General features: G+C 33.4%; 1 protein-coding gene across 2 annotated transcripts; it reads left to right on the forward strand.

The window, feature by feature from the left end:
• The first annotated feature begins 8,559 nt into the window (after positions 1–8,559).
• LOC112747578 (sterol 3-beta-glucosyltransferase UGT80A2) lies at positions 8,560–23,053 on the forward strand. 2 transcript variants are annotated; one of them, XM_072218654.1, is made up of 15 exons: positions 8,560–9,082; positions 13,737–13,927; positions 14,130–14,311; positions 16,407–16,643; positions 17,158–17,269; positions 17,631–17,801; positions 18,825–18,888; positions 19,319–19,376; positions 19,472–19,649; positions 19,999–20,129; positions 20,713–20,815; positions 20,888–20,964; positions 21,270–21,317; positions 21,597–21,746; positions 22,688–23,053. In XM_072218654.1, exons 4-15 carry the CDS (start codon positions 16,581–16,583, stop codon positions 22,853–22,855), a joined length of 1,323 nt encoding a protein of 440 aa, XP_072074755.1. In that variant the 5' UTR covers positions 8,560–9,082; positions 13,737–13,927; positions 14,130–14,311; positions 16,407–16,580; the 3' UTR covers positions 22,856–23,053. The 2 variants fall into 2 exon arrangements, with proteins under 2 accessions (XP_072074755.1, XP_025651453.1); XM_025795668.3 differs by lacking the exon at positions 13,737–13,927.
• Positions 23,054–72,089: the final 49,036 nt, after the last annotated feature.

The raw sequence follows: 72,089 nt of genomic DNA on the forward strand, positions 1-72,089 counted from the left end.
AATCCCTGTTAAAGTTGTTTCAAAATTCTGTGAATCTTTGATAAGATAACATGCATGGTGCATGTTGTGCCAGTATTTTTATGAACATCCACATTTTTACAAAATATCCTAAATACCAATATTCAACAAAAACACCACTTTTTTTTTCATATCTAAAATAATTTATGCAAATCCAACATCAATAATAACTAAATAACTTTTGTTTATATATATTTTGAAAAAATATATTACATTGAGTTTTAAATATATGAAATATATTATAATTAGCAAACGATTTTACGATGACATAAAATTTTTGAGAAATAACCTATAACATAAAAATTTCTAATATAGCCATTAGTTTTTTGAAAGTTTCGTAAACAAAAAGTTGGAAAAAATTCTCTAAAGTGATAATGTTAATAAAGTAGTAAAGTGATGCTTTAATCACATTTGAATTTGTAACATTTATTATCTATGAGTCAAACTATCTTAATTCAATGGTGATTAATGATATACTTTTTTTTCTAAAATGACAATACAATTTTAGAGGATTCGGATCCCAAAAAGTTATTTAATGGTGTAACATTTATTTATTATTTATAAATATTAGAGTAATTACTCAAATCAGTCCCCAAAGATTTTAAAAGTGGACATTTTAGTTCCTAAGAAAAATTAAAACAAAAATCAATCCCCAAGGCTTTACTTCGGCAGACAAATCAGTCCCCAGTTTATTTCTCCGTTGAGTAATTACCCAGATCAATTCCCAAGGATTTTAAAAACGGACATTTTAGTCTTCAAGAAAAAAATAATACACAGATCAATCCTCAACATTTTTCTCTGTTAGACATAACAGTCTTCGATCTAAAAATAAAATAAAATAAAATAATAATAATAATAATAATAATAATAATAATAATAATAATAATAATAATAATAATAATTAATTGCATAATAATATTATACCATAATTTTTGTATTTTTTGAACAAAAGTAATAATAGTTACTAAATAATAATAATAATATTCAATAAAATTATTAGAGATTATTTTTCAAGAAATTTAAAGTTGAAATTATTTGATATTTTTGTATTTAATATAATCAAAAGATGTCCTATTTTAAAAATCATGTTTGTATTAAAAGAAAATATTTTAATTTAAATTTTAAAATATCATTATTACCTTATTTGTTTTTAATGAATAATAATAATAATAATAATAATAATAATAATAATAATAATAATAATAATAATAATAATAATAATAATAATAATAATAATAATAATAATATATTATTATTATTATTATTATTATTATTATTATTATTAATCTTTTTTGTATTTTTTGACAAAAGTAATAATAAATTGGTTCAATAGATTTTTATGTATATATATATATATATATATATATATATATATATATATATATATATATATATATATATATATATATATATTCACTAAACATTAATATTAATACACTCTTTTTTGTTAGAAATAAGTAAGGTGAATAATGATGTTTTGAAATTTAAATTAAAATATATTTTTAATATAAACATGATTTTTAAAATAGGATATTTTTTACTATATTAAATACAAAAATATCAAATGATTTCAACTTTAAATTTCTTATAGAATAATCTCTAATAATTTTATTGAATATTATTATTATTATTATTATTATTATTATTATTATTATTATTATTATTATTATTATTATTATTTAGTAACTATATATATATATATATTATAAATACATACATAAAAATTTAATGAATGAATTTATTATTATTTTTGTCCAAAAAATACAAAAAATTATGGTACAATATTATTATGCAATTAATAATAATAATAATAATAATAATAACAATAATAGTAATAATTTTATTTTATTTTTTTGGACAGAGAATTGTTATGTTTAACGGAGAAAAATATTGAAGATTGATTTGTATATTAATTTTTCTTGGAGACTAAAATGTCCGTTTTTAAAATTTTTGGGATTGATCTGGGTAATTACTCCGCCGAAAAATGAATTGGGGACTAATTTGTTTGTCAGAATAAAACTTTAGAGATTGATTTGTGTATTAATTTTTCTTAAAAACTAAAATATCTGCTTTTAAAATTTTGGGAGACTGATTTAGGTAATTATTTTGAATATTAAATAATTAATGACAATAGTAATTTTCCATCGTTACTACTTAAAATGTCAATTAAAACAAATTGAATGAATAATATTATTTTTTAATTAAAAGTAAATAATTAAAGTGAAAATTGCCAACCATTTAGAAAGATGACTAAGTGTATTTGATTTAACCTTAGAGAAAAAAAAAAGCACGTTTGAATTTTTTGAAGGCTTTTTTTCTTATGTTTGGCAACATTTTTAATTTATTCTTTTTTACCAACTCTACTTTTCATTTTATTTTTTATCAATTCTATTCTTTAGCTTTTAATTCTTATATACTATATTTATTATTGAAATTTATTTTGTATAATATGAATTATGATAGTATTAAAAATGATAAAGTAAATAAAAAACTAACAATAAATAATAATAAGAGTCATAAATAATAAAAATTTATAATCTAAAATAATATTAAATTAAAAATATTGAGACTATTAAGAAAATTATAAAATATTTTTTTATTTGACATTATAAAATTTGTACTTTTGTAGTACTCTCTTTTATATTTTATTTTTTATTGTATTTATTTTATTTATATAATAAATATTTTTTATATATTTTTTTATAATGTTCTAATTTTTCATATTCGTAAATATTGTCTTTTGGAATTTTTATTGTTTCTTAGTTCATATGAGTTTTTTTTTTATTATTTAATATACAGTTTTTTATGTTTATTTTTTAGGAAGTCTTTTTTATTTTTATTTGGCTTTATTCATTTGATTTTTTACTTATTTTTATTTGGCTATGCATAAGATATTATTTTTTATGTATTTTATTTTTTAATTTAATATTTATTTACATTAATATATTAAACTATTAGTTTATTCGTATATTTTTTATTTTTAATATAAAATATATTTTATCAATTTTTATATGTTATTTTTTATTTAATAAGTAAATATTAATTTTATTATAAAATTAATTAATAACATCTATTTAAATATCTAAATTAAAATGATAAGATAATATAAAAAAATTATTTAAATTGATGATTCTTTTAATTATTTTTTATTTAAAAATAATTTTGAATAAAATGATAAGATAATATAAAAAAATTATTTAAATTGATGATTCTTTTAATTATTTTTTATTTAAAAATAATTTTGAATAGTGTATCCAAATAATATTTATTTTATTATAATTTATTTTAATATAAAAATTATCAAACATAAATCATATTAACACAAATTTACTTTTTATCAAAATCAAGTATACATTCTTTTATTCGAAAAAAAAAACTTATTTAAATATTAAAAATCTCATAAAAATAAACATGCACCATTCTTTTAAATATTATATATACAAAAATTAGCCATTAAATTAGTTATATATTTATATATAAATATATATATATATATGTTAATTTATTTATTTTAATATATAATTTTTATAAATAATTAATGTACTGGCTGATTGAGTTTTTAATATCAAAAAGACAAAAACTCGAATACAAGACCACAGCAAAATTCTATTAATATTAGAATTTTCAATAATAAAGCCACTATGTAGATTCTTTTTCCACTGAATACGGTTCCCTTTATTTCAGATGTTTGGCTTAAAAATATCCTGACAGAACCGAATACCATAGCCCAGCAGCCTGTAAAGTCACCTTCTAAAAATTGAAGAATGTTCGGTTTCTAGTTTCTAGTTTTCTACACGGTTCCTTCTTTCCGAGATCCAAACATTAAATGTATTTTTTTATTTATATTATAATTAAAAATATTTAATATATAATAATAAATATAAAATAATTAAAAATAATAAGTTTTTTATTTTTTAGTTAATACTTTTAATATAAAATTTAAAAATTTAAAAAAATTATACCTATATTTTTAAAAAAGAATAAATAATAATTTCTAATTTTAAAAGATTGAGATGCTGATAATACTAACTGTGATTAATTTAATAAATTTTGTAATCATAAAAGATTATATCCATTTGATTTCTAACCAAACATTACTCTATAAAAGACTTAATTAGTAATGTTATCCAAATTTCTTTTTTTTCTTCAAATATTTTCTTTCTTCTTCTCAATTTTTTTATTAAGTTATTGTTGGGTTTTTTTCTCTCCTTTGTGAGGCCCAAGCCCAACATTTTGGGGGTGTATTCTTGTACCCTAGTGTCACAACCCTAATTCAGTTTTTGAGGTCTTTTGAGAGAGAGAGAGAGAATAGCCACCAAGTGAGAGAGAAGAGGGAAAACAGAATTCCCGTTTTTGTCCAAAGCAGCAAATTTCAAATGGCAGTTTCTCAGTTGTTCACCGTTGGATCGGCTTGAAATTTAAACTGCATATTCCTATCATCTTGTTCTTCATTCTGATCGGTGGAGACGTTGATTGGAGGTTTGCAGTAGGAGAAATTGGTTTCGCAAGAGAGAAATTAGGTTTCCCGTTTTTACACAGAGCAGAAATTTTGGAACGGCAGTTTCTCATTCTTTCACCGTTGGATCGACGTGAAATTTGAACTGTAGATTCTTCACATCTTGTTCTTCATTCTGAATGGTGGAGATTTTAATTGGAGGTCTGCAGAGGGAGAAATTGGCTTCGACATCAGCTCTGTTTTTTTGGGTATATTTCATCTTCTTGCCTATTATTTGTGAGCTTTGGTGCATTGATGTTTTGGCTGGTTATTTGCACATTTTTGTGCTTTGTTTGAGACTCTCTTGTACCTCATTTGATTATAGTGGAGCTATTTCATTGGTGTGGACGACCCGTGGTTTTTACCTCTCACGTTGAGGGGGTTTTTCACGTTAAAATCTCGGTGTGTTCTTGTTATTGCTTTATCTGCTATATTTGCTTGTTATAGTTGCTGCCATATTGTGTTGTGAGTGCTTCCATATTGTTCTTGTATTGGATAACCCTACACCACCATCTTTGGTTGTTCCATTCTCATTTCTATTATTATTACTTTCAAGTTTCAACATCCCTTCATTCTCATCACCACTTTCATTATCATTGGTATTTTGGAATGAACCAATCCTCAACGAAACAAAATCAATTGGAACTTTATCACAAAACGTAATTATTCTATTGAAGTCATTGACGAAAGTCATAAAAGTGAAAGTCCTTGCATTTAAAACGATGCGTTTTGGTGCACATACGTTGAAGTAAAAGAACATGTATTTAGTCCAAAAACAGTAAAATTAAAGATGAAGTGATAGATTTGTGTTCCTAAATCAAAGAAAAACATTGTTCATGGTTAACACTAGCGGAGTTATGCACGATGAATAGTAATAATGTGAATGCATGTTTCTATTTTAGGATAATATTACAGATTGAAAGAGGGAGAGTTAATACTTATAATTTAATTTTAATACAAAAATAATATAAAATATTTTATATAATTCTACAATCACATTTGTCATTTTAGATGACCTTCGCGCAATTAAAAAATAATAATAATTTTTTATAATATAGTATTATATAATTAGATATATGTATCAAACTGTTTTACACTGACAGTACATCAAAATTAAATTCTAATACTTAATAGGTTATAGAGGAAAAACTGTTACTTATTGTTGTTGTAGAGAAAAACAAAAAGAGAGAGTGAAAATTGGTTTGTTCATAGACTAATTTTAGTTAGAAATACCAAATAAATAAAATAATCTTTTATAGTTATAAAATTCATTTAAATTAATCATGATCAGTAATATCAGCACTTCAATCTTTCATGATTAGAAATATCTATTTACTCTTTTAAAAAAATATCAAATAAAAGAGATCATAATATGAATAAAAAATTAAAAAATAATTCAAATATTTTATTTATCTTTTATATATATTGTAGATTTTATTGAAAAATATGAATTTGTATATATTTATAAATTTTCTGTAAATATGTGTGATTAAAATAATAAGTTATTAAAATAATTAATATTTTACATAAAAATAAACAAATTTTTTATAATAATATAATTATATTTTATAATAAATAAATATAGAAAATATATTATATATGCATAAAAAATTAATGCAAAATCAGCTATCATATATTTTTATATAAATTATTATTTTATTTTTTAATCTATATTTTATATTTGAATATGTATTTTATATAAATATTTGATTTAATAATTATGTTTTTTTATGAATACGTAATATGGTTAAAATATCTTATAGTATTATATTAACTGTAATATGATGCAAATAAATATTATCCATTTAATGATAAATTTTAAGAATAATATTCTAAATTAATTTTTAAAAACTTTTTAGTCAAACATTTTAATCTTTAATACATTTTAATTATCAAATTAATTTTAAATTTTTGTTTTATTAGATAAAAAGCTAGTGCACTCCAGGTAAAGTAGGGAGTGCAACACTCTTTAAAAATTAACCTACTATCAAAAGTTATCAGATAAATTTAATTTATTTATTATTGTTATTATTTTTTTTTGTCATAGGTTGAACAAACAAACCGGCACTAACAAAAATACTAATTCCCTCATTTAACACACGGACGACCTTTGCACCAAAAAATACTCAAAAAAATTTGATTGAATTCCTCCATTACTCTATTATTGTCGATGTGATGATGTCTTCAAGCATTTTCACTGTTTTATTTGTTGGCAGATGCTTCCATTATCGTTCTGACTAATCACAGATTTTAACGCTTTTGAATCCACCACATTCCACATCTATCATAAATGACCTTCAAAGACGCATGTCTGTCGCTGCTGCTGGTTGGCTAACTCCAAACGCAAAATCGATTATGTAGAAGAATCACGGTTTCTATGAAGGCTCCATCAGATGACGACATAGTCAAAGCACAAAATATATGGCAGTTACAATAAAGTTCATTATCTTTTATTTCAAATTATCCTCAAATTGTACATAATAAAATAAAAAATAAAAATATAATTATATTTAAACAATTATTTGTATTATTTTTTTATTAATTTATTCAAAAAATAATTAAATTTTAAAGTTAATTGGTATAAAATATTACAGATATAAAATTAAGAAAAAATTTTATTTGTATAAGAACGAGCCTAATAAATAATTATTCTATTTAATATATAATTAAGAATATTTCTTTCTTTATCAACGAGTTATAGTTCAAATGACATAATTTTCATTAACTTTTTAAACATTAATTATTTATTTTACATGCAATATAGAAATAAATGAATATAATATTTATTAAATAAACGCAATTACATAAAATTTTTTATTGTCATAGTGTTTGAACCAAATAAAAGAAAATATTATTTTAAGAAAAACTAATAATATATTTTTAATAATATTCTTAATACAAAATAATAAATTTTAAATATTTTTTTAAATAATATATATTAACTAAAATAATATAATTATCCAAAATAATATATTATAAATATAATAAAATAACATATTTCAATAAAAAAATTGTTAATAATTTTAATTATATAAATATTTTTTATATAAATTTTTGTTTCGTACAAAATAAAATTATTATATATTTGTTTGATTTTTATGTTGTATATATGTTCTTTTTAATTAAATTTATATAATACAAAATTTTTTATCTTTTTATTCATATTTAATGTTTTAATTTTGTTTCACACAAAATAAAATTATATATATATATATATCACAAAATTTTTTATCATTGTCTTTATATTTAATATTATAATTTTATTTCACATAAAACAAAATTTACTTAAATTTTAATATTATATATATATAACACAAAATTTTTTATCATTGTGTTTATATTTAATATTATAGTTTTATTTCACACAAAACAAAATTTATTTAAATTTTAATATTATATACATAATATATATTTAATATTTTTTTAAGATTCTAATATATCTTTTTTTTCTGGATTTAGTACATGAATTTTTTAACTTATTTTTTATGTATTATTTATTTTAATTCTAAAGTTTAATAACTTTTTTTTGTACAGACATGTTGTTTTTAATATTTATGTACTATTTTTTATTTTGAACTTCAGCCCAATATCTGAGATTTACAAAAAAAATCTAAAACTTGTAAAAAAATGATTAACCTGATTAACAGGTTGCCTTTTTAAATCTAGACCATTCAAATAAAATATAATAAATAAAGAGTTCAGATTTAATGAATTCACAAGGTGTGCAGCACTCCATACTTAGCAAGGAGCGTTTAAGGATGAGCCGATAATTTCATACATTAGATTATTTGTTAAAATGAAAGATGTTAAAATTTTAAAAGTTTTTAAAAACTATTATGCTTTTATTAAATATTAAATAATAATAATAATAAATTTAGATGTTATTACTTTTGAAAAAAATCGTGTGGTCCTGATATTTCGTAATTGGTTCTACTGCCATTCCATTTTCCATGGCACGACGATAACACACCTACAACTCGTTCCGTGTCCACTTGTCCACGTGTCCCGTCCCGCGTCAAACCAGACCAAGCCCGGTTAAATCGAACGGTGCAACTCATTTTGTTTTTCTTTTTTTCGATGCATATGGGGTGATCTGATATTTATTGTAGCATTTTTCCGTTTCATACAATAAACCCCACTGTCGCTTTTTTAATATATTGCATCGCATTTCGACATCTTCTGTTTTCGCCCTCACTCCCTATTCCTCTCTCTCTTTCTCTCTCTATTCAATTCTCTTCAATTTCAATTGAATTTCAATTTCAGTTGAATTTCAACTTCTTTCTCTCTCTTGAAACTGTGCGGCTGATCTAGCTCACCGCCGGTGGAACATCTCGTCGGATTCGGCGGCGGCAATGGCGGAGAATCGCCGGCGGCGCTCGTCTTCTAGTTCGTCCAGTTCGAGCGATCTCTCCGTCAGAATGGACCACGAAATTGGCGCGGAAAACGGAAACGGCAACGGCAACGGCAGCGGAAGCGCCAGCAAGGAAGTTGAAGACCGTGGAAATGTTACTAATGGAGGTTCTTCCAATGGTAACGGTAACGCTAGCAGTAGCAGTTCTTCAGCTTCAGGTTTGTACTGTTCTCTCTCTATTGAGATCACTTGATTGATTGGTCGAATTTTCTTCTTCTGTTCTTGCTTTTCTTGCACGTTTAGTAATCCTTAATCGAAATTAAGAGAAGTTGAATACTGAACAGAAATTTTGAAATAACAAATCTGAAAAATGCGAAAGTTGAGTTGTGGAATTTAAATTTTACTGAAGTAGTAATCACAAGATTTATTGTTGCCTGTGCGCTTAAACTGTTTACTTTAATTTTGATTTTGTTGTCTGAAAATATGAGAACGAGACAATGAATCCATGGAAATTCGAGTTTCGCTAGTAGTTTAAATTTGAACACATAAAATTTGCGTACATAGCGTGTAAGTTATGCAATTAGTAGATGCGATGATTTTGACATGATTTGGCCCATTTTTTAGAGGGTTTAGTTTAGTGTAATGGGATGGATAATCAAAATTATGCTATTCTCAATGGCGTGAATGTAAGTTTGTATTCATTGCTTAAAATGATTCTTTTGTAGTGGCAAGTTATTGACTTACTCATCTTTTGACTATGACCTGAGCTAGAAAAAGCAAGAAGTGGATTAATGAGTGACTTAGTGACATTTACAATGGGGGTGCGTGTAATCTTCACTGATGTTGTCCCCCTCCCCCCTCCCCCCTCCGGGGCTGCCCAAAAAAAAAAAAAAAAAAAAAAAATAAAATAAAAAAGAGAAAGCTTCACTTAGTGCCAACTGCCAACCTAAGCCAAGCATTTTTGAGTTTCTTAAGCTATATTCATATTTGTGGTTATTTTCCGACAGGGTTTGTTGATCTTATGGTACCCTTCAACTTATAGTTTTCTAGACCTGGTCATTACTGTTAGTACATAAATCATCATAATGAAAATCCCTAGGATGGTTCTCTTGTAGCTTTTACCTTTGAGGGTGCAATGATTGATTTAATGATATGGAAGCTGCAACCCTTCATCAGGCCATATAATTCAACCTTCCTTCTGAGGTGCTTGCATCTCCAATGTTATTAACCTGCCCTTGGTGCCAAGAAAGAAAGTAAAAAATAATTGTTGTATAGGTTTCTATCCTACTCAACCCAGGACTAGTTTCTTTGGCTGAGGAGAGAAAATGAAAAAGAAAGAAAATAGAGGGAGATGAATATGATTTTTTTTTTTTTTAATTTGGTTGAGTAGAATAGTGAGTAAAGCAAAATGTAATTGTAAGGTATCTATATGTATGGAAGAAAAATAAAATACAAGGATAGAATTGTGATTATAAATATATGCATTTTCTCCCCACATCACTACAAAAATAAAGCCTTATCTCACAAGGTGGGGCCGGTTACATAGATCAAACAACGTCATTGCATCTTATTATGTATTATGTCTACATTGAGATAGTTCACACAAAGATTTCGCTTGACCACTTGAGCCATTGAAGCATCCTTATTTCGGCCATGTTGGACTATGTTCATGTTCACCTTTTGCTGCCCAACACTATGCCACATACAACATGGCTGTTCTAATGGGGCAATGTGATAAAGTTTACCTTTAGTTTTAAAGGTACTTATTTATCGCTTATAAAATCCAAAACACACCTCCATTTTCACCAACATGCTTGAATCTTATGGTTTACGCCATCTTCTATTTCTCCATTGTCCTTAATAATACAAATAAGATACTTAAATATCTTTAGTTGCGGTATAACATTTTCTCCAATTTTTTATCTTCTGTGTTAGTCTTTCTCCTTTCATTGCTAAACGTTCATTCCATCTACTCTGTCTTGATGCAACCTATTTACAGCCATGTACTTCCGAAGCTTATCTCCACAAATACAACTTCTCATTCAAATCTTCCTGTGATTTCCATAAGGACTATGTTATGGGGGAAAGGCATGCATCATACAACTTCCAGATCTTCTCAAAACCGTGTCTTGTGGTGTTCTTCCAAACTGACTTATGATGCACTAGCATTAACCACATGTGAGGCCTCCCCATCCACAACCAATTTTAAAGTGATGATTCGGTCACCCACCTTTTAACATCTACCATGTCCTCCTTCCATTGCTTATTAACAACAATGCCTACTCCATTTCTATTCTTCACCTTTTATGTATACCAAAACTTAAAACCTGAGGTGTCCAACTCCTTGGCCTTTGCTCCCACTCACTTTTTTTCTTGCAAGCACACAATATTAATCTTTCCTCTTATCATGGTATCCACCACCTCTACGGATTTTTCTTTAAGTGTGCCTATATTCCATGAACTAAAGAGCGGCTTACCTTTATCTTTGTAAAATAGCTTATTTACCCTCGTCCGTTCATGAAGATGTAGGAACCCTTGCTCATTTGCACTACATGCTGGCACCAATGTGGCTGGCCCTTGTTTATTTGACATTTTACTCGAGCCATACAACGTCGCTTCCGAGTAACGACCTAACCTTAGTGCAATATTGTATTTGATCCATGTCATGAAAAGTTCACAAAGTTTTATGTTTTCTGACAAAAGGCCTAATACAATCCTCTTTCAAACAGGCTTGGGACCCTACTATGTAGCATAAGTAGAGGTATTTTCTCCCCACACGAAAGAAGAAAATATTTTGACAAGGTCCACCTAAAATTTTCCTTTCCCCTTGTCTCTTCTATCATTTCCGACCTTGAAAGATTTGAACCCTGATAATTCTAACTTTTGAATATATAAACCAACTCGATACCCATAAAAGATGAAGTTAGTTTGACAGAACTAAAAATGGGTAGTTTGTTGGACCGTTATGGGTGATTTTATCGAATTAACCCAATCTTTTATATGTATTGAGTTAGTTTATATCCTTAGTGGTTAGAATTGTTGGCACTTAAATCTTTTATGATAAGAAATGGTAATTTATTTCCCTACATTCAAAAGGAAATTATATTTGTACACTTGGATAGATATACAACTTTTAAACTTTAAACACTCAATCTATCACCATTTATTCAAATGTTGTCCCTATACACTTTACTTCTCTAGTTTCCATACTTAAAGATTTAATAGGCGTACAAACTGGACATCTTCCTAGGCGTGTAACTATCATTGCCCTATTCAAAAAGGGGTCGATGAGGCATTGAGACACATATTTACAAACTATTGTTTGTTTGCACCCTAAGAATCCTCTATGTACGAACAAATATGAAAAGTACAGGAAGCCTGACAGAAAACACACCATAGTATTCTATTACTAATCATATTTGCATAATTACCTTAAATCATTAACATCTAAATCTGCTTTAATAGTTTCACTTATTATTTTCTAGATCTCTCCCTACCTCTGGCCATGGGACTACCTTCCATTTGATCTACTGTTCTTGTTGGGGTTTATGGCTCTTCCCCATATATGTGTATGAACCAACTGAGACAAGATTTTGCCATACTCTATAATAGGTGTTACTCCAATTCTATTGTGTCTAATGTGTCTAATAATTCACTGTAGCATCTTCACCTGTGAAACATTTAAGCCTGTTTGCTTATTAATTTGCATCTCCTTTCATCACTCCATCATTTTAGCTAATGGAATCAAGACTTAAATCTAGTGACCTGTAGTCTGATGTATTCTCTAATTTTCAACTCTAAATTTTACTTGTGTGAAAGCATGTGCTTCCAAAGCTCGTCAGCCTACCATTAAATCTTACAAGGTGTTTTTCCTATTTCATAAAACAGATGTTGGCTAGGAAAAAAAAGAAAACAAATGCTAAAGAGAGATCTAATATGGTTCACCCTTTGTGTTGACTTCTAGACCATATCCCCCAAGAATCCGCTGTTAGCTTCCCTCTCCACATGCCCATTTATGTTTCCTCCGAAGAAAATCCTTTTTCCTAATGTTATGCCTTGCTAAACCTTCTAAATCCTTCAAAAATATTATTTTATGTTCTTCAATCCTACTTGGGGTGAATAGGCCCTAATAACCTGAAAAGTCTCCCCTTCTTCTACAGACTTTAGTGCTATGATCCTGTGTGCTAGTCTTTTAACTTCAACCACATCATTCTTTCAATGTTCTTCAACAGTTATACCTCCACCCAGTTTCTAGTCTTTGCTTTACGTGTGTACCAAAGCTTAAATGCTGAGATGATGTATTCCTTAGCCTTCTCTACCCTTCCCACTTAGTTCCTTGTTGACACAAAAAATATTCCTCGTGTTAAGTCAACTACTTCCATTATTTAGGTGAGTGTGCCCATATTTCAAGGCTCAATGCACAACCTATCCTTTTGAACCAACTTTTGTAATTGCATTCATTTACGAAATGTAGGAACCCTTGGTGCTTTTGCACTGCACTAATTTTCAGAAAAGCAAGCTTAATGGGATAGAATTAAGTGATTGGCCTTATTTGTGTAAAGTGCATCAGTTTCTAAAGGTGTTTCCCTCTTAGAAATTTTGAGAGATTGGAAAGTTAAGCTCCATAGGTAGCTATTCTTTTGCTTATTTTTGTTGTTGTATGGAGGATCTGTTATCCTCTATTTCGATGCATTATCCTTCTTGCCATCTCAATGCAATTCTTCTTTATCCAAAAATAAATTGCAGTGCACCTGGGCATCAATGTAAGCTATACAGTGCAATGCTTCCAACCTAACATCAACACTATTCTCTCTTTCATCCATGTCATAAAGATTCTACAGTTGTTAACACAACCATGATCTTTTATTTCAGTCTGGGCATTGACTATATTTGCAATAAAGTTTGAGAAGGCAGAATTATCCTCTGTACAGAACATAGAAAAAGAAGCACTATCAATGAATAACTTCAATTACTTCAAATGACGATATTGTTTACTCCAAATATAGTCCAGATGCCTAATGCCTTCCAACAAACTTTCATATCTTAGAAATCTTTCATTGAAGGTGAGAGAATGTGCTCCAACATTTACGTGGTTTCCAAATAGTGGCATAACAAACAAATCCCAGACAATTAAAGATCTCTAAGCATTTTTTATATACTAAATCTCTTTTCTCTAATAATTCTATTGTATGCCTTAATATGCTCAATTTTATTGCTCAATCATTTATGAGCTTTAAGATATCTTGTTTTCTACCCCTTATTCAGGCGTTGCTGGCAAGGGACTGTCTAAAGTGACTACACTGCCAATACACATATCACATGAAGATAAATCAGAGTCAAGTTCAAGTAAGTTCAAGTTGGAGAGGTCAAAAACAGAGAGGCAGAGACATCTAAGGCCAGAGGATGCAGCTCAAATTTTCGATAACAAAGTGCCTGTACAGGAGAAGGTATACTATTTTGATCTATGATTCTATCCCATTCTTTCCTTTTCCTTTTGCTAATTATTACAGGAGCAGCTTATTTACGGGGTGGCACTAGTCCCCTGAAGTCAATAAATATTTTAATATGAATGGGTAAACTAAAATGTTTTAAAATATCGGTTATTATCGGCGCCATGGCGGTATGGCGTGGCGGAACTTGGCCTCACTGCCATACAGAGGCTACCGCAACGTGGTTTTCACGGTGGGTGAAAAGGCGGCCGCAATTGCGGTGGCGCCATGGCGGAACGCCATTGAAATGGCGGAAATGGCAGAAATGGCGGGGTTTTTTCGGATTTTTTGAAAAAAATAGAGGGTAATTGGGTAATTTAGGAATCCCTAAGTGATACCTGTAACCCTAATTAGCCTCTGTTATTCAAAAACTTCTCTTCCTCTCTTATTCACGTAAAAAACGGCTCTCCGTCTCTATTCTCTCTTCTCTGTGCCTGCCGTTGGCGCCGTTCTTCGCCGCTTCCCGTCGCCGCCCATCGTCGCTGGTGGTCGCCACCCGTCGCCGCTGGTGGTTGCCGCCGCTCATCACCACAGTTTCCTCTCTTTCTGGTTCGTAGTTACATACATTCCCTTTTTCTTCTTCGTTGTTCGTTCAGCTCAACGTCTCCTTCTCTTCCCTCATAAACCTCTCTTCCTCCAATTTTTTCCCGTTCAGTTTAGTTCACTATGTCAACTTCCAGACCAGTCCCTGATTCTAATACCCCTACCCCTGTCCCTGCTTCTGCCTCTGCCTCTGCTGGTCATGCTGCTGGCACTGCTCCTGCTCATCCTAAAGCTGCTGTCCGTTCCAGTAGAATTGAAGCAATGGGGGGAAATGAGCCTATGGCAAATACTAGGAGAAGACGACAAAGTCGAAAAAGGAAACAACCTGCAGCTCCAAAGGGGGAACCAAGTTGATGAGAGCTAGAATTTAGATGGTTTATTTCATCATTCTTTAGTTTAAAGACATGATGAGCAATGGCTTTGGTCTTTCTTTTAAGTTTTCAGTTTTTATGTTCTCTGTCTTATGTTTATTTGTTGAATTTTCTATTATATTTGCTGCATTAATTGGATGTCTTATGACTAGAAAAATGATTGTATAGATTAGATTTTATAGTTTATTATATTTGCAATTTTTTGCATGTTTTTTTGTACATATATATGCAATTTTTAGGTAATCCGCCATTTCCGCCATTTTCCGCAATGCCATCCGCAATTATTTTATGGCGGATTTTTGGCTCACCGCCATGAGCCGCCATCCGCAATCAAAAACTAATTCTAACATATCTTCATGGAATTTCGCCTAGTATTAGAAAAGTTCAGTAAGTTTTGGATTATGGACTACTTGTGATCCTTTGTATCCAGTATCATGAGATTAGTGATCTATAAGATTTTGGTATTTGAAAGTTCAATAATACCATTCATTCCTCATGGGGATACTGTAGATTCCTTCCCTTACTTTTGTTCCACGTTACTCTCTGCTATTAAGTATTAACTGGGCTCTTTGTTTTACCTGGCTGTGCTCTTAGGTAATTATCAGGTGATCTTACTTATCGATCAAGGCATTAAAAAGTTTAAAAGATGGAAAAAGAAAAAGTTGTATCTTTGGAAAATCATGTGCTCCTGTTTTCTTTTTTTTTCATCATTATTATTCTTATTCTTATTCTTATTATTATTATTATTATTATTATGGGGTCCTATAATTTAAATTTGCTCTCTATATGGAATATTTTGTTAGCATAAATTTTATTAAGATGTCTTACGAGAAACAAGGAATAATCTTTCATGAGGGTCTACTGAGGTGAGTTTTTTTTTTCCTTCCTTTTTTGTTTAATTTATTTTTCGCCCCCTGTTGTCTGGAACAGAACAAGACCAACATGTAACATTTGGAGGTAGGGTTCACCAACCTCATACATGTTACCGCAGTGTTAGAAAGTGCTCTTGACCCCATTTGTAGATGCCTTGTTTATTTATCATCCCCCTCCTCCTTTTCTCTCATTACTGTTGTCCTCTTTGTTTATTTATTTAAAATCTTATATGGCTGGAACTTCAGTTGATTTTTACAACTGTGCAGCTTAAATTGTTGAACAGAATAGCCACCGTAAAAGATGATGGAACTGTAGAATTTGATGTTCCAGTAGATGTTGAACCTGAAGCTCTTGATACACAATCCAGACATGTACAAGATGTTGTTGATGATTCCCTTGATGCAACAGATCTTCAGTATATCCCACCATTGAATATAGTGATGCTTATTGTTGGTACACGAGGAGACGTGCAGCCATTTGTTGCAATAGGAAAACGCTTGCAGGTTTTGAGATATTTTCTTATATCTCCCTTTTTCTCTTTCAATGCTTTAAATTGTATATGATGCTTTTTCATATCATATGTTCATAATAAAACTGTTCTATCCAAAACATACACATGTAATTGGTAGAGCACAAAGAGATGTGTAGTCATTTATCAAAATATGTAATGCTTTATGCTTCTGCCTTTAGAGACATTTTCTGTTTTCCCCGATTTTCCATTGGTTATGTGTGTGTGTCCTTGTTCCCTGATAAGAAAATTCTCAAAAGAACATCAAACAAATTAATAGAAAGGTGGTATTACAAACTCTCCAATTCCCATTACTTTCTTTCAGGCATGTTCTTACAAGTGGAAATGTTCTAACTTATACCCAAAAAAATCATTAAATAATACATGATTCTGATTGTTTTCATATGAGTAAGAACATTTTATCTGGAATTCTTATAATGTTGTACTTTGTGTTTAAAGTATTATTGAAGCAAAGTTTGAGAAAATTCTTTTTACACATTTATGTGCAGGACTATGGCCATCGTGTTAGATTAGCAACCCATTCAAATTTCAAGGAGTTTGTTTTGACGGCTGGCTTGGAGTTTTATCCATTAGGGGGTGATCCAAAAGTCCTTGCTGGTTGTAAGTGCTATCGACCCGTGTATAAATTTCTTCTATTATCTGACTGGCTTTATATGCAATTTTGCTAATTTTTTTGTATCTTTCATTCTGTTTCTCTTAGCCAAGTTACCAAAAAAGAATTACCTGTAAACTCCATGTTGCTCCCCGTCATTGCCTTGATGGCTAGTTATTATCCAGTTTAATTCCAATCTAAAAAATGAGCTGTTCCTGTAACATCATCCTTAAAATATGACATTACTGGATTTATTAGTTATATAACTAAAGTACCAACTTTGGATCATGAGATTTTGTAATTGTTGTCTTTCTAGTTGTGATTCTCTTATCATTTTACGTTAATAATTTTATGTAATTTCTGGGGCAGATATGGTTAAAAACAAGGGCTTTCTCCCATCAGGACCTTCTGAGATTCCTGTGCAGCGAAATCAGATGAAAGAAATTATTAACTCTCTACTTCCAGCTTGTAAAGATCCTGATATTGACTCTGGTGTCCCCTTTAAAGCAGATGCAATCATTGCCAATCCCCCAGCATATGGTATAACTTCCTTTGTCATTCAAGTGTAGAGGATGTGCCTGGTTGAAAATTTGTGCATGAAAATTTAGTTTGAGTCAATGTTTTTACTTTATCAATTATGATTGTCTTTATCATTTTCATAAAAATGCTAACTTTCCATATCTAAAGTTATGTGCTACGACTGAGTCATTTTCAAAACAGTGGTTCCTTCATTTTCAGCCCTAATTTACTCATATTCCATCTGTTTATGAAATTGGATTACTATTTTGCTTATACATGCACATTATTATAAAATAAGAGCATGGTTAGCTTGATTTAATATGATATTTTAATCCTTAAAATAAATAGTAAACTAACAATTATGTCATGCTTGAATACCTGATCTTTTGATAATAAAAGACTAAGTAGATCATTTTGCCCATTTTATCATGACAATAACGCATTGTGTAGTGGATTGAAGCTTCTTGCTTTCTCAACAATTTGCTGATCCTTGCATATCTTGTCCAAAGAGTAGTTGTTAAAATAATGTATGACCATAATGCATTATTATGTATTTAATTCTCTTGCGTATGATGGATAATGTTTATGATAAAGCATGGGTGGGTGGGTTACAATAAAAGACATTATTGTTAGTGTTATGAAACCATTATGCCTTCAGTTGATAGTATAATATCAGAGCCTTTGTTGGTAACCTATTTTGAATTTGATGCTAGCTGCCCCATTTGGCTCAAAGTAAAGCCACCTTTTTGCCATGCTTCAAGCCCAAGGAGCCTTGCTAAGAGGGTATATTAGAGATTTTTAAAAAATTTTTTGGCCTCCTCCTAAGTTCTAATAGATGATGGCAGGAATGTGTTAAATCTCATATTTTTTCTTCCACCTATCTAAAATTTGGATTACTGATTTCTATACCACCACAGTTCTTTTACTTTTCTCGGTATTTTAATCCGATTTCTTTCTTCCTTTATTATGAGATGAGTATGTCCTGCTGTTTGATGTTTTTCTTTTGTTAAATTTTGTTAATGCCATTGTAATATGCATCTTTAGGGCACACACATGTGGCAGAGGCACTGAAAATTCCAGTTCACATTTTTTTCACAATGCCATGGACGTAAGTTTTCATCTCTGTAATGTAATCATACTGTTTATTATTCTTTACCCCTATATAAAACTTTTGAGCAATTAACCACCTTGGTCACATTTGTAATGGACTAATATAACCTTATGCAGTTTTTCCCCATAATAACTGAATTCACTATTGGTAAACAACTAACACTAGGCACAAAGTGCCTGATGCCATTAGTTGTTATTATTATGAAACCAAAATTTTTCACCTTTTATAATTGAAATACTAATGTCAATTTTTCTGAGGACCAAGGTGATGTCACAGTATCTTTTGGTGATTAAAATTTGTATTTACTCTTATCCCTTTCTCATCCCCATGTATTATGATTCCATTTGGTTATTTTACAGTTGGTTCTGTTAATCTTAGTTTTTCCTGGAATTGAAATCTGCATTTTATGTACTGTCTTTTTCTCCAGGCCAACTAGTGAATTTCCTCATCCTTTGTCCCGTGTAAAGCAACAAGCTGGTTACAGAGTTGAGTTTATTAATAAGCTGGTTCTTGTTATCACTGTGAATTTTATTTATTGCCTTGATGTCTAACTAAATATTGATTGTTTATAACTCTTCAGCTTTCATATCAAATAGTGGACTCATTGATTTGGCTGGGCATACGAGATATGATTAATGATCTTAGGAAGAAGAAGTTGAAGCTGCGACCAGTCACATATTTAAGTGGGTCGCAAGGCTCTGATAGTGATGTTCCTCATGCATACATATGGAGTCCTCACCTTGTTCCTAAACCCAAAGGTTGTTGGTTTAGATCCCAATCTTTATATTTTGTATTTGTAGTCGTTGTGACATGCAGTTCACTTGTTATCAATACTCATCATTATGCATTTGTCCCGGACACCAACGAAATCAACATTAAATTGATTTGTACTTAAATTGTTTTGTACAATGAAGATAAGTATCTGAACCAATTTTGGAGAAAGCTTCCGCATTTCCTTTTATAGAATAAGGCTTCTAAACTCTCTCTTAGCTGGTAGTAATTTTATTAATTGGTAATTGAAAGTGATCTTTGTAAAATAACCACCTACGAGATTTTCTGTTACTTGATTCTTGGTTTCAACATTCAATCTTGTGTTTTGTTTTGCAGATTGGGGACCAAAAATTGATGTAGTAGGGTTTTGTTTCCTTGATCTTGCATCAAACTTTGAACCTCCTGAGGCCCTTGTAAAATGGCTTGAAGATGGTGACCAGCCTATCTACATTGGCTTTGGTAGCCTGGTGAGTGTGTTTATTTTCATTGACCTTGTGCTTTGAAATTTGACACGTTGAAGAACTTGATAACAAAGATTGAATCGTAGGTTGTTTGCTGACTGGCTCATATAGTCTCTAATACCATATTGTGACTCTCTTTGGTATGTTTAAACTCTAAGACAGGCATATGAATGTCTTTAATATCTTATATGAACTATCCATCAATTAATATTTTTTTATTGCTAGATTTTGAGTTATGTCTTGCAAGATGCTGAATATTTTCACTCTTTTTGTTTGCCATGTTCTATTGACATGAAGCTTCGTAAAACTTTAACTTAAAATTCTGTGGCTTGTTTACTATGTTCTTGGGGAACTATGTCATTAAGTGAATTGTTTGAACTTTTTCATTTACTGACTTTCAAATTTCTTGTATTTGATTCCTGGAAAGTATGTTGATTATGCAGCTTTTGCTAACATGTCATGTGTTGCATATACCGGATGGTAATAGACGATTCACGTCATAATTAATAATGGAAACAAGCAATCAGATTTTTGTTATCTGGGTAGTCATAAATTGAAGCTTGTTCTTTTTCACGTTTTCATATTCCAGCCTGTTCAAGAACCAAAAAGGATGACAGAAATAATTGTTGAAGCACTTGAGAAGACTGGACAAAGGGGTATCATCAATAAAGGATGGGGAGGTCTTGGAGATTGTAAGAATATTGCATATTTTTGGTTTTCTATTGTAATAACTTTTTTTTTAAATTAAATATGTACCTTCCCAGTGGCAGAAGCAAAGGAATCCATATACTTATTGGATAATATCCCTCACGACTGGCTGTTCTTACGCTGCAAGGCTGTGGTGAGATAATCTAGTTCGATACTCTTAGCTCAGCAATTTTTTAAAATAACAATGACGTTGAAAAATAATATAATGGTCAATTTGTTTTGGAAATTCTCCAATACGTTGAAGTGTTGGCCTTGTAAGCACGTTGGGCATGTGACTCAGATAGCCATGTCCCTAGTGAATTGTATTTTTGTCTAGTATCATAATGCAGTGTTGTAGGTTTATATATCTTTGGTTTCTATTCATATTCAAGTACAGAATCATTACCTACTTTTATTCTTCATGTTTGAATTACAAAATTCTAATATTATTGTTTTCAGGTGCATCATGGAGGTGCAGGAACAACAGCTGCTGGGCTGAAAGCTGCTGTAAGGAATCTACAGCTTTTTAAATTTTCATTATAAATAATATTTGAATCATAATAATTACATGGTACAAGTTTCAAAATCTATTTAGAGGGATATCTCTTTGATATGTAGAGAGATTGCAGAGCTTTGCTCTTTTCTTTCTTACACTGAGGATATCTAAATCTTTATCCTTCCAACCTCCATGTAATATCAATAACTTTTTATAAATAATATTTCTTCCTTTATAAAACAACTTTTTGAATACGTACTATTTGGTGTTTAATAATTGGTATGTTTCAGTGTCCAACAACCATTGTTCCATTTTTCGGGGATCAACCATTTTGGGGCGACAGAGTACATGCTAGAGGAGTTGGTCCTCCACCTATCCCAGTTGATGAGTTTACACTTCCCAAGTTGGTTGATGCAATAAAGTTTATGCTAGATCCCAAGGTAACACTACGTTGCCCAACATATATTTTGCTGTCATGCAAAAGCTAGGTTCTCAGTCCCTGCTTCTTTGGAAGTTAGCAATCTGGCTAGATTTCAGTATGCATGGGCAATGTTGTTTGCAACACTGCAAATTATTGTTGCATCTTGTTGAATGTGTTGATTATGCACTCAAAGCTAAGATTATGAGATTATACACAACAGTTATCTTATGCAAACTTGACTCATTTTTACACCTTAGCAACATGTTTGAAAGTGATTAACTGACTGTTGAACAATGTGTTTTTGGTCTTAAATTTATAATTAACAATATACTTTACTGGTTGAGATTGAACCTACATCCCCGAGTTTGGTGGCAACTTCAAATGCTATTGATCTAAAGATCAATTGGTAACACTAGGATTAGAGAGGTTTCTCAATTGTATTTAAAGGTGGCTGTGGTTCCTCACTCATCCAACTCCAAACCCATTTTCCATGTTAGAGCCATTATGATCAGAACCTCGGGTATCAAATTATGGAAAACCAAATGAGAGTGTATTGGACCAGTAGGCACATCCAGCTGTCTGCTCCCTAAAGTTTCCCTATCAGTGCTATACGAAGAGAATTGTTTTAAGATTGTCACTAATAAAGGGAAAGAGTTATCAGGCTTGCATGGTTTAATACTATTCAAGGATCTAAAATTGTTTCAAGGGACCTGTTGATTTGAAGTTGCTAGGTATTGCATCAATACTTCTGGAAAATTTTTAAGGTGTTCTGTCTGAGGTTGAGGCTATTCTTTCTTTCATATGCTTTTTCCTTGTTTTCTTCCTCATCCTCAGATCTAACTGTTGATAACTGTATAAGTTGTGCATCTCAATCTTGTAGTGGTTGTATTCGTCTATAGTTTTGTTTGACGCATTCTAGAAGATCATAAACAATAATATAATCTCCTAATGTAATGCCAGGTGAAGGATCGTGCAGTTGAACTCGCTAAGGCCATGGAAAATGAGGATGGCGTGACAGGAGCTGTCAAAGCATTTTTTAAACAGCTTCCTAAGAAAAAATCAGAGCCTGATTCAGAGCCTCTGCCATCAAGTTTTTTCTCCATAAGTCGATGTTTTGGTTGTTCCTGATTCAATGCAAGTACGTCAAACCCTAACCACCGGTTCATGTATATTGTAAATTACATTTATTTACCTGCATCTATGTTATGTAAACCCTTACCTGCATTTTCGCCTGCATGCTTCTCTTCAGTGTTCATAGTTCATACTAATTCAAGTATTCAACATCGGCTTCAATATGTTCAATTAATGAGTGTCTATTTCACAAAAGTGTAAATTTTCCGTGCGTTTTAATTGATATAAATCCGGGAAAATTTATTTGTATGATCACAAATCTAATAAGTCATTTTCAGATGATTCACGGAAATGTTTGTGGAATTTATAAGCAAGTCAATTTATGTTAAAGAAAACAGGTGGAATATACTTTGTAATGTCTAAACTATTTCAGGAGATATACTAATATAAGGAAAAGTGGAAGACGCTTTGTTATTCTTTTATTTACCGAGTGTACTACGTAGGGACCTGTATAGATATATAAGCAACTTAACAAGTAATTTCGTTAGATATACTTGTGACTTGAGTAGCTAGGGTGGCAAACCCGCTGAAATTTGTAGGGTCGGTTTGCATAACTTAGCTAAAAAATATGGGCAGGTTAGAAATTTTAGAAATTTGAGACCGCTATAATAAAATAGTTTGCGTAACCCACGCCATTTAATCCATGAATTTTGGCGGTGTGAAGCAAGCTTGCCTGGTGGGCTTTAGTTTAAGATACTAATTGAATTTGAAATGTTACTTTTGTACTTATATTTAGAATATTTGTTCATTTTATTGTAAGTTATAATTTAGATTATATTTGATTGATTAGAGACTTAGACCATGTTTAATTATATATTTCAGACACTGTTTGATTTATTTTTGACAATGTTAGTTTTATTATTTTATTTTTAAAAACTTGGTTAATGATTATATTTATTAGATATTTAAAATTATAATTTTTTATGTCTTTAGAAATGATAAGTTTATTGAAATCTTTGTGAAATTATATATTTTTTAAATATTTAATAGTTTAATAATTAAGTAAAAGAGAATTAGTGGGCTTAGCACGATTCAAGTAAGTGGTTTTCTTCAAGCATGTATTTGTCTCTTGTGTTTTGTGTGGCCCTACAAAGTGATTTCGATTTTGACAAGTCACTATTATTGTCTGCAACCCATTGTGGTCTTAGTTATTGAAACTATAAAACACGAATAAATCTTGTGTATTTTAATAAAAACTAAACTAATATGCAGTTCTTTAGGTGGACAACCAACTTTTTTTTAATAGGAAACTAAACAATGTAGTCATAATTAACTGTTTGTTAAAATTTACGTCAGGATTTGTTATTAAAGTTGAAATAAATAAAATTGTATTGCTATACTATACTGCAGATGGATGAATATATGGTTATTCCTATTTTTTATCATGGGAAAAGATTTGGCAGAGACTGTTAAAAAGGTATCTGCTACTTGCATGGTAAAATCAAGAGGTTTCTCCTTTTGGAACTGGATTATATAAATTTCTTTGACTTGGTTGAGTTGTTTAAGGAATTGGGTTACTTAAAGTATAAGAAGATGTACTAGTTTGATATGGTAGCACCTAATATGGAGTCTAGACTTTATGTCATTAAAGGAGATGGAGAGATTAATCAGAAATAAGAAAGTAAAGGTTTCTCCTTTTGGAATTGGATTATATAAATTTCTATGACTTGGTTTAGTTGTTTAAGAAATTGGGTTACTTAGAGTATAAGAAGATATACTGATTTGATATGGGAGCACCTAATATAAAGTCTGAACTTCATGTCGTTAAAAGAGATGGAGAGATTAATCAGATGAGAGAAAATAAGTTGAGGAACAAAAAAATGATGAATTATAAATTTATTTTGATCAATATGTGAATATGCTTGAAGTGGTTGGTGAAGGTTTGGCTGAGGAGACGGTTGTGTTGAGTTCTTCATCTTCATCATCTGGAGATGGCTATAAGACTACAGATGATGAGCTATACAAGCCTCCTCCAGGTATGAGATAGATTTAAGCAATAGTGATGAGGAAAAAAGAAAAGAAAAGAAAAAGGTGTCAAGAAAAGGAGTTTCAGCTACTAAGAAGATGTGTAATGAGGTTGTTGGTTATGAAACAAAAGATAAGAATACTAATAAAGAGCTAAGAAGTAAGAAGAATAGTGTGCCAAAAGAAGGAGCGCCGCCTAAAAAGAAAAGGAGTAAAAAGACTGATCCATCTAGTAGCAGGCCAAACTTGTCACAAAAAATGGCTAAGAAAAGGACTTTTAGAAAATATTCTAGTATTAAAAGAATGCATATCTTAAGAGATGGAATATTCAATAAGGTAATGGAAGGTCTAAATAATGGTCCTGGACCTAATCTTAGGGTTTGAAGGTTGTAGTAGGTTTAGAAAAGAGGGGTTGAATCTATGCCTTTCTTTAAGTTACTGAAATAACCCTTTAATGCAAGCTTTCAATTCTGATTCCGTTTGAACTCAGCAGTGAAAAATTTATGAGACAATTTATTTTTGTCTCATGAATATCAGAAAATAGAACAGAGCAGAGAAGAGAGAAGTTGACACCATCATGTATCCTGATTCAGTTGTCTTGTGCAATGCAACCTACATCCAATCTCCACCACAACAGTGGTGGAATTTTTACTAAAGTTAAAGTATTACATACACCAACTCCACAAGATTGACACAATCCTCTCACACTCAAGTTCTGAACTAACTTGATATTGGCTATGCTAATACCTAACTATTCACTCTTAGTGCTCACCCAACTAAGAAAGGGGTACCTCACTGGTACAAGATACAATACACAGACTTACCTAAAGAAATCTGAAATAACTCTAGAATTTTTACTCATGTGTATCTCTCTGCCTTTTTTCACTCTTAGGCACTTTCAATGACTCTCTCATTCAGCTTTTTTCCTCAAAAAATTACAGAAAGATAAACATTGAAAAGTAAAAATACAATCTGTAAAACATGAAGGAGATCGACTCTTCAACAGCCTCTTTGCTATGTGATAAACCAGGTTTGCATGTCTCTGATTCAGTTATTCATTTTTGGCGGAATGCTTCTTTGAAAGAGAGCACTGTCCAAGTAGATGAACTTCTTCAGAGAGCTTCTTCACAGAACAAAACCTCAATACACTGGGTTATCTCTCCTTGCTTCTGAATGAAAAAAAAAATCTTCTTTTATCTCCTTACATGTTGCTAGGTTCTTCTTCCTAGGTCAACTTCTTGAGCGTTGTGCTTCACCAACCCACCGTCTTACTTTTTTTCATTAATCCTCAAAATAGGAATTTTGGTTCTGAATATCTCTTGTTGACCGAAAGCCACAGAGCAGTAGACACAACCATTTTCAATGATAAACCAGATCTTGGCCATAGAAAAGCTACTTGGTCCCCAAGACTCGCTTGTGACCATATATGCATAGCAGTGGGAGCAGAGATCATCTTTTTCATGTATCTTAGAATGGATAGGCAGAAACGTTGAAGATGAAGAGAAGAGGATATGATGCATGTATAAGGAAATAGGTTACCTTTAACCTTTGCCTTAGCTTGATGTGGTTTGAAATGGTTGATTGGACTTCTGCCATTCAAGCTTAATCTTTCTCTCTCTTGCTTTTTTAGTGATTAGCTTAGGGAGGAAGCTCTCTCTTTTTTCTGTGATTTTTGACCAAAACAAAAAAGTGAACATTGCTTTTGGTGTGAGATCAATTTGGAGAAATTTGCTACTGACGGGCTTGGATCGGATATCCATAAGGCAACCCGTTTGATTTCTTTGGCTTTGTTCCTTTTGGGCTTCGTTTGTGTTATCAGCCCACCAACCTTGTTATTTTATTTTCATTCCATTTGGGCTGCTGAATTGAATTTTGGCCTGCAACGTTTAATAAATAATTAGCAACATATGATTATTAATAATCAACACTAATTATTTATTTTGCCCAAAAATAATGTTTGTCATTATTAATTAATTTAGTTAATTTCTTAACTCAACAATCTCCCCCTTGATGACAAACATAATTTAAACAATGATCAAAAGAAAATGAATTTGAGTAAGGTTTAAAGACTCCCTTTGATTTATGTTACTTGCTTTAGTGTTGCTCTCTCTTTCCTTTTCAAAGTTAGCTCCCCCTGAATTTATGCTATTCTTTTCTTCCATGTTTGCATTTACTTATAGAGAGCACCATAAAGAGCTACACACAAATATTTTGACTAAAGGAGATTACACAATTAACACTACAAATCTAGCCCAATACTGAACATATTATGTCAGCAAAAAAATCAAAGCATCAAGATTAATCAAGGGCAATCTATCAACATATGAAAGCAAGTTCCAATATTCATGTCAATACATTTCCTGCAGTATCACATTTACAAATCAAAGATTATTAATTATATGCTATTTGGTAGTCTACCAAACAAAATCCACAAAAATAACAGTAGCAACAGGAGCATCAATAAGATTCAACATTCAAATTCAGCATTCAAGCCATTTGGCACCTATTACTCCCCCTTTTGTCACCAAGGGTGGATAATAAGTAAGATCAACAAAAAATATCACCTTAAACCCTGCAAGAAACTATCAAAGCACAGTCCAAAATATCAAATAAGTTAAAATGAAGTACAACAGTAGTTATGGTTATACAGTGATCCAGAACTAACAAACATAAGTTCTAAAGTATCAAAAGAGACAGTTTTTATGAGACAAAAACAGTAGCAATCAGCAGTAGCTTGATGAGACAATCCTAAACATCAGAACCATTTTTCTCCGAATCAACTTCTTCATCAGCATCAGTGGCAAGGTCTTCATCCTTTTGTAAGTTGTCAATGAATGTCATGAACACAGCCACTCTATCTCTTGACTTCTGGAGAAAATTCTCATGCTTGCTCGCTAGTCTCCTTTGCTCCTTGCTCATAGCGATCATGTGATTTGATTGTGAGACAAACTTCTGGACTACATCTTTGACAACATTCAGCAGAGCAGATTTTTGTCCAGTGGAGATGGACGTACCCTTGGTGGAAGGAGGAGGAGATTCCTCAGGAATAAAGTCCTCATCGTCATCATCCAAGACTACTCTCTCTGAATGAGTAGGTCCCCTTTGCTATTTCACTGAACCACCCCCTTTTAGATATGAATGTTTGTTTTCATATTCTTCATTGGACAGATCAACACCAAAGTGCTCAAAAACACAAGTTAGAAACATGCCATAAGGTAGAGCTTTGTCTTTCTCACTTCTAACAGAATCAAACATGTATCTAACCATCAAATAAGCAAAAGAAATTTCTATTTTTGTGATCAGGGCATACAAAACAAGTGTGTCTGTATAAGAAATCTTTTGATATGAACCACTTTGAGAAAGTATGATGTGGTTGACAATTCGGTGCAATTGAGCACGTTCATATCCTAGGACTTTATGAGTGGGTGTGATAGCATCAATTAAAGAAACATGTTCACAAATGTGAGCCAAAACATCATTATATGAAATACCAACTCCTTTATCCCACTTAACAGAAGTATAAGCACAAGGCCCAAAAACAGATGCCCGTTTTTTTTGAAAGCACAAAAACAGAATTTAACACTCGCCTAACCTATAAACATTCTAAAGCAACCAAAATTCAAATTTAACAAAAATCTTTAAGTTTTTAAAAAAATTTCAAATACACTAAAAAAACAAAACTTATACTACAAACAAAATGCAATTCTACAACAACTAAACTACAACTTAAGGCACAAATCTAAGCAAACAAACCAACAACCAAAGTATTAAAACAAGAGTATGCAGAAAAGAAAACTACCTAACAATGGCAACCCAATTCATCCATTGATTATATTTACAAGAGAATGGAAAGAGTTTACCATGGTGGGGTGTCTCCCACCTAGCACTTTTAGTTTAAGTCCTTAAGTTGGACATTTGGAAGGCTCCTTGTTATGGTGGCTTATGCTTGTACTCATCTTGGAACCTCCACCAATGCTTGGACTTCAAGTAAGCTCCAAAATTCAAAACCAATAGCACCAAGCTTTGATGAAGTTCCACACAAGCTAAGGGCTTCCAAAATTGATCTTCATCTATTCCCGGGTCCCAAATCTTGTTTCTACACCCATCTTCAAGTTGATCATCACATTCCAATTGGGTGAGAAGTGATCCGAATTCTCAAGTAAACACCAAAGCATCTTCCTAGACCCCTTTAGTTGAGAACTATACCAACCATTGCACTTAGACTTTGAGTTTCCAACCATGAGGAACCTTGATTGGAATTTCTACCCACTAATAAATTCTCTTTTGCTCTTAACCCCACAAAGAGCTCTAAGTTGCCCATCCGTCTCAAGCAAACCCTATTCAAGTGAGAAATCAAATCTTAGGGATAAAAATTTTACCCACTTGAATGTTGTGTTGGATGGTGACTTAGGAAGGGATGGTCCTAATGATCTTGCAAGTTCTACTCCCTTGTGCTCTTCTTTGACTACCTCCACCTCTTGGCAAGCTTCTTCAACTTCAACCTCTTCCTCTTGACAAAGTTCTTCACATTCAACCACTTCTTCACCAACTTCTTCACACTCTTCCCCACTCTTCATGTCACAACATGGAGGTAATGTGGAACTTATCTCAATATTTACCTCAATATCAATAGGAGAAGGTTCCTCAAATACCAAAGGATCATGTGTTGGTGTGGGATCATCTTTAAGAGGAAGATTTGTTGTTTGCTCACCTTCTTCCAATTCTTCATCATTCATTATATGCTTAGGAGGTTGCGCATTATCCTCCTCGACATCAAATTCAAGCCTATTGGAAGAAGGTTCAACAACTTCCACAAAATTATCAACAATGTCATTTGGTGTGGAAGTGTTCTTAAGCTTGGAATCCACCTCTTGTTCAACCACTTCTTCTTCATTAATAATCTCTTCCTCCTCCACTTGTTGCAAGACATACCCCATCTCCTTGTCCTCAAGTTGAGATTCTAAAATCTCCTTCCTGCTCCTTTCTTCGGTTAATTTCTCACATTCGTCCATGGAGGTGCTTTGCTTGTTGCATGAGTCCCATGAGTCCAAGGTAGCGATAATGTTAGCAAACTGAGCCATGATTTTTTTCAAATATGGGAGGTGATTCATCTTGTGGTTAAGAGTTCTCATACATTGGAGGTGGTTCATCTTGGTAATAGTATTGGGGGTTGAATTGGGGTGGTTCTTGAGGGTATTGGGGGTTGAATTGGGGTGGTTCTTCATGTGGTTCATATGGTTCAAAAGGTGGTTGGTGTGGTGAATAATGGTTGGGGTCATATGGAGGTGTTTGGTGAAAAGGGGCTTGTGAGTAAGGTGGTTCAAAATTATGTTGAGGAGGTAGTTCATAGGCATATGGTGGTGGTGATTGTGATTGACAACTACAATAAGGATCATCACACACATTAGATTGATATGCATTAGGATGATAGTTATACCCATAAGAATCCGGAGGTTGTTGTTGCCAAGAAGGTTGATCAATCCCTTGAGGCTCTTCCCATCTTTGATTCCCGAATCCTTGATGCATGTTGTCATTGTAGCTCCCATTTCCTACAACATAATTTGAGCCAAACTCATAGCCAAAGTGAGGATGAGAATTCATAATAGCAAATAAAAACAAAAACTAGTAAAAATGAGAACAAAGTCCTAAACCTAACAAAAACTAACAAACAAACAAAAGGCAAACATATTCACATATTCACAATAGCCAACAATATAACACCATTGCAACTCCCTAGCAATGGCGCCATTTTGATAAATGAAAATTGCTCATTAATCTAGAATTTCTCTTATAGAAAGAAGAATTTCGTTGTAAGCATAGTTCGAAACCAACAAACAATTCCCACATCAAAAATTGAGTTGTCACAATTAACAATTCCTAATAAGAATTAACCGAAGTATTTAGACTCCGGATCGTCTCACAAGGAATTGCAATGAAATGCTCAATTATTGGCTATGAGGATGCAAGGGGGTTTGATTTTATATTTTTGACAAGAAAAGTAAATAACAAGAAAGTAAATGAACAATGAACTAACAAAAGAAATAGAAAAGTACTCTTGGCTAGACATAGGTAATTGAGATCACCATCCTTGTCTATAAACCAAATATTGATAATTATGAGAGGCCAATCTATTAAGTCTACTTCCAAAAGCTTTAAGTACGTAATATTTACTCCTAGGCTTGAAGTACATCAAATAGGCTTGATCACATCAACCCATAAGGTCTAACCTCACTACTAATTAACCTAGTAGTAGGCTAGTGTCAATGGCTATCAAATTGATCACCAAGAGTTCTCAAATCACCAATTCATTAAGACCCAATGACTCAAGGTCACTCAATTCCCTTTGCCTAGGCCAAGAGTAAAGAGAACTACTCAAAAACTAGTGAAAGCATTTTAACAAACACCTAGAGTGCAAGAAAAGTAAATATCATCAAATGCAAGAATTAATGAAACCCATGACTAACATAAACAAGAAATCAACACTAGAAATCAAGATCAACATAGAAGAGCATGGAAACATAAAATTGCATTAAAGAAAAATAAGATCCAACAATTGTTCATAAACATAAGAGAGCAAAACAAGAAATTAACAAGAGAAACTAAGAAGATTAAGACAGTAGAATACTAAAATATAAAGAGAATTGAAATCAAAACAAGAATTGAAAGACAAATTTGAGAGTGATCAACCTAACTTTACCCTAATTTCTATCCTAAATCTAGAGAGAGGAGAGAGCCTCTCTCTAGAATTCTACCCTAAAACATGATGAAAAACTAAACTATGACTACTTGGTTCATTTCCCCTTCAATCATTGGGTTCAATAGCATCAGAAATGAGTTGGATTGGGCCCAAAATGAACTAGAAATTGCCCCCAAACGAGTTGCCCAAAATGGACCCACGCTGCTCCATTGGCGCGCACACGTACATGGTGCGCGCGCGCCCCTATACATCAGGAAACTTTGGCAAATTTTATATCATTTTGAAGCCCCGGATGTTATCTTTCCAACGCAACTGGAACCGCCTGATTTGGACCTCTGTAGCTCAAGTTATGATCGATTGAGTGCGAAGAGGTCAGGCTTGACAGCTTTGCGGTTCCTTCATTTCTTCATGAGTTCTCCCACTTTGCATGCTTTTCTCCTCACTTCTTCCATCCAATACTTGCCTTATAAACCTGAAATCACTCAAAAAACATATCAAGGCATCGAATGGAATTAAAGTGAATTAAAATCACCAATTTTAGGGCCTAAAAAGCATGTTTTTACATTTAAGCACAAATCAAGTGAGAATTGCGAAACCATGCTATTTCATTGAATAAATGTGAGAAAATGTGATAAAATCCCCCCAAATTAAGCACAAGATAAACCACAAAATCGGAGTTTATCACCTAGTCTCATCTACATCTTTATCAGTATCTCCCTTGTCTAATTTTGAATTAGGGTGCATGGGAGTTCCCATGGGTTTGGCATTATCCTTACCAAATTTCTTAACTAGTTCCTTGGCATACTTCTCTTGATGAATGAAAATACCTCTTTCAGTTTGTTTAATTTCCAGTCCAAGAAAAAAATTAAGTTCACCCATCATACTCATGTCAAATTCAATTGTCATGAGTTTTCCAAATTCAGTACAAAGGGATTCATTGGCTGATCCAAAAATAATGTCATCAACATATATTTGGACTAGTTTGAAAGAATCATTAGAGTTCTTGATAAATAGAGTAGTATCCGTGGTGCCTCTTTGAAAATCATTTTTCAAAAGAAAAGAACTAAGTCTCTCATACCAATCTCTATGAGCTTGTCTTAAACCATAGAAAGCTTTTGATAATTTGAAAACATGGTTAGAAAGCTCTTTATTTTAAAAACTAGGTGGCTGTTCCACATATACTTCTCTATCTATCACACCATTCAAAAATGCACATTTCACATCCATTTGATATAATTTAAAAAACCACAAAACACAGCATAAGCTAAGAGGAGTCTTATGGCTTCCATTCGGGCAACAGGGGCAAAGGATTCATCAAAGTCTATTCCTTCTTCTTGGTCATATCTTTGTGCCACTAGCCTTGCTTTGTTTCTTGCAATGCTACCATCCTCTCCTACCTTGTTCCGAAAGATCCACTTGGTTACGGTCACTTTCTTTCCATTCGGCCTTGGAACTAATGTCCACACTTGGTTTTTCTCAAATTCAAGAAGCTCATCTTCCATTGCCTTAACCTAAGATGGGTCATTAAGGGCTTCTTTGACATTTTGAGGCTCCATTTGAGAGAGAAAGGCAATGTTTGTTCCTTCATTGTCCTTTCTAGTTGAAGACCGAGTTCTAACCCCATGAGAGACGTCCCCAATGACAAATTCCTCAGGATATTTCTTCAAAAATATCCATTCACGAGGTCTGGTTGACTTTGAGGCAAATTCAGTCGCCAATGGATTCTGGGTACTGCTGGTTTCAGGGTCTCCTTCAGATTCATGAGATAGAATATAATTGTCTCTTAGATTTTCAGCAGCTGTAGTTTTTGGCTCAGCTTGTCTAGAATTTTTATTTTCATGATTTTGTGCAGTCTCGTTGTCTTTTAGAGCTTGATTCCCTACATCACAATCTTCCAAAACACTTTGTACCAAGTTAGTATCACAAAATGTAACATGTACGGACTCCTCATTAATCCTAGCATCTTGATGATAAACTCTGTATGCTTTACCAGTTGTGGAATATCCTACAAATAGGCACTCATATGTCTTTGGATCAAATTTACCCGAAGTTGTGTCCTTGGACAAGAGAAGTTTTGTGATATTCCAAATTCCTCACAAAAGGATTCGAATAAATTGTTTTCAAATTCGGTTCCATGATCACTTCTTATAGAGGAGATCTTTAAATCCTTTTCATTTTGAATTTTCTTGCAAAAGATTTCAAAGGTCAAAAAGGCTTCATTTTTGTGTGCAAGAAATAAAACCCAACCAAACCTAGAATAGTCATTCACAATCACTAAACCATAATGTTTACCACCTAGGTTTTGAGTTCTTGTTGGACCAAATAAATCAATGTGTAGCATTTCAAGTGGCCTTTTAGTAGAGATGTCTTTCGTTGGTTTAAATGAACTTTTAGTTTGTTTTCCCATTTAGCAAGCATCACAAGTGATGTCTTTGTCAAACCTTATCAAAGGAAGACATCTTACTAACCCTTTCTTTACAAGTTTGTTTATTTAAAACATACTTGCATGGCCCAATCTCTTGTGCCATAGCCACTTTTCAGATTCTTTAGAATGAAAAACAAGCTACATTTTGATTCTTTAGTTCATCAAGGGTAAGTCCATACACATTATTTAAAAGCTTGGCAACAAACAGAACTTCCTTATTCTTTTCATTTACAACACAGCATTCAAGTTTTTTTGAAAGTCACTAAATATCCTAGATCACATAGCTGACTGATAAACCCATATTTTATGACATATTTTGTGCTGAATTTAAGTGATTTATTCAATCCTTCACCCACTTATGCATGTGAAATTGCATGGTTTTACTTTCCCTTCTTATTATGTGATGTATGTGAAAAACATGTTTCCTAGGCTTTAAAAATATTAATTTTAATTACCTTGTATTGCCATTCGATGCCGTGATTTGTGTGTTAAGTATTTTCAGATCTTCTAAGGCAGGAATGATTTAAATGATGGAAAGGAGACATACAAAAATGGAAGGAAAGCATAAAATGGAGTTTTTGAAGAAACTGGCAGTGACGCGTCCGCATGGACGACATGGACGCGTGGTTCGCACAAAAAGGGATCGACGCGAGCGCATGAATGAAGCGAACACGTGACTCGCGAAATACAACTGACGCGGGTGCATGACTGACGCAACCGCGTGGAAGGGCAACACTCCAGATGACGCGACCACGTGACCCACGCGGACGCGTGACGTGCGCGATCTGCAAAATTTGTAGAAGTTGTCCTCAGCGATTTCTGGGCCTTTTTGGCCCAGATCCAAACCCAGAGGACACAGATTGAAAGATTATAAATGGAAGGATCCACCCATTCAAAAAAGGAGAGAAAAAAAATACACACTTTTTAGGATTTAGATGTAGTTTTTAGTGAGAGAGGTTCCTTCCTCTCTCTTAGGATTAGGATTTTTAGAACTTAGGAATATTTTTATCTCATATTTATATCAGGTTCAATATCTTTTTATTTCGACTTCTCTTAATTGTTGATTATTGATGTTGCTTATTTGGCTTATGACTCTTCATATTTGGATTGATTTTATTTTATTAATGCAATTGAGGTATTTCAGACTTATATGTTATTGATGCTTGACCTCTATCCAAATTATTTTCATTCAAGTAGATTTTATTCCCTTTTGGCTTTGGTTGATTAATTGGTAACTCTTGTGTTGTGGAACTCAGCAGTGGTTGAAATTGGCAGATTCTAATTGATCTAGATCGCTCTAAAACTAGTCTTCCCACAGGGATTGACTAGGACTTGAGGATCAAACTAATTAGTCCACTTGACTTTCCTTTGCTTTAGTAAAGGTTAACTAAATAGGAGAAAAATTCAATTCTCATCACAATTGATAAGGACAACTGGATAGGACTTCCAGTTTTCATACATTGGCAAGAGTTTCAATTAGATATTAATTTATTAATTCTTGCAATCTATTTCTCTTGCTTAAAACCTTTTTAAAACCCCAAAATATACCTTTGCATAACCAATAATAAGAACACCTCCCTGCAATTCCTTGAGAAGACGACCCGAGGTTTAAATACTTCGGTTATCAATTTTATCAGGGGTTTGTTACTTGTGACAACCAAATGTTTGTACGAAGGGATTTTCTGTTGGTTTAGAATCTATGCTTACAATGCTACTATATTTTTATAAAATTCTTTACTAGCAAAAATCCTAACGTCAAAATGGCGCCATTGCCAGGGAATTGCAAACGTATGCCTTATTTTTTGTTATTGTAAATATTTTTCAAAAAAAAATAAAAAATATTTTTCTTTTACTTGTTTATTTGTTTTCTCTCTTCTCTTTTATTTCTAATAACTACTATGAATTCTCACCCCTCCGCTTTGAGTTTGGTTCTACTTTTGTTGCAAGGAATGGAAGCTATAACAGGACTATGCATCAAGGTCTAAGCAATCAAAGATGGATGGAGCCAAGAGGATCTGATCAACCCTTTAGGCAACAACACCCTCCCAGATATCATGGACAGAAACCATTCTACAATGCATACCAAGCTGATAGATATGGTGGACCGCCTTGTAACTACCATCAAGTCCCACCCTATGATCAGAGACCATCCTTTCAACACAACCTCAACCCGCCATACTCACAAGCTTCTTTTCACCATTCGCCACCATATGATCCTTATCTGCCCCAATGCCAATCCAATTACTCCCAAAAACCACCACTTTCCTACACACCATGTCCATATCCATCAAGCCAAGAATCATAGGTTCGCTTCGAAGAATTAGTAAACCAGTTCAATGCAACCCTTCATCAATTGGAGCAAGCGATAAATCAATTATCTTCCAGACATTCGGACACTCAACAGACTCCCATGGCTTCACGTGGAGAATCTAATGAAGAATGTATTGTGAAGAAGACACAAGAAGCTCCAGTGGACAGCATTGAGCATAACTGTGTACTGGAACAAGTAGAGGATGTTGTCACTGTAGAAGAAGAAGAGTTGGTTGAAGACTTAGGAGATGCTGAACCTCCACAAGAAGACAGAGTTGTGGAGAATTCCGTCAAGGACGTTACAATTAATGCTAAGGAGGATAATACACAATCCCCAAGGCAGGTATCTTATGAGGAACTGGACGGAATGACCCAAGACTCAAGTTTTCTTGATGATAATAGTCACCACTCAAGTTCTCCTAGTAATGCTCTTGCATCCGCAAGTGAATTCTTTGAGACAGAAGAATCTTTCCCAAGTGAATACGAAGATGATGCAGAGGTCGACTTCTCTCAACCTCCCAATTATGACTCGAGTGATGAAGAAGATATCGGTGACCTTGATCAAGACATGGTTGAAGTGGAAGAAATTTTCCAAGAAGTGGAGGAATTCACAGAAGACCACAAGGGAGTAGAGCTTGCAGAACCATCGGAAACACCTATCCCACGGCCATTACCACCCAATACGAACTTCAAGTGGGTAAAATCCTTGTCTTTCATCTTTACTTTTCCACTTGAATATGGTTTGCTTGAGACAGATGGCCAGCTTCGAGCTCTTTGCGGCTTTAAAAGCAAAAGGGAAATGACTCGCACTCAGAGCTGGTATGCAAGATTCACTAAGGCTTCACACTCCAATTTGAGGTGCAAGAATTGGTGTCAAGCTCAATTGAAAGGATCTTGGAAGCTGTTTGGTCACTGCAGTGAGAATTCAGACTATTCACCACCCGGCTGGAAAAATGTAGATCAAGACAAAGATGGGTATAGAAGAAAAGTTTGGGATCCTGGAGTCTGTTCTGACAGTCAACACCCCGGGAGCCTTGAAGCCTGTTTGAACTCACCTAAGGGCTTTACATGCCTCGTTTGGGACCCCGAAGGCTGTTGGAATTCCAAACACTGGTGGAGATTTCTGGACGAATTCAAGCACAAGCCACCATAGCAGGAAGCTCACCAAATGTCCAACTTAAGGACTTTAACTAAAAGTGCTAGGTGGGAGACAACCCACCATGGTATAATCGTTCCCCCACTATTTTGCTCTGTTTTTGAATTTTGTTTGAACCTGAAGTTTTTGCATGACATTCACTGCATTTTGCATTCTGCATACTGCATAAAAAAAAGAGAGGAGAGAGCACGCGATGCGACAGCGTCGCTGACGCGTCCGCGTCACAAGTGCAGTAAAAGAAAAAGAAAGTGAACAGAGAGTTATGCTGAAGCAAGGCTGGAAGTATGCCTTTGGCTCAAAATTGTTCCACGCGACCGCGTGCCCCACGCAATCGCGTCATTTACGGAAAATACCTCCCACGCGTTCGCGTCACGTGAACGCGTGATTTGGATATCGGCGTAAAGATCCAACGCCCAGAAAGTTGGGCTGGAATCGTGCGGCTAGTGTGCGTTTAGCACAAAACACCCACGCGTGTGCGTCCCTGATGCAAATGCGTCACTTACACAACACCCATCCCACGCGAAAGCGTGAGCGACGCGATCGCGTTGCGCGAATATTTTGACCCCCTATATCAAATAGAGAATTGTGCTAAAACGACGCTGGAATCGTGCGTCTAGCACAAATTCCAGCAACGCGGACGCGTGCTTCACGCGTCCGCGTCACCTATCTTACACCCAACCCACGCGATTGTGTCAACCACGCATCCGCATCAATCCCATTCCACACCAGCCACGCGCCCGCATGCTCCATGCGATCGCGTTGATTGCAAATTATTAACCTCCTGTGACGCGAACCCTACCCATCGCGCGCCCCCAACCCCTTTCTTCTTCCTCTTCCCTGCAACCACCCCCCTCTCTTTGCCCTTCGCCGCAACACCTCCGACGACCACCCAGACCCCACCGCAACGCCCCCCTTCTCTCTTTTTCTTCTCTTTCTTCTTCTCCCCTCTACCACTCTTAACCCCCCCTCCGCGACCACCACGCCCACCGCGCCGCCCTCAACCACCGCGTCCGCCACCACCACCATCCCCCAGCCATCTCTCTGCCCCACTTTCTTTCCCACGCCTACCAGGTTCCACCGAACACCATTCTTCTTTCAATTCCTAGTTAATTGCATATTTTTCTGTTTATGTTCATCATTAGGCTAGTTAGATATGCATGTTGTAGTGGATTCTAGGTGGTTAGGTAGCTAAGATCTGGATAGTGGATTTAGGCCTGATAATTGCACCGTTCCTGTTATTTGTTTATCTATTCTGCAATTTATTCTGGCTATGATGTTGATCCTGTTCATATGTTGCTCTTACATGTTGCATGCTGTTGTTCCACTGCTCTTTCTTATTTTTACTATTTGTGCAGCCTTATTTCAATTCATATGAACTTATTCTTGTTATTTGTTTTCCGGGAAAATCTAATTTTAGCCGGAATGCTACCCAATTTTCTGCAAATTACTTTTCCTTCTACATTCAAGTATTGGTTTTGGCGTTTCTCATTTTTGATCTGCTCCACGCATACCAAACCTATTCTTGAATGCACGGGCCAACATTCTTATTACTTTTGATCTCCTGGTTAATAAATTGATTTATTGATGGTTTGATTTTCCTTTTCACTACTTCTATATCTATCTAAATCATCATCACTACCCTGTTTTTCCTGCTTGAATATGAGTTGACTGTTGCTTCAAATTGTGAAATTCTTGTTACTTAGAAACCAATCATCATGCCACTTACTTTGACTTCCTTTTTACTAACTTACTGATTTTCGCTTTCTAACCTCTTTTTTAATTTTAACCACTTTTAACTTTCTAACTTCACACTTCTCCTTTTCACTACTTCTTTAAATTAATTTCACTCATGGCATGATAATTGTTTTTTCCTAAATTAACAAGCTTTCCACTTTTAACATATTTTGGAATGTGATTTCTCATCTCAGCTTTTCAACTCCAACACAATCCAAAATATACATTTTCTTAACTCATTTCATTCTTTTACTGATCCTTTGCCACTTACTGCTTATCTTGTTATTTGCCTACTTGTTTTCCTGCTTCTATTCCTTAATTATATCTTGGAAATTTTGTCTTTTCAGGATGTCTGAATCTCAAGGCAGGGAAAAGGGCAAAGTCACCACTGGCAAACAGAAAAGAGGAGAATCCTCTGGTTCTATCCTTGGCATCTTACATGATGATTCCTGGCGGGAGAAGAACTTTACCCCTCAGGAAAATGCTGATCAGTTGGTACCTTCAGCTGACCTGGTAAAATTTGCAAACAAATACTGTGAGCTAAAATACCCAACCTTTGCCACCGCCAGGAACCTACACATGGAAAGGACCCTCAAAATTCCAGAAGAACTCCAGCAGTACACGTCAGAACAGATCAAACAGAGAGGCTGGTTCTTCCTGGAAAGGAACCTAATTGAGGTCAACTCATCCTGGGTTAGAGAATTCTACTGTAACTACTTTCTCTCTTCCCTGGATGCAGTATAGCTTAGAAGCAAACAGATTCTGGTTACTGAGGAAGCAATTGAAGAAATCCTCCATCTTCCACCTAAATCAGATCAACCAGATGGTTATCAAAAAGCTGAGGAAGATATGAGATTTATGAGGTTTGATTGGGATGCAGTAAAGAGGGATATCACTCTTGATCCTACTGTTTCTTGGGTCATGGGAACTAGCACATTGGTACCCAAAGGAATCAGGCTTATATATCTGAATGACGAGGCTCGGCTATGGCAACAGATTCTGAGCAACTATGTGATGCCGAGCACTCATGAGACGGAGGTGCCAGCTGCCATGATTACCCTCATTTGGTGTGTGATGACGGGTAAGGACCTTTATCTACCTCGCTTCATCCGACATTACATGGCCAGGGTCCATATTAGAGGCACCCTCTCTTTTCCTTACCTGATTACTCAGTTGGGTCGCCGAACTGAGGTCCCTTGGGAGGCTGTTGATGAAAGGCCCCCCGTAGCCGAGTGCCGAAAGATCATCCCGCATAGTCGGAAGTTCCTGGCTTTCGGCTACCGCCCTCCATTTCTCACTAACACTACTGAGGCAGCCACATCTTCAGCTACCCCTTTTGCCTCCACTGGCCCAACAGCACCCACTGCGCCCCCACCTGCTCCTGAGCCCGTCTACCGTTTGGTGCACCGCCTAGATCAGATGGAGTGCCATCACCAACAGCAGTTTGAGCGATCTGACCATCGCACCAGGTGACTTTTTGAGAGGTCTGAGCATCGCCACAAGCGACGCTATGAGCACCTCAAGCTGATGATCCGCTCTGGTGGTGACATTCCCTCCGAGCCTGACACTCCCTCTGACACATCTGATGAGGAGGTGAGCGATCACGAGGAGGAGGCACCTACCCAGGCTGAGCAGAGAGGTCCCGGCCACACTGCACCACATCATGAGGAGCACCACCAACTACAGACTACAGATCCGGAGGTTCCTCTACGGACAGAGCCCCTCTGCATCAGACCACTCCTCCGATCCTCTCAGCGACTACAGATCCTCAGCCTACGATCGAGACACCAGCAGCGCATCCTTCCGGAGATAACACTTCGTCACACCATGCTTGAGTGAGCATCGAGGACGATGCTATTTTTTAAGTGTGGGGAGGTTGCCATCTTTGGCATCTATTTATTTTGGTGAACCACTATAAACTCTCTTCTTATTTTGTCTATTTTCTGTATTTTTGCACATTTTTCTCTTTTTGCTTTTTTATTGTACTTTTTGCATTATTGATGAGCGGATAATTTGTACGCTTTTTGGCATTGTTTTTAGTATGTTTTTAGTCTGATCTAGTTGGTTTTTAGTATATTTTTATTAGTTTTTAGTTAAAATTCACTTTTCTGGACTTTACTATGAGTTTGTGTGTTTTTCTGTGATTTCAGGTATTTTCTGGCTGAAATTGAGGGACCTGAGCAAAAATCTGATTCAGAGACTAAAAAGGACTGCAGATGCTGTTGGATTCTGACCTCCCTGCACTCGAAGTGGATTTTCTGGAGCTACAGAAGCCCAATTGGCGCGCTCTCAACGGCGTTGGAAAGTAGACATCCTGGGCTTTCCAGTAATATATGATAGTCCATACTTTGCTCAAGATTTGATGGCCCAAACCGGCATTCAAAGTCACCCTCAGAATTCCCAGCGTTAAACGCCGGAACTGGCACAAGGATGGGAGTTAAACGCCCAAACTGGCATAAAAGCTGGCGTTTAACTCCAAGAAGAGTCTCTACACGAAAATGCTTCAATGCTCAGCCCAAGCACACACCAAGTGGGCCCGGAAGTGGATTTTTATGTCATTTACTCATCTCTGTACACCCTAGGCTACTAGTTCTCTATAAGTAGGACCTTTTACTATTGTATTGGAGAGCTTTTGATGATGTTTTTATGATTGAACCCTCTTTGGGAGGCTGGCCATTCGGCCATGCCTAGACCTTGTTCTTATGTATTTTCAACGGTGGAGTTTCTACACACCATAGATTAAGGTGTGGAGCTCTGCTGTACCTTGAGTATTAATGCAATTACTATTGTTCTTCTATTCAATTCCGCTTGTTCTTGTTCTAAGATATCACTTGTTCTTCAACTTGATGAATGTGATGATCCGTGACACTCATCATCATTCTCACCTATGAACGTGTGCCTGACAACCACCTCCGTTCTACCTTAGATTGGGTGGATATCTCTTGGATTCTTTAACCGGAATCTTCGTGGTATAAGCTAGAACTGATGGCGGCATTCAAGAGAATCCGGAAGGTCTAAACCTTGTCTGTGGTATTCTGAGTAGGATTCAATGATTGAATGACTGTGACGAGCTTCAAACTCCTGAGGGCGGGGCGTTAGTGACAGACGCAAAGGAATCACTGGATTCTATTCCGGCCTGATTGAGAACCGACAGATGGATAGCCGTGCCGTGACAGGGTGCGTTGAACATTTCCACTGAGAGGATGGGAGGTAGCCACTGACAACGGTGAAACCCTTGCATACAGCTTGCCATGGAAAGGAGTAAGAAGGATTGGATGAAGACAGTAGGAAAGCAGAGAGACGGAAGGGACAAGCATCTTCATACGCTTATCTGAAATTCCCACCAATGAATTACATAAGTATCTCTATCTCTATCTTTATGTTTTATTTGTATATCACCCATATCCATTTGAGTCTGCCTGACTGAGATTTACAAGGTGACCATAGCTTGCTTCATACCAACAATCTCGGTGGGATCGACCCTTACTCGCGTAAGGTTTATTACTTGGACGACCCAGTACACTTGCTGGTTAGTTGTGCGAAGTTGTGTTTATGCTATGGTATTGAACACCAAGTTTTTGGATTCATTACCGGGGATTATTTGAATTGTGAAAAGTATTGATCACAATTTCGCATACCAATTATGCACTTTGAGCTATATGTATACATCTTGGATATTTTAGCTTGATTTGCACCTTAGTTTACTAGTTATTTATTAAGTGGATTAATTAGTATAGTTTACCCTTTTTAGCATATAATAGTTGATTTGCTTGAAAATAAAAAGGAAGTAAGCTAGAGACTTTAACAGAATCAATCCACACACCTTGTATATATAGCATTACATGTTAGTTAGTTACCAACATTTTATCAAGGTGGAACACAAACTTTAAAGCCATCCAATATATTTTTACATTGAGAATAATGGAAACTCTTAATTTCTACTTGCATGACATACATAACTGATATATGATTTATGAGCTTGAGAACACACAACCTGTGAGTTTTGAGCTTAATTGCATGGTTACATTTAAACCATAGTATTTTATTCCTGTGTGTTCCGCCCTTCTTGTTTATTCTGGTGTTCTTTACTTTGTTTTAATCTATATGTCCAATTATAGAATATAGATACATACCAAGATAGGATTGAGGCCATGTTTGATTATCAACTCACTTATCCCAAATAGAGCCTACCTTTATGCCATCCTTGTTAGCCCCCTTGAGCTTTTTAATCCCCTTCTATTTTACAACTACATTACTAGCCTTAAGCAGAAAAACAAAATAAAAACCCCAAGATGAATCCTTGGTTAGCTTAAGATAGAAATTGTGTATAATTTAAGTGTGGAAAATTTTACGGGAACATGGGATGATAGAAAAAAATAGGAAATTAAATTGAACAAGTTATGTAAAAATATGGGAAGCATGCTCATGTGAAATCAAAATAATTAAATTACCATGTGCATTATTTCAATAAGGGGATAAACAAAAAAAACAAAATAATAATAATAATAATAATAATAATAATAATAATAATAAAAATAATTAAATTTCCCAAATGAAAAAAAAGCAATGCACATGGGATAAAAATAAATAAAAATTAAAATATGAGCATGTAATATAGTGGGAAAAATATGTGAAAATAGGTAAAGAAGCTTCGCTTTACAAAATATGTATATTAGGTGAGATCTTAGACTAATCAAGGATTCACTTAATTAGCTTACTTAGCCTTATACATATACCCTTACCTTTACCTTGGCCCCATTACAACCTTAATTAAAGACCTCATGATTTTTGTATGCCTATATTCTATGATTGTTGATTGGTTAGATGAAGAACAAAGTTATCGAAAGTAAGGATAAAAAGAAGAATAGAGTGATTAACCCAATAAACATTGAGTGAATAGAGAATAAACACAAAATCCAGTGAGGGTTCAATGGCTCATCACCATATATCTCTACTTCTATTGTTAATTGCCTTGCAAGTTTGAAAAATATATTATTTACCCATCTCAATTGTAAAAAATGCTTTAATATTATCTAAGGTTGGCTATGCGTATATGATTCCTTGAGAATGTGAATTAATTTAACTACATGTAAAGCTTTATATATAGGTGAATGATAACTAGATTTGCATGACTCATTTAGGTAGTTGCATCTAGGATATATTGCATTGCATGAGATCCCACCATTTCACCTTCACTTTTTTCTCTTGGATTTAGTATGAGGACATGCTATTGTTTAAGTGTGGGGAGGTTGATAAACCCATATTTATGACATTTTTTGTGCTGAATTTAAGTGATTTATTCAATCCTTTACCCACTTATGCATGTGAAATTGCATGGTTTTACTTTCCCTTCTTATTATGTGATGTATGTGAAAAACATGTTTCCTAGGCTTTAAAAATATTAATTTTAATTACCTTGTATTGCCATTCGATGCCGTGATTTGTGTGTTAAGTATTTTCAGATCTTCTAAGGTAGGAATGATTTAAAGGATGGAAAGGAGACATACAAAAATGGAAGGAAAGCATAAAATAGAGTTTTTGAAGAAACTGGCAGTGACGCGTCCGCATGGACGACGCGGATGCGTGGTTCGCACAAAAAGGGATCGATGTGAGCGCATGGATGAAGCGAAGCCGTGACTCGCGAAATACAACTGACGCGGGCGCATGACTGACGCAACCGCGTGGAAGGGCAACACTTCAGATGATGCGACCGCGTGACCCACGCAGACGCGTGACGTGTGCGATCTGCAGAATTTGCAGAAGTTGTCCTCAGCGATTTCCGGGCCTTTTTGGCCCAGATCCAAACCCAGAGGACACAGATTGAAGGATTATAAAAGAAAGGATCCACCCATTCAAAAAAGGAGAGAAAAAAATACACACTTTTTAGGATTTAGATGTAGTTTTTAGTGAGAGAGGTTCCCTCCTCTCTCTTAGGATTATGATTAGGATTAGGATTTTTAGAACTTAGGAATATTTTTATCTCATATTTATATCAGGTTCAATATCTTTTTATTTCGACTTCTCTTAATTGTTGATTATTGATGTTGCTTATTTGGCTTATGACTCTTCATATTTGGATTGATTTTATTTTATTAATGCAATTGAGGTATTTCAGACTTATATGTTATTGATGCTTGGGCTCTATCCAAATTATTTTCATTCAAGTAGATTTTATTCCCTTTTGGCTTTGGTTGATTAATTGGTAATTCTTGAGTTGTCGAACTCATCAGTGGTTGAAATTGGCAGATTCTAATTGATCTAGATCGCTCTAAAACTAGTCTTCCCACAGGGATTGACTAGGACTTGAGGATCAAACTAATTAGTCCATTTGACTTTCCTTTGCTTTAGTAAAGGTTAAATAAGTGGGAGAAAAATCCAATTCTCATCACAATTGATAAGGACAACTGGATAGGACTTCCAGTTTTCATACATTGGCAAGAGTTTCTATTAGATATTAATTTATTAATTCTTGCAATCTATTTCTCTTGCTTAAAACCTTTTTAAAATCCCAAAATATACCTTTGCATAACCAATAATAAGAACACCTCCCTGCAATTCCTTGAGAAGACGACCCGAGGTTTAAAGGACTCAGATTTGATGACTCTATAGTAACAAAAATAAATTATTCCTAATCTAAGCAACAAAATAAACCTTTAGTTGTTCAAACTCGAACAATCCCCGGCAACGGCGCCAAAAACTTGGTGCACAAAATTGCAATCACACTTTTGTAATCCGCACAACTAACCAGCAAGTGCACTGGGACGTCCAAGTAATACCTTACGTGAGTAAGGGTCGAATCCCACGGAGATTGTTGGCTTGAAGCAAGCTATGGCTATCTTGTAATTCTTAGTCAGGATATCAATTATAATTATCAATTTGAATTACAAAAAATAAAAGAGCATAAAATAAATAATTGTTACTTAATAATGGAGAATATGTTGGAGTTTTGGAGATGCTTTGTCCTCTGAATTCCTGCAACATAATACTTTCTTGCATGCAAAAGTGCAAAGTTCCTTCCATGGCAAGTTGTATGTAGGGTGTCACCGTTGTCAATGGCTACTTCCCATCCTCTCAGTGAAAATGGTCCAAATGCTCTGTCACAGCACGGCTAATCATCTGTTGGTTCTCGATCATGTTGGAATAGGATCTATTGATCTTTTTGCGTTTGTCATCACGCCCAGCAATCGCGAGTTTGAAGCTCGTCACAGTCATTCAATCCTTGAATCCTACTCGGAATACCACAGACAAGGTTTAGACTTTTCGGATTCTCATGAATGCCGCCATCAATTCTAGCTTATACTATGAAGATTCTGATTAAGAGATGTAAGAGATACTCATGTGGTTGTCAGGCACACGTTCATGGATTGAGGAAGGTGATGAGTGTCACGGATCATCACCTTCTTCATAGTGAAGCGCAAATGAATATCTTAGATAGGAACAAGCATGTTTGAATGGAAAACAGAAATAATTGCATTAATTCATCGAGACGCTGCAGAGCTCCTCACCCCCAACAATGGGGTTTAGAGACTCATGCTGCCAAAAGGTACAAATTTTAGATCTAAAAATGTCGTAAGATACAAAATAATTCTCTAAAAGTTGTTTAAATACTAAACTAGTAACCTAGGTTTATAGAATATGAGTAAACTAAGATACATAGTGCAGAAATCCACTTCTAGGGCCCACTTGGTGTGTGCTGGGGCTGAGACTTAAGCTTCTCACGTGCCTGGGCTATTTCTGGAGTTGAACGCCAAGTTGTAATGTGTTTTTGGCGTTCAACTCTGGTTCGTGACGTGTTTCTGGCGCTGAACGCCAGACTGCAACATGGAACTGGTGTTGAACGCCAATTTACGTCGTCTATCTTCGCGCAACGTATGGACTATTATTTATTGCTGGAAAGCCCTGGATGTCAACTTTCTAGACCAATTGAGAGCGCACCAATTAGACTCTTGTAGCTCTCGAAAATCCATTCCGAGTGCAGGGAGGTCAGAATCCAACAACATCAGCAGTCCTTTTTCAGCCTAAATCAGATTTTTGCTCAGCTCCCTCAATTTCAGCCAGAAAATACCAGAAATCACAGAAAAACACACAAACTCATAGTAAAGTCCCGAAATATGATTTTTACCTAAAAAATAATAAAAATCTATTAAAAACTAACTAAAACATACTAAAATCTACATGAAATTATCCTCAAAAAGCGTATAAAATATCCGCTCTTCAGACATGCTATTGTTTAAGTGTGGGGAGGTTGATAAACCCATATTTTATGATATATATATATTGTGCTCAAATTAAGTGATTTATTTAACCCTTCACCTACTTATTCATGTAAAATGCATGGTTTTTACTTTCCCTTCCCTATTATGTGATATATGTGAATTACATGTTTCCTATGCTTTAAAAATAAATATTTTAATTACCCTTTGTTACCATTCGATGCCGTGATTTGTGTGTTGAGTAGTTGCAAGGCTTCTAGGGCAGGAATGACTTAAAAGATGGAAAGGAAACATGCAAAAATGGAAGGAAAGCACAAATTGGAGTCCTTGGAGAAACTGGCAGTGACGTGTCCGCATGTACGACGCGAACGTGTGGTTTGCGCAAAAGAGAATCGACGCGAGCGCATGGATGAAGGGAACGCGTGACCTGCGAAACATAACTGACGTGGGCGCATGACCGATGCAACCGCGTGGAAGAGCAACACTCCAGATGATGCGACCGCATGACCCACGCGGACGCGTGACCCACGCGGACGCGTGACGTGCGCGATCTGCAGAATTTGCAGAAGTCATCCTCAGTGATTTCTGGGCCCCTTTTGGTCCAGATCCAAGCCCAGAGAACACAGATTGAAGGATTATAAACGGAGGAATCCACCCATTCATAAAGGATAGATAGAAAATAGGAGATTGATTCATACATAGTTTCATAAATTAGATGTAGTTTTTAGAGAGAGAGAGGCTCTCTCCTCTCTCTTAGGATTTAGGATTAGGATTTTTTATTAGGATTTATTTCTTCTTCATCACAGGTTCAATATTCCTTTTACTTTATATTTCTCTTCTAATTTTAGATACTCTAATGCTTTTAATTGTATTTGATTTATGTTGCCTAATTGGCTTATGAACTTTTCCATGTTAGATTTGACTGCTTTTACTAATGCAATTGAGGTATTTTCAGACATATGATTTTTATCTAGCTTTTTATATTCTTGGCTTTAATTGATTAATTGGAGACTCTTGAGTTATCAAACTCATCGTGATTGATAATTGTTATTTTTGCTAATTGAATTGAATTCCAATAACTCTAGTCCTTTCTTAGGAATTGGCTAGGACCCGAGGATCAAACTAATTAGTTCACTTGACTTTCCTTTGCTTTAGTAAAGGTTAACTAAGTGGGATTAAAACTCAATTCTCATCACCATCGATAAGGATAACTGGGATAGGACTTCTAATTTTCATACCTTGCCAAGAGTTTTATTAGTTATTAATTTATTAATTCTTGCAATCTAATTCTTCTGCTCAAAAACCCTTTTCAAACCCCAAAACACTATTTTCCATAACCAATAATAAAACACACCTCCCTGCAATTCCTTGAGAAGACGACCTTAGGTTTGAATACTTCGGTTAATTATTTTTATTGGGTTTGTTACTTGTGACAACCAAAACGTTTGTAAGAAAGGACTTTTGTTGGTTTAGAAGCTATACTTGCAACGGGAATTTATTCTGAATTCTAGACCACGCAAAAGTTCTCTCTTCAAAATGGCGCCGTTGCCGAGGAATTGTAAATGTGTGCCTTATTTTAGGATATATATTGTGCTCAAATTAAGTGATTTATTTAACCCTTTACCTACTTATTCATGTAAAATGCATGGTTTTTACTTTCCCTTCCCTATTATGTGATATATGTGAATTACATGTTTCCTATGCTTTAAAAATAATTATTTTAATTACCCTTTGTTACCATTCGATGTCATGATTTGTGTGTTGAGTAGTTGCAAGGCTTCTAGGGTAGGAATGACTTAAAGGATGGAAAGGAAACATGTAAAATGGAAGGAATGCACAAATTGGAGTCCTTGGAGAAACTGACAGTGACGCGTCCGCATGGACGACGCAAACGCGTAGTTCGCGCAAAAGAGAGTCGACGCGAGCGCATGGATGAGGTGAACGCGTGACCTGCGAAACATAACTGACGCGGGCGCATGACCGATGCAACGACGTGGAAGAGCAACACTCCAGATGACGCGACCGCGTGACCCACGCAAACGCGTGACGTGCGCGATCTGCAAAAATTTGTAGAAGTCATCCTCAGCGATTTCTGGGCCCTTTTTGGCCTAGATCCAAGCCCAGAGAACACAGATTGAAGGATTATAAATGGAGAAATCCACCCATTCATAAAGGATAGATAGAAAATAGGAGATTGATTCATACATAGTTTCATAAATTAGATGTAGTTTTTAGAAAGAGAGGCTCTCTCCTCTCTCTTAGGATTTAGGATTAGGATTTTTTATTAGGATTTATTTCTTCTTCATCACAGGTTCAATATTCTTTTTACTTTATATTTCTCTTCTACTTTTAGATACTCTAATGCTTTTAATTGTATTTGATTTATGTTGCCCAATTGGCTTATGAACTTTTCCATGTTAGATTTGACTGCTTTTACTAATGCAATTGAGGTATTTTCAGACATATGATTTTTATCTAGCTTTTTATATTCTTGGCTTTAATTGATTAATTGGAGTCTCTTGAGTTATCAAACACATCGTGATTGATAATTGTTATTTTTGCTAATTGAATTGAATTCCAATAACTCTAGTCCTTTCTTAGGAATTGGCTAGGACCCGAGGATCAAACTAATTAGTCCACTTGGCTTTCCTTTGCTTTAGTAAAGGTTAACTAAGTGGGATTAAAACTCAATTCTCATCACCATCGATAAGGATAACTGGGATATGACTTCTAATTTTCATACCTTGCCAAGAGTTTTATTAGTTATTAATTTATTAATTCTTTCAATCTAATTCTTCTGCTCAAAAACCCTTTTCAAAACCCAAAACACTATTTTCTATAACCAATAATAAAACACACCTCCCTGCAATTTCTTGAGAAGACGACCCGAGGTTTGAATACTTCGGTTAATTATTTTTATTGGGTTTATTACTTGTGACAACCAAAATGTTTGTAAGAAAGGACTTTTGCTGGTTTACAAGCTATACTTGCAACGGGAATTTATTCTGTATTCTAGACCACGCAAAAGTTCTCTCTTCATGACACAATCCTCTCACACTCAAGTTCTGACTTAACTTGACATTGGGTATGCTATTACCTAACTCTTCACTCTTAGTGCTCACCCAACTAAGAAAGGGGTACCTCACAGGTACAAGATACAAGACACAGACTTACCTAAAGAAATCTGAAATAACTCTAGGCATTTCACTCATGTGTATCTCTCTGCCTTTTTCCACTCTTAGGCTCTTTCAATGACTCTCTCATTTAGCCTTTTCCCTAAAAAATTACAAAAAGATAAACATTGAAAAGTAAAAATACAATCTATAAATCATGAAGGAGATCAACTCTTCAATAGCCTCTTTGCTTTGTGATAAATTAGGTTTGCATGTCTCTAATTCAGTTCTTCATTTTTGGCGGAATGCTTCTTTGAAAGAGAGCACTATTCAAGTAGATGAACTTCTTCAGAGAGATTCTTCACAGAACAAAACCCCAATACACTGGGTTATCTCTCCTTGCTTCTGAATGAAAAAAATCTTCTTTTATCTCCTTGCATGTTGATGGGTTCTTCTTCCTAGGTCAACTTCTTGAGCTTTGTGCTTCACAAACCCACCGTCTCACTTTTTTCCATTAATCCTCAAAATAGGAATTTTGGTTCTGATCATCTCTTGTTGACTGAAAGCCACAGAGCAGTAGACATAACCATTTTCAATGGTAAACCAGATTTTGGCCATAGAAAAGCTACCTGGTCCCCAAGACTCGCTTGTGACCGTAAATGCACAGTAGTGAGAGCAGAGATCATCTTTTCCATGTATCTCAGAATGGATAGGCAGAAACATTAAAGATGAAGAGAAGAGGATATGATGCATGTATAAGGAAATAGGTTACCTTTAACCTTTGCCTTAGGTTGATGTGGTTTGAAATGGTTGATTGGACTTCTGCCATTCAAGCTTAATCTTTCTCTCTCTTGCTTTTTTAGTGATTAGCTTAGGGAGGAAGCTCTCTCTTTTTTCTGTGATTTCTGACCAAAACACAAAAGTGAACTTCGCTTTTGGTGTGAGAGCAATTTGGAGAAATTTGCTACTGACGGGCTTGGATCGGATATCCATAAGGAAACCCGTTTGATTTCTTTGGTTTTGTTCCTTTTGGGCTTCATTTGTGTTATCATCCCACCAGCCTTGTTATTTTATTTTCATTCCATTTGGGATGCTGAATTGAATTTTGGCCTGCGATGTTTAATAAATAATTAGCAACATATAATTATTAATAATCAACACTAATTATTTACTTTGCCCAAAAATAATATTTGTCATCATTAATTAATTTAGTTAATTTCTTAACTCAACAGGGTTGGATCAATAGAGCAAAGAGCTGGGCATATAGGTGGGTCAGAGGACGATGAGGTTCCTAATGTGGATAATGGGCTTAATAACCCCAGTTCAGTCCTAACTAAAGCGAAAATGGATAGTCGTTATGATAAACCCTATGAATATGCGAGTGAGGCTTTCAATAGTCTAATTTCTTTTAAAGATGAAGGAAGGACAACTCATGACTTATTTAATGAGGATACTGAGTATGAAAAGGTTACCTTTAAGGTTGGACAGTTGTTTCTAGTAATGAAATTGTTCAAAAAGATTTTGAAGGACCATTTGTTTTTGAGGGAAAGAATAGGTTATACATAAAAAATGAGAAGCATACATTGAGGACAACATGTTCAACTGAGGATTATCCGTAGTTGATATTAACATCATGGAATAGTGCTAGTCGGTATTTATAAGTAAAGACCTTAATACATGAACATATATGTACTAGAGATTATAATAACAGCATGGCTGATAAGGGATGGGTTGCATCTAAGCTCATTAAAAGTCTATTCATCCATCCTGACATGAAACCAAAATAGACAATGGATCACATGATAGAAGAGTATAATGTCTAGCTAATTCAAAGATGATTGCCAGGATTTTGAAAGTTGCTAGAGAGGTGGTTGTTGATAATGAACGGCATAATATGGCAAAGTTAGAGATTATTTGTTAGAATTTCATAAGAGTAACCCTGGATTCGCAACATTGTTGGAAACAATTCTATAGCCTGAGTCTTTGCCACTATTTGATAGATTATATATAAGTTTAGATATTTGTGTAAACCCCGTAAAATTAGCGAATAATTAATCAATAAATTAATTTTTAATAAAAGAAAGAGTAAAGTATCGTTTTTGTCCTCAACGTTTGGGGTAAGTTTCAAAGTTGTTCCTAATGGTTCAATCGTCCTATTTAACTCCCTAACGTTTCAAAATTAACTCAATGTTGTCCTGCCGTTAGGGATCCGTTAACAGAATTGACGGCGGGACAAAATTGAGACAAACGTTACGACTTAAATAGGACAAAAACGTTGGCGGAAAAAAACGATACATAGAAATAAATTTTAGTTTTATCCTTCAATAATATCAATTTTTTACTATACATAGTATTCAATTATTTTTTAATCACATCTAAATAAATTATACTTAATCACATTATAAGTTGATATAAAAATATAAAAAAAATTAGAATGAAAGTAATGTGATTAAGTATAATTTACTTAGATGTGATTAAAAAATAATTGAATACTATGTACAGTAAAAATTGATATTATTGAAGGATAAAATTAAAATTTATTTCTATCTATCATTTTTGTCCCCAACATTTTCGTTCTATTTAAGTCCCTAACGTTTTAAAATCATCTCAATTTTGTCATGCCGTCAATTCTGTTAATAGATCCCTAACGGCAGGACAACATTGAGCCAATTTTGAAATGTTAGGGAATTAAATAGGACAATTGAAATGTTAGGGACAACTTTGGAACTTACCCCAAACGTTGGAGACAAAAACAATACTTTACTCTAAAAGAAATTTGAAATGTAAATTTTATAGCAAAATAGGATAAAGCTAATTAAAACAAAAATTTTGACACTAATTTCAAAGAATTTAGCCCAAGATTAGATTGAGTTGGCCGAACCGGTCGAACCGGCCCCGTGGGTCCAACCAATTCATAAAATAAAATGAGCTCAACTCATTCTTCATCCTTCATCCTTCAAAGTGTTCCACGCTGAAGAACACAAAGGAAGGTGAAGAAGGGTTCCAAAACCCTTGAATTCAATTTAAGTCACTATATCTTCTCGCTCCGAGCTCCGATTGTCGCACCGTTTACGGCCATGCATCCGCGGTGTCGAGTTCTATAAAGCCCAGTGACTAATTCGGTAAGAAAGTCTCAATTTTGATTTCAGTTCTTCCTTCTCCTATTTTTTGAAAATTAGATATGGTGGGTGTTGAGGTTTTAGTCTTTTGGTGTTATAGGATCCGATTAGCTTGAGAAAAATGCTCACTCTTGCTTATTTGACACTTGGGTATGGTAAGAATCATTAACACTAGTCAATTCTTTGATTTAATGTGTTGGAAATTAAGTTTTGGTATGTATATGTGATAATTGTGTTAGGTGTATGTATATATGTGATATGAAGCAAAATTGAAAACATTAGAGGCTTGATTGGAAGCTTGAGAAGTTGAATTGTGGTGTGGATGGCTTGTGAGCTTGCCTTGTGGAATTGTCTTAAGTTATACGTGGAAATTGGCTAAGGTATGATTTAGGTTTCACGTATTTAATATATAATGTCTTGTGAAAACTTAGGACAGAGAACCATAGGATAGGTGGTGCACGGAAATTAACTCCACACAACTGAAACAGCAAGTGTATTGGGTCGTCCAAGTAATACCTGAGGTGAGTCAGGGTCGATCCCATGAGAATTGTTGGCTTGAATCAAGCTATGGACACCTTGTAGATCTTAGTCAGGCGATTAGAAGAGATTTGTGTTGTGAAAAATGCATAAAAAATAAATAAAGATAGATTTACTCAGTAGTTGTGAATTCAATGATAAGAAGATGGTTAAGGCTTTGCAAATGCTTCATTCTTCTGGATTAACCTTTCCTACTGTCTTCTCCAACTGTGAGTGATTCCTTCCATGGTAGGCTGTATGTGATCAATGCCATTTTAATGGCCGCCAATCTTACTCTCTCAAGCCGAATGCCAGGTTTAGTGTGCGCCCAGTCTGCATGAGGGTGAAGCTCCTGCAGTTCATCCCCTTGATAATCCTACTCAAAATGTCATAGACAATGTCGAACCTTCCGGATCAAAGAATGATGTGCCTTTGTTGTCTAATCTCCCCGTACCTCGGCTGAATTGGTGTCTCGAGAAGTCCCCAACAAAGTCGTGGATTAGCCGCCGTATAAGAGATGTATAATCTAGCTTGTGGTTCAGTGATCTCTGGTTAAAGACTCACACTGAACCCATGTAGAATGAAAATAACTTGTTACGGTTCAGACTATTCATAAGGTTGAAGAACGAAGATACATCTTAGAATAGCGTCACACACGGATTGAAAGAGAATAGTAGTACTTTTATTAATCCATGGAAATCAGCAGAGCTCCTAACCTTAACCTAGGAGGTTTAGTGACTCATGCTGATAGAAAGGTACAATGAAAACATAAAAGTGGGAAAAGTCTTTAATAATGGTGATCTTTGTTCTATATATACTACTCTAATAACTAAGGATTATATAAGAAGGGTAAAATAGTATTTTAGTGTAAAAATCCACCTCTGGGGCCCACTTGGTGAGTGTTTGGGATAAGCTTGAGTCTCTCCCACGAGCTAGGGTCCCATAAGGGCATTGAATGCTGGCTAGGGACCCTTATGGGCATTGGACGCTAGCCACCCCTTTGTGGGCATTGAACGCCAGAAATGGGGCAGGTGGCTGGAGTTAAACTCCAGTTTTGGGCCTTCATTTTCGAAACAAAGTATAAACTATTATATATTTTTGGAAAGCCCTAGATGTTATCTTTCCATAGCCGTTGAGAGCGTGCCTTTTGGACTTTTTTAGCTCCAGAAAAGCTCTTTCGAGTGCATGGAGGTCAGATCTTGACGGCATCTGCAATGCTTTCTCTGTCTCTGAATAAGGCTTTTGCTCAAGCTCCTCAATTTCAGCCAGAAAATACCTGAAATCACCATAAATCACACAAACTCAAAGTGGAATCCAAAAATGTGAATTTAGCACTAAAACCTATGAAAATATAATGAAACTTGAATAAAACATAATTAAAACTATATGAAAATAATGCCAAAAAGCGTATAAAGTATCTGCTCATCAATAGGTTGGAAGGATTAAGTATGTTGAATGCTTAGCACTTGTGATAATGATTGATGATATGGAATGAGCATGTGTTGGTGATCATTTTTATGATGGGAATAGAATGCTAAAAGGGTGATTTAATAATGATTGTTATGTTGATGATGTTGATTATGCATATAGGATGAATTGTTAATAACCTTATTGATGAAAGTGAAAAATTTAGGTGTGAAGTTGTGTCATATTAAAGCATGATTGATTGTGGTATAATGAGGGGATTGTAGTGTTGTCTTGGTATGCTATGATATGTTGTTGTGTTGAAAATATGTATAAGAGGTTGGATTTGAGTTTGGTTTTTAATGAAACTTGAGGTTTGAGGTTTTTGTGTAAAATTGATTTTAGCCGAACTTCGGTGAGCAATAACTCAGCTTCCGATCCCCCAAATTGTTTCAAATTTGTTTTATATAAAAATTGGTCTGTGAAGTTTACGCCGTTCGAAAAATGGATGAAAAATGTTTTAAAACAAAAAAGTTATGCGCGTCGGAAGTTTGGTAGTAAACCTAAAATTCTGCAGACTTAGTCATTTCTGACCAAACTGCAATGTATGCGTACGCATACCCTTCACTCGCGAAGGGTCATTTCTGTCTAACATAGATGTGTACGTGGACAAGGCTATGCGTATGAGAACCTCATCATACGCGGCCATTCGTTTCTGTTTGGCGCGTGTGCATGGGCCAAAATGCACACCCACGAGTACGCGTGGCCCACGCGTATGCGTGTTTTGTGTTTTAAAGTTCAAACTTCAACCTCTAAACCTCTATTTTCATTCTTTTAACCCTAGATCATAGTGGTAAGCCTAGTAATAAGATGAAGCTAGGAAGTGGAGGTAATTTGGAAGCAAAGCAAGGTTGGAAAATTGATGAATTATATATGAAAATGTGAATACTTAGAGTGTATATGGTGCCATGACTTTAATTATATGATTATGCAATGACTGTTTATTGGCTTATGCACTCAATTATCTGAGATACGAGTTTTCCTAGATAAAGTACCGTGGCTTGCCACCACGTGTTTCAGGTTGAGACTCGATACTCTGTTGACCCTACATCGTAAGGGTGACTAGGCACTTATATATTCCCGAGAAGGTTAACCCCCATTGAGTAAAGTTTTATATATATGTATATGAATTATGAATGAGAAGAGAAAAAGTCATGCATAAACTCATGGGGATGCGCGATGGGAAACAGTCCATGGTTTAGTAGCCGGACTTGTGGGTTGGCTTGATAACCGACAGATGAGACTCATCAGCCATAGGATAGGAATACATCATGTGCATATTGTTTGCTTTGATTGTTGTGCATTAATTGGGAGTGCCTAAGTGAATTTACTATATTAGTTGTTATATTCGCTAATTGCAGTATTTGTATACTAGCTGTGTTTGCCCTTGCTTGCTTGTTTGTTTGTGCAGTATCACTGGTGTTGGAGGATCGGAGGAAAGGTGGGGAAGTGGGAAGTTTAGTCAAGTTTAAGGTTTGGTTTAGTTAGAATCTTAGAAGACTACCCGTATATGGTTTCTATTTTAGTCCTTTAAGTTTTATAATCTAAGTGTCGGCGTTCTAGGATTGCCTCTGGCATTCCTAGGACCTTATATCTTATGTGCGTGGCACCTTTGTCATGCTGAAAACCCCGGTTCTCATTCCATACAATATTATTGTTTTTCAGATGCAGGTCAAGTGGCACCTCGCTAGGCGTCTGGAGCTTCTGCAACGAAGTGAATTTATTTTGGGATTTTACTTTTGATCTGTTACTATATATGTATAGACTCTCCTCATGTATGTATATACTTTACTGTTGCGCCTCTTAGAGATTTATGGAGAACTACGGTTTTAAACATGTATTCTGGATTATGGATTGTATATTTTGTATGTAAATATTCTCCGACCAACCTTAACTTTGCAGGCTGAGTTAGGAGCTTATTATTTTATACTCTTGACCCTCTATTTCTATCTTCTGTTAAATTATACTTATAAACTTTAGTTTTCTTCGCACGCAAGTAATCCTGTTTCCGGAGCGTTACGCTTTTTATTTTGCGTAAAGCTTTGAGTGATAGGATGTTACAATTTACAAGATGAATTTTAAGCAGGATTGTAGGTCTCTAATTGGTCTAATTGACTGGTCTTAAAAGGATATTATGGAGGTCACCTTCTTAGTATAGTGGGGCAAGATGCCAATAACCACTTTTTTATTATAGCATATGGTGTTGTCTCTAATGAGTGTAATGATACATGAAAGTGGTTCTTAACTTTTTTACAAGAGAATTTAAAAGAGGTCATTCAGCATAAATGGAATTTCATAAGTGATCAGAGAAAGATAATTTATACAACTAAAATCATTTTTATTATAGACTCATTATTCCATTCACATCATCCTCTTTCTTATTCCATTCTTTTTTTTTTGGGTCTTCATCTACTTTTTTTTTATGTTCTTCTTTTATATCTCTAATTCTCTACATCTTTCTATCACTTATTAAATTAATTATATATTGAAATACTTTTATTTATGTTTTTTCTTTACTAAAATTGCAAGAAGTTAAAGACACATGATTGAGCATTTCAAAAGAATTACAAGTTATCATAAAAAAATTTCATTTTCATGGAAAACTCTAAAAAAAAAGTGGTTAGAACTTTATAACATTTTTATTTATACTGGATTGTGTCAAGGAAGATTGAAAGAAGAGGATGGACTATATTTTTTTTGCAATCATATGATTTATATGGATAATAAAAAATGAAATGATTTTTAAGGAGAAAAAAGTATGCTTTAGTAAATCTTTGGATAAAAATAAATTGTTTTATCATTTATGCGATTTAAAAGGTGTTTTGAGAGTTACCTAAAATTAGTGATTTGGACCTGAACGTGAAGTTCAAGCTCCTTTGTATTATGATGTTAACGTCTCCTCCAGTGTGGTGAAGTCATCGGAGCTCTTCAGAAAAAATGGGGGTTAACATCTGCAAAAGACTCCAATGCTTAAGTTAGGAAAAATTTTAAACAGATTTTTTAGTATATTAGAGTTGAGAAATACTTGAACTTCGTAGGGTATTTATATAGCAGAAAATATAAGTTTGTTATCTTTCTATAACTTATCCATCTGTAACTTGATGGGTGGTTATTTTATCCTTTCTATCTAAGAGTTGTTGGGATCTCATATTTAAATATATGAACATGTTTGTAGAAGTAGTTAAGATTCTGCCAACTAAATCGTACAAATGAGGTTGGGTGTGTAGATATAATGGTTTTGGACTCTGAAATAGACTTAGTTATTTTAGACCTGATTTTAAATTTCGAACCAAGATATGAACAGAAGGAATGATGATAAAGAAAGAAAAAAATTAGTCTTGATTTATATAGTTTAGTATTCACCAGAGAATACTGTACTTTGACTTATAATTTAATCTCACTTTTAGTAACAAACTTAAATAAAGAAGTCATCATATGCATATTTACATTTTTGAAATAATAAATTTAATTTTTTATTTATAATATTATTTAATTAATATATACTATTAATTATTTGTTTTAAAAATATTTTTTAGATAAATACTTGTTTTACTGTTTGTCTTTACTCTCAATTTTTTTGTAACCTATTTTGGCTTTTTTTTTTCAAATGCAACCAAATAACAATATTTGTAAGGTAGAAGCAGTGCATATATATTTGTATTTATTTTAAAAAAATAATTGTTGATTGATTTTATATAAGTTGTGAATCAAGATATTGTAACATTTGATTTTACTAGAATTATTTTGATATTTTTCTATCAATACTTAATTTGTTATTTTTTAAAATTTAAAATAATAAATCATATTACTTCCTTATCTATATGTAAAATTATTTTTACTTCAGGTTCTTTACATATTCAATTATAACTTTATTATTTTTATACTTTAGGATATGCTTGAGGATAATAACTTATTTTTTCTTTGTGACATAACATACTTATGAATAAATAAGTTCAACTTTTTTGTGACTAAATAAGTTTAATTCAAAAGAGTAGTTCTTGATTACTTACTTGTATTTCATCTCTTTAATTTTTATTTAATTATCTTTAATATTATTTATTTATTTATTTGAAAATTCTCTTCAAAAAATATCAATTTAGTATCTAAATTATTTTCTAATTTTATCTTTAAATATATTTTTAAATTACAACAGTTATATTTTCGCTCAACTCTATTCAATTCAGAAGAAACAACTCAACAAATATCTAAATTTTTCTTCGTCTTTCTTTTTACTGTTTTAACTCTTAATATTCATAATTATTTTTTCTTTTATTTTATTCTTTCTTAATTATTCATTGACTATTCCGATATTTATACTTCTCTTATTTATGTTGATATTATTTTTTTAATAGAAATAGATAATATTTTATATACTTGTTGATTCAAATAAGATTTTTGAATTTTTTAGTTATTTTTAAAATGTAGTTCACTTTTAAGCATAACCAAAATTAATAATTTAATATATATTGATAAATTATTTTTGTTTTATTCATTAAAATTACAATGTTATCGTCATTATTTGTCTATTCAATCAATTATAAATTTACAAAAAAAATTATTTTTTCTAAAATCTTAGGAAATATGGATGCGATGACCTTTCGATTACATTGCTTATGTTGTGAAATAAATAACTAAGGAAGATATAATAAATATAAAATAAATAAGTATAAATAGAAGACTCTAGTATTGATATTTACCAATATAATTATCTCACTATAATAGAAGTAATTTATATATATGTTAGTATATTGCCACTTAAAAACTCACAGAGAGAAATAAGAAAGGGAGAGAGTTTTATATCGTAGAGAAAGAGAGGAGAATATTTGTTATTGTTATTATTGCCTATTGCCTGAGGATTTGTCCTCTATTTATACATACAAAAATTTTTTGTTTTCAACTCTCATTAAATTCATTTTCTCTTGAGAATGGACATCCATGTTGATCCTTATCATAATACTCTCCCTTGGATGTCTATTTAGGATTATGCCTCATTAAAACCTTACTAAAGAAAAATCCATTGGAAAAAAACTTTAGTGAAGGAAAAAGAGTACAATATCCTTTGTGATAGGGACTGCCTCGTTAAAAACATTGTCAAGAAAAACCCAATGGAAAAAACCCGACCAAGGAAAAAAGAGTACAATCTCCCCCTCTTGTCGACATCATTTAATATCTCAAAATCGGCGCATCCCAATCTGATGTACTAGTTTTTCAAAGGAGGATTTTAGAAGTGACTTTGTAAACAAGGCTGCCAAATTATCACTTGAGCGGATCTGTTGGACATCAATTATCCCTTGATTTTGAAGATCATAAGTGAAGAAGAATTTAGGAGAAATATGTTTTGTTCTATCACTTTTGATGTATCCACCTTTAAGTTGAGTAATGCATGCTGTATTATCTTCAAACAGAACAGTTGGAGCTATCTTCTGATCAATCAGTCCACACGATGACAGAATATATTGGATCAGACTCCTGAGCTAAAAATACTCGCGACTTGTTTCATGAATCGCTAGTATTTCAGCATGATTAAAGGATGTTGCTATAATCATTTGTTTCGTGGACCTCCATGATACAGATGTACCACCATATGTGAACATATATCCTGTTTGAGATCTTCCTTTGTGTGGGTCGGATAAGTATCTTGCATCTACATAGCCAACTAATTGTGACTTGGATCCATAGGGATAAAACAATCCCATATCAACTGTTCCATGAAGATATCGAAAGATTTGTTTGATTCCATTCCAATGTCTTCTAATTGGAGAGAAAATATATCTTGCTAGTAAATTCACAGTAAATGATATAACGGGTCGTGTATTATTAGCAAGATACATTAGTACTCCAATGGCACTAAGATATGGTACTTTAGAACCAAGGATATCTTCATTTTCTTTCTTAGGATAGAATTGATCCTTTTTCACATCTAAAGACCTTACGATCATTGGGGTACTTAATGGATGCGACTTATCCATATAAAATCTCTTCAAGATATTTTCTGTGTATGTTGTTTGGTGAATAAAGATCCCATTTTTTGTATGTTCGATCTACAGGCTGAGACAAAATTTAGTCTTTTCAAGATCTTTCATTTCAAACTCTTCTTTTAGAGCTTTTATAGTTGTTGGAATCTCTTCAAGGGTTCCAATGATATTTAAATCATCAACGTATACAGCAATTATAATGAATCCAGATGCAAATTTCTTTATAAAAATACACAGACAGATATCATCATTCTTGAATCCATTTTTGGCCAGATACGCAATAAGACGATTATACCACATTCGTCCAGATTGTTTTAGACCATATAAAGATCTTTGCAACATGACTGAGTATAAATATCTTTGCAATTTGACAAAAATTATTAATACCTGTCAGGGTAATTCGTCTACTCCATCAACATAAATTTAGTAGAAATATAAAAATTTATATTTTAAAATTTAAAATTTAAATTCAATTCTACTTTAATTTAAAAAAAAAGAAGAGATAATCTTAAAAAAAGTCTTTTACAATTATAGAAAAGAATATATTTTTTTTAAATACAATAGAAAAGCAATTGAATAGACAATAATCATTAATAGATATAAATTGGTTAATAAAATCTAATTTATTCTCTCTTTTTGTTTTTGCTTTTATTCATGTTTATTATATAAATCAGCATTATACTTCGAACATTTTCTTTGTCTCCTCTCACATAATTATATGCCTTTCACTCTTTTTTCTCTATCTTTGTTAATATTTTACACAATTATTTAAAAAATTTAGTTGATGGCCACAATTTTTTATTTTAGTTTGTTACACAATTTGCTCACTATATGTTCCTAAAATATTATAATGTATGATTTTTATAATTTTTATAATTTTTTAAGGTTTTTTATTTTATTTTTAATCTAATTGTGTTTATATACTGTCTTTGTATTTATATATCACCTTTTTTTAACAATTTATACCTTTTAAAACTTTTTATGTTATAATAATAATATTAAAAATACATAATGTCATGATTTATGAAAAAAATAGATATTTTTTCAATTATTAAAATATTATATTTATATTTAGGTAAATGCTACCTACCTTTTTTAAAGTAACATGTAAGTTACATTTTCTGATGCGTCACATTCTAATTCGATATTTATTTTAATATATTTGTTATATATTTATTAAAATGTTAATTTAAAAATTTTCTTATATTAACTAAATTTTAAACTAAAATATTGATGTGACAAATTAAAAATAAAAATACAAATTAGTGTTGAAAATTTTTAATTTAAAAAATTTATCGTGTCAAATAGATTTTTAAATTTAGAAATTTATTCTATACAATTTGGTTTCAAATTATATGAAAAAAAGGAAAAAATTGAAACACTTTATATCTTATTTTTTAAAAATTAATATAGCTAGTTTACAATTATTTTTTATGAAGGTCTGTGAAGGTTGTGGTAGGCTTAGAGAATGGGGGGTTGAATCTATGCCTTCCTTTTAAGTTGCTGTTATGACCCTTTTTAAACAAAATTACAATTCTGATTCTATTTGAACTCAGCAGCGGAAATTTATGAGACAATTTATTTTTGTCTCATGAATATCAGAAAACAGAACTCAACAGAAAAGAGAAAAGCTAACACCAGCATGTATCCTGGTTCGGTTGCCTTGTGCTATACAACCTACATCTAGTCTCTTCCACAATTATGGAAGAATTTCACTATAGTTAACAGTATTACATACACCAATTTCACAAGATTGACCCAATCCTTTCACACTCAAGTTTTAACCTAACTTGACATTGGTTATGCTAATACCTAGCTATTCCTCTTAGTGCTGACCCAACTAAGAAAGTGATACCAAAACAGGTACAAGATACAAGACACTTAACCAACCTAAAGAAATCAGAAAATAACTCTAGGCTTTTCTCTTAAGTGTCTCTTTCAGCCTTTTTTCACTCATGGCTATTTCTTAAGCTTTCTCACAATGCCTTTTCTCTCAAGAAATTACAGAAAGATAAACTTAGAAAAGTACATTACAATCAGTAAAACATGAAGGAGATTGACTTCATCAGCAGCCTCTTAGCTATGTGCAAAACCAGATTCGCAAACCTCAGATACAGTTCTTCAGTATTGGCCGAATGCTTCTTTGAAAGAAAGCATTATCCAAGTAGAGGAACTTCTTAACAGAACACTGTTCTCACTCTCTGGTTTTCTCTCCTTCCCTCTGAATGAACAACAAGCTTCTTTTTATCTTCTTGCATGTTGCTTGGTTCTTCTTCCAAGGTCAACACCTTGAGCCTTGAGCTTCACCAACCCATAGATTCACTTTTTCACCTTAATCCCCAGAGTAGAAACTTTCCCTCTGACTTCCTCATCTTGACCGAAAGCCACAAAGCAGTAACCATAGAAATCTTCTCATGGTCAACTTGATCTTAGCCATTGAAAAACTACTTGGTCCCCAAGTATCACTTGTGACCGTCGATGTAAAGCAGAATAGGGCAGAGAACAACTTTCCCTTCAATGCCATTTTCGGATAGAGCAGAGAGTTGGGAAGAAGAGAAGAAGATCTGATGCATGCAAGATGAAATGGGTTACCTTTAACCTAAGCTTGATTTGGTTTGAATTGGGTGATTTGATATCTGCCTTTCTTGCCTAACCTTCTCTTTCTTTCCTCTTCTTTGAATAGCTTAGGAGCTAAGCACTTTCTCTTGCTTCTGTGATTTGACATGGTCAGAGAGAAAAGAACATTGCTTTGGTAAAAGCTAGTGAGAGGGAATGAAGGCTTCAATCTTGTATGAGAAGCTTGGATCAACTTTGAATTGATGGAACGGGCTTGGATCGGGTTTGATTAGCTTGGCCCCGTTGGTTCCTTTGGCTTCTTTCTTTGCTTTTCCTTGGGCTCTTAATTTTGCTTTCAGCCCACTATCTTTGCTGTTTGCTTTATATTCTATTTGGGCTATTAACATTTGGCCTGCAACAATAAACAATTAGTTAATATGTAGATATAAATGATCAACACTTAATTATTTATTTTGCCTAAAAATAATGTTTGTTATCACTAATTAATTTAGTTAATTTCTTAACTCAATAGTCTTACTTTTTATTTAATTTTTATTAGAAATTAGGGATTTTGTGTGAAAAATAAAAGAGTAATATATAACATTATTTTTTAAATATTTTGTTAAATTTTCAACAAATTTTAATGACCCGAAATCAATTTTTTATTTTTTTATTTTATTAGATAAATTAGTCATCCAACAAATTTTACTAAAAAATTAAAATAAATAAACATTAAAATATAACACATAAGAAAGGGTAACTTACATATTATTTTAGAGAGGATGGAGTAATATTTATCTTATATTTATATTATATTTAACAGTTTTGTTTTTGTACTGTAATATTTAAATTTGTTAAATATATGTATTAGGTGATGAATTCTTTCATAAACTAAATATATAATATCTTTATAATTTTATTTAATTTAATATTAAATTTTAAAATTTTTTATTAAATACTTCTTTATATATAAAAATTAATTCATTTTATTTTAGCGTGTTGCTAAATCTATGTAATAAATGAAATCTTACTAGATGTATGGGCGAGATCCCATAATTTATTGCGTGGGACAGAAATTAGAAAAGCAGAAAGTGAAGAATTCAAAGCAAGAGTTGCAGCAAGCATATTCAAGACTGAAGACAAAGGTCGTTGTGGAGAGTGCTGACAAACAAGACTTGTCTCTGAATTGTGATTGGTCAAAGCTGCCGTTGTTGTTGGATGTCAGATTATCTGATGGACTACCGAACTATCCTCCCAATCACCTTCTCAGTCATACTCAGACTCACATCTTTAAACATTCTCGCTTACTGCATCTTTTATTTCCCCTAACTACTCTTCACATTAAACTCATTTTAAGCACTATATGTTATTTCTCTCTATTAAAGTTAAGAATTTAATTAACTTGTATTTTAAAGATATAGTTTAAAAATATAATAATAATTAACTTGTATTAAAAATTTAAAAAAATTATTTTTACAATAATTTTTATAAGACATTTTTTTATGGTATATTTATCATATATTCTTAGAACATAAGTTAACAAAATCCTAAAATTAATTACACACTTGTTTTTTGGTAACATCAGAAAAAAAAGTTAAATTTGCGTATGAAATTCTGCACCGAATATATATATTTTTAAAATAGTTAAGCTTATCATAATTGCATAATTAGATTTTTTACAGTGAAATAATCAATTTTTTATAAACATTAAATACATATACATATTTTCATATAGCATGATATACATGAGATTGGATAATGGATATTTTTATTTTGATAATACTATATATATATGTATATATATTGTATTTTATGTTATTAACTTATTATCAGGTATAAATTATGACAAGCTCGTTTACGTAACATCTTTTGAAAATTATTTAGTGTTTGCAAATTCATTTTGGTAAAACCAAACAAATCGGGAGCAAGTGCTTAGAAAAAACAGCTAAAGCGAATAACACACGTAGAGTCTTTCTGTGTGTTAAAGAGTTAAGACGAATGCATCGCGATCGATTGGTTGGAGAGCAAAATGCTTCTGAGTTGGAAAATGGAATGATCCTCTTCTTATCTCTCTCTGGATTATGCTCTCAGCCCCATACATATACCTCTGTTTTTTATCCCTTACCTGCATAAAGTAATAATATTTATACTATTTTATATATATTTATACAATTCGTACATAGCATATAAATATTTTTAATGTTAAAAAATCTACATATATTATTTCTCCTACCACGTATTATTCAAACTGCAGTCTTTCACTGTTTCCAACTCTCTTTAATTAGTCTTCGTTATCTTTATATATACCAACTTGATCAAGTCAAAAGCAAAGAAACAGACCCAAATCTCTACACATATTGAAACACTTCTATTCTTTGAAAGCTTATATTTATTTACATTCCAACCATTCGTATTTTTTCTCCTCCAATTCATCTTGATTTGCTCTCATATTCCTCAGGACTCAGGTATTCATTCCATCATGCATGTGGTAGTGTTATATCTTAATTTTCTTACATCTCAGTCCTTTCATTTTAATTGTCACCTTCACATTTCAAATATATAAAAAAAAAATAAATGTACTTAGATGTGTGTTGTGTCTAACTATTCATTTTTTCAATGTATGAAAAGTAAAAATAAGGGTACCCTAAAAATAACTATTATTTTGAAATAGATGAAATATTTTATATTCAAAAAAACTATAAATAAAATTTGATGGTTGAAGTTCCATTTTAGTTAATTTCCTTTTTTTTTAAGAATAATACAGAGATGGGAGATAAGAAAAATCCAACAAAAGTTGGTGGAGAAAGCCCAAGAGAAGATGCAACAAGAAGGGTTTTTCCATGCCTATTTTGCTCAAGAACATTTTACAGTTCTCAAGCTTTAGGAGGGCACCAAAATGCTCACAAAAAAGAGAGAACAGCTGCAAGGAGATCCCAAAAATATTCTCAACCTTCTCCAAATCCACCACCTATGGCTTTTGCACCAACACTACACCAACTTGGGGTTTTCAATAGTAACCCTTCAATGTTCATCACTGCCCATGCTGCTAATCTTCATTGTCTTCAAAACAATCAAATACATGAACAGTTTGGATCAAATAATGGTGCACCTAGATTTGGAAACTATCCATTTCTTCAGGGAAGAAGAATTTCAAGCAATAGTAATGGGTTTTCTGATGGTGATGGTGAGAAAGGGTATTGTGGTAAATGGCAAAGTAGCATAAGAAGCAGTAATAGTAATGTTGGGATTAGAAGAGAGAAAGAGCACAAACTTGATTTGTCTCTTCATCTGTAGGAAAGTGGGTATAGAGAATTGTTTGAGAAGATTAATTCATCTCAGAATTCAAAGAGATAGGTAATTGAATTGCTTGACTTTTGGTTCTCATTTTTTATTTTATAAATATATATTATTACTAGATATTTTATATCCTTAGACCTTAATTTCTCCCTCCAACTACCTTTTAGTGCAAATTGTTTTATATATTGTTCCCTAGACATAAAGTAATTAGATAGAATAATACTAATTAGAAGTCTAATTCATTTTTTTAATTATAAAATATAAAATATAATTTTTTTTAAATTGAAATAATAACTAAAAAATTTAAGACTCACAATTATTTTTCTTAAAATGCTTGGGAGGAAAAAGATAAACGGAAAACATCAATAATCTTATTGTTTTTTTTTTATCAAAAATAGAAAACTCGAACGTGTAACCTCTTAATTGAGTATGGGGAGACTATGCCATTTAAACTATTATTCATTGGCCAATAATCTTATTGTTTCATTCTCTTTTATTTTGTAGGTTTAATTACTCTGTTATTTTTTATAATTTTATTAAATTTATAATTAATTTTTTATATTTTATTTTTTAATTAAAATTTTATATTATTTTTAATTTTAATAATTAGATTAATATTTTTTATAAATTAAAAGTATTTATAATTAAAAATTTAGTTAGATGTTTGACCACATATTTTTTTTAAGAAGAATATTGTTAGTTTTAATGTTTTTTATATGAAAAAGAACCTAATTATAAATTAAAGTGGTGTAGGAATAACCTCACTGAAAGAAAAAATATATATAAACTCAATGGTAAATTTAGTGAAATTATAAAAATTAAAGGATAATTAAACCTATTTTTATATTTTAGTATTTTATCATGTAACACATTTTTTTATAGAGGAATATTAGGAGGTCAGCAACTTTTGTGATTTATAGTCATCAAACAACCATCAATGATGATTTTAATAGTGTGAGATTGATGTGAGATTTCATCCGATAGTTTACTTTTTCTTGCTGGTTACATGCTGGATCAGAATTTAATAAAGTTGTTGGTCCTAGACTTTTTCTTTTTTATATAGGGAGAAAAATTCCAGCACCATTTGCTAAGACCCCCGGCCTTGACATGATTTTCTTTGTTGTTCCGAAGTTTAAGAATTTAAAGCTATTGTTTGAAATAATATGATGATACATATTGAAATAGTTATTTGGTATAGTTTATATTGTGAGATTGCTTTTGAGATTCAGAGGACTTCGGACTCAATCAGAGAAAATATGAGGTATTAACAGAATGGATATAAGACAACTAAACACAATTTAAGGAATGAAATATGAAGAGTCACCACCACAAATACGGATTTTAGCCATGGGAAAAATTGTGACTAAAGACCAAAACAATTGTGACAATAACACATTAATAACGAATGGATATTTGCAGCTGATAAGGGCGATGCATTTTTATTTAGCCACAATTCTTGACCTATTAGCCACACTTTTATAATCCATGAAGACATTTGAATAATCACAATTTTTTACATCATCACTCGCATTTTAAACCGTGACTAAATGATAACAATATAACCAAAAAGTATAATTTTGTCCCATTTTTTTCATGGCTAATATTGACATGCTAGATTTTTTTGCCATATTTTTGTGGCTAAATATTTATGTGTTACGTAGTCATGGTTTTTTTTGTGACAAAATAAAAACATGTACGAAAAATATTTGGCAGGCCGAAATTTTTTTACACTTTTTTTTGTGGCTAATATTGATGAGCTATTTAACAACACATAAATCTGTAACTAAAATTATTTTTTTTTATTAAAAAAAGTTCTCAGGCCATAATTACTAATTGAATAGTTTTTTTTAAATTGTTATTCCGTATATATATATATATATATATATATATATATATATATATATATATATATATATATATATATATATATATAACATTTTACAATAATAAATACCATTAAAACAACCATAATAAATATTAAAACAAAATAAAATTAGAAAACTAAGTAATAACCGTAAAGAATATGCATTGTTCATATAAATAGTTAAAAAATAAAATAAACCAAGTTCTATAATTCTATACGACAAAAAATAAAATTATCTTTAATAACAGTGCAAACTAGATATAAATTAAGATTAAAATAACAAGGTATGATGTGCATCAATATGACTGAGTGTGTGGCACATAATTAGAGAAGGTAGGTATTTTATCACCGTATTTTTGTCGTAGAAATCTGTGGAGATTTGTCACTTGATCTTTAACTTCTTGAATTTGCCTCTCTAAATCTATGACATGCTGTTGCGATGAACTACTAGAACCTCCGTAATTTGCAACTCCAAAGATGCGCTTTGACCTACCAAAACCACTGAGACATGTAGCATTACTAAAACCACGTACTCGCTTACCATTCTAAGGACCACAGACTTTTTCAATCGCATCTTCTGGATGAGCCAAGACTTTTGAATGAATACCTTCAGTGGCAGCACGCTCTTGATCTTGAGGTAAATGCTCTGCTATTTTTTTCTACAAACAAATACACATTGCATTGGAGTAGAGTATTTACATAATTAATGCATTAAAAAAATATACAGCCATATAAAAAACTTCAGACACTCACAAATAATCGTTGTCCTTTCCTGCTTACATAACTCCCATATTTCTTTAGCAAAGTTGATACAATAACTTCGTTTTGACATATAGGCCTTCCCAATTTTTTCTCCTAATATAATAAATAGAATATTAAAGGTAATCACAAATTTAATTATAATCGCTGATTTTATGGAAATAGTATAATAGTACTAGGCACAATAAAAAAAATTACCATCTGAGTTGCTCTTCTAACATTGCTTTTACTTCCACCGGCATGTGAAACTATAAGCTTCACATGATTTCTAACGTTTTGCAAACATTGTTTCTATGATTTTCAAGAACAAAAAATTAGTAAATAAATGTTACCAGATACCCAAAGCAATATTCAATAAAAAAAGTATAAAATAAATATTTACGTTTGTTTTAAGGTCCATTTAATGATCCACAAAAATAGTCCATTCAACAAGTTGTATGTCTGAGGGATTCGCAGCCAAAATTTCTGCCTTTCTTTTGTTATAATAGAGGTATTATCCTTGTAAATTATACTTCTGGGGCTTCCATCTATCACCTAAGGTCTTTAGAGCCCATTTGATATCAGCAGCGTAATCAAACTCAAAATTTTATTTGAAATAATTCATAAATAAAATCAATTATTAAATGACAACAAATCAATAAAAATGCACATCAAAGTGAAATAAACTTACTTCAATAAATTTCCACTGTCTTTTTGTATTATCTTCTGGCATCTTATCCCATCTTTTGATTGATATGAGACAAAATCTAATTCAATGAGCTACTTGACCAAAAAATCTCACAAACAGATTCAAACCGTTATCTTGACCTTGTCCATCTGCATCCAATTCCATCATGACTTTTTGACTTTTTTCAAGGCCCAAAATTGAATTGTTGTCATCTTGCGAGTGATGATTTCTGGTGGACGAAATTGTGATACAAGAGTTCCAGGCACTGTTAGAGACGCTTTTTCTTTCCACAACTCCGTTCAACTTAACCAGCAAGTGTACTGGGTCATCCAAGTAATACCTTACGTGAGTAAGGGTCGATCCTACAGAGATTGTTGGTATGAAGCAAGCTATGGTCACCTTTTAAATCTCAGTTAGGCAGATTAAATTGGTTTATGATGAGTTCGAAAATTAATAATAAATAGACAATAAAAAGGGATAGAAATACTTATGTAAATCAATAGTGGGAATTTCAGATAGGCGTATGGAGATGCTGTGCTCCTCTCGAATCTCTACTTCCTTATTACATTCATCCAATCCTTCCTACTCCTTTCCATGGCAAGCTGTATGTAGGGCATCATCGTTGTCAATGGCTACATCCCATCCTCTCAGTGAAAACGTTCCTATGCTCTGTCACAGCACGGCTAATCATCTATCGGTTCTCAATCAGGTTGGAATAGAATCCCTTGATTCTTTTGCGTTTGTCATCACGCCCAGCCTTCAGGAGTTTGAAGCTCGTCACAGTCATTCAATCCCAGAATCCTACTCGGAATACCATAGACAAGGTTTAGACTTTCCGGATCCTCATGAATGTCGCCATCTATCTAGCTTATACCACGAAGATTCTGTTGGAGAATCTAAGAGATATGCGCCCGGCCTAAGGTAGAACGGAAGTGGTTGTCAGTCACGCGCGTTCATAGGTGAGAATGATGATGAGTGTCACGGATCATCACATTCATCAAAGTGTTGTGCAACGTATATCTTGGAATAAGAATAAAAGAGAATTGAATAAAAAGTAATAGTAATTGTATTGAAACTTGAGGTACAGCAGAGCTCCACACCCTTAATCTATGGTGTGCAGAAACTCCACTGTTGAAAATACATAAGTGAGAGGTCCAGGCATGGCCGAATGGCCAGCACCCTGAATGATCAAAAGACCGAATGATCAAAGACTAAACAGTCAAAGATTAAACTGTCAAAAGATGTCTAATACAATAGTAACTTATCCTATTTATACTAGACTAGCTACTAGGGTTTACATGAGTAAGTAATTGATGTATAAATCTACTTCCGGGGCCCACTTGGTGTATGTTTGGGCTGAGCTTGATCTATCCACGAGCTGAGGCTTTTCTTGGAGTTGAA

This window comes from Arachis hypogaea, chromosome 2 (genome assembly GCF_003086295.3).
Source record: "Arachis hypogaea cultivar Tifrunner chromosome 2, arahy.Tifrunner.gnm2.J5K5, whole genome shotgun sequence".
NCBI classification, from domain to species: Eukaryota; Viridiplantae; Streptophyta; class Magnoliopsida; order Fabales; family Fabaceae; genus Arachis; species Arachis hypogaea.

Excerpts from the sequence above, each read along its gene's own strand:
- LOC112747578 (XM_025795668.3), top strand. The coding sequence starts at position 8,866 with ATGGCGGAGAATCGCCGGCGGCGCTCGTCTTCTAGTTCGTCCAGTTCG. Across the intron at positions 19,377-19,471 it reads AGCAACAAGCTGGTTACAGA|CTTTCATATCAAATAGTGGA; the intron begins GTTGAGTTTATT and ends ATAACTCTTCAG. Across the intron at positions 21,747-22,687 it reads AGTTTATGCTAGATCCCAAG|GTGAAGGATCGTGCAGTTGA; the intron begins GTAACACTACGT and ends ATGTAATGCCAG.